The following is a 72,089-nucleotide window of genomic DNA, read 5'->3' as shown; positions in this document are numbered from 1 at the left end:
CTGACATATGTGTATTTGTAATAGTTAATATTACAATTATCTGATATCATTTGTGTATTTATTATAATTTGTATGTTTAGTACAAAAGCATTGACAACAATTTTGTAAAAGCAATTGTGTGTGCATTCAAACTGTTGTTTGTGCTTACACGTATTAACATTGGTGGGTGCCACTTGGAAATGTTTAATTTCTGCTGATAAACTCTGATGAACTGTTTGATTAGTGATAGTAAATATTATGGACTGTTACCTGAACTTGTTCACCATTGATGGGTGCCACTAGTAAATGTTTAATTACAGCTGATGAACTCTGATGAGCTTTCTAATTAGTGTATTGAATATTATGGACTGTTACCTGCACTTGTTCAAAATGACGGGTGCCACTGATGGACTGCTTCTACTGGAATGATGTTACTTGTTGGTGTCTGCACCTGTTCAACATTGCTGGGTGCCACTGATGGAACTGATTCTACTGAAATAACGTCACTTGTTGCTGTCTGCACCTGCTCAACATTGCTGAGTGCCACTGATGGAACTGCTTCTACTGAGATACTGTCACTTGTTGGTGTCTGCACCTGCTCGTGATTTTTGGGTGCCACTATTGGAGCTGTTTAAATACTGCTGATGAAATGTTATGAGACTGCTATTTGCACATGTTGACCATTGCTGGGTGCTACTGTTGGAACTGTCAACTACTCTGAGGAGTCCTACTTGTTTATTGAACTATTGAAAGGATTTTATGTGAATATTTGTATAAACTGAATTTTTGTGCGTTTACTGTTTATGAAATGTTATGAGACTCTTACCTGCACCTATTCGTCATTGCTGAAGCTATTGATTGAATTGTTTAACCACGTGATACTTGTGTAAACTATTATGTTAAATCATATTTATGCAAGCATTTGTATTCATTACAGTTTTTTTTTTTCTCGTCAGTCTACTGACTGGTTTGATGTGGCCCGCCACGAATTCCTTTCCTGTGCTAACCTCTTCATCTCAGAGTAGCACTTGCAACCTACGTCCTCAATTATTGTCTTGACGTATTCCAATCTCTGTCTTCCTGTACAGTTTTTGCCCTCTACAGCTCCCTCTAGTACCATGGAAGTCATTCCCTCATGTCTTAGCAGATGTCCTATCATCCTGTCCCTTCTCCTTATCAGTGTTTTCCACATATTCCTTTCCTCTCCGATTCTGCGTAGAACCTCCTCATTCCTTACCTTATCAGTCCACCTAATTTTCAACATTCGTCTATAGCACCACATCTCAAATGCTTCGATTCCCTTATTCCCACAGTCCATGTTTCAGCACCATACAATGCTGTACTCTAGACGTACATCCTGAGAAATTTCTTCCTCAAATTAAGGCCGGCATTTAATATTAGTAGACTTCTCTTGGCCAGAAATGCCTTTTTTTCCATAGCGAGTCTGCTTTTAATGTCCTTCTTGCTCCGTCCGTCATTGGTTATTTTACTGTCTAGGTAGCGGAATTCCTTAACTTCATTGACTGCGTGACCATCAATCCTGATGTTAAGTTTCTCGCTGTTCTCCTTTCTACTACTTCTCATTACCTTCGTCTTTCTCCGATTTACTCTCAAACCATACTGTGTACTCATTAGACTGTTCATTCCGTTCAGCAGATCATTTAATTCTTCTTCACTTTCACTCAGGATAGCAATGTCATCAGCGAATCTTATCATTGATACCCTTTCACCTTGTATTTTAATTCCACTTCTGAACCTTTCTTTTATTTCCATCATTGCTTCCTCAATGTACAGACTGAAGAGTAGGGGTGAAAGGCTACAGCCTTGTCTTACTCCCTTCTTAATACGAGCACTTCGTTCTTGATCGTCCACTCTTATTATTCCCTCTTGGTTGTTGTACATATTGTATATGGCCCGTCTCTCCCTATAGCTTACCCCTACATTTTTCAGAATCTCGAACAGCTTGCACCATTTTATATGAACTCCTATGAACGTGTCTTGATTTTTGTTTAGCCTTGCTTCCATTATTAGCCGTAACGTCAGAATTGCCTTTACTTTTCCTGAAGCCAAACTGATCGTCACCTAGCGCATTCTCAATTTTATTTTCCATTCTTCTGTATATTATTCTTGTAAGCAGCTTCGATGCATGAGCTGTTAAGCTGATTGTACGATAATTCTCGCACTTGTCAGCTGTTACCGTCTTTGGAATTGTGTGGATGATGCTTTTACGAAAGTCAGATGGTATGTCGCCAGACTCATATATTCTACACACCAACGTGAATAGTCGTTTTGTTGCCACTTCCCCTAATGATTTTAGAAAGTCCGATGGAATGTTATCTATCCCTTCTGCCTTATTTGACCGTAAGCCCTCCAAAAGCTCTTTTAAATTCCGAATCTAATACTGGATCCCCTATCTCTTCTAAATCGACTCCTGTTTCTTCTTCTATCACATCAGGCAAATCTTCACCCTCATAGAGGCTTTCAATGTATTATTTCCACCTATCTGCTCTCCCCTCTGCATTTAACAGTGGAATTCCCGTTGCACTCTTAATGTTACCACCGTTGCTTTTAATGTCACCAAAGGTTGTTTTGACTTTCCTGTATGCTGAGTCTGTCCTTCCGACAATCATATTTTTTCGATGTCTTCACGTTTTTCCTGCAGCCATTTCGTCTTAGCTTCCCTGCACTTCCTATTTATTTCATTCCTCAGCGACTTGTATTTCTGTATTCCTGATTTTCCCGGAACATGTTTGTACTTCCTCCTTTCATCAATCAACTGCAGTATTTCTTCTGTTACCCATGGTTTCTTCGCAGCTACCTTCTTTGTACCTATGTTTTCCTTCCCAACTTCTGTGATGACCCTTTTCAGAGACGTCCATTCCTCTTCAACTGTGTTGCCTGTTGCGCTCTTCCTTATTGGTGTATCTATACCGTTAGAGAACTTCAAACGTATCTCGTCATTCCTTAGAACTTCCGTATCCCACTTCTTAGCGTATTGATTCTTCCTGACTAATGTCTTGAACTTCAGCCTACTCTTCATCGCTACTATATTGTGATCTGAGTCTATATCTGCTCCTGGGTATGCCTTACAATCCAGTATCTGATTTCGGAATCTATGTCTGACCATGATGTAATCTAATTGAAATCTTCCCTTATCTCCCGGCCTTTTCCAAGTATACCTAATCCTCTTTTGATTCTTGAACAGGGTATTCGCTATTACTAGCTGAAACTTGTTACAGAACTCAATTAGACTTTCTCCTCTTTCATTCCTTGTCCCAAGCCCATATTCTCCTGTAACCTTTTCTTCTACTCCTTCCCTTACAACTGCATTCCAGTCTCCCATGACTATTAGATTTTCGTCCCCCTTTACATGCTGCATTACCCTTTCAATATCCTCATACACTTTCTCTATCTGTTCATCTTCAGCTTGCGACGTCGGCATGTATACCTGAACTATCGTTGTCGGTGTTGGTCTGCTGTCGATTCTGATTTGAACAACCCGGTCACTGAACTGTTCACAGTATTACACCCTCTGCGTTGTCTTCCTATTCATAACGAATCTTTCACCTGTTATACCATTTTCTGCTGAAGTTGATATTACGCGATACTCATCTGACCAGAAATCCTTGTCTTCCTTCCACTTCACTTCACTGACCCCTACTATATCTAGATTGAGCCTTTGCATTTCCCTTTTCAGATTTTCTAGTTTCCCTACCACGTTCAAGCTTCTGACATTCCACGCCCCGACTCGTAGAACATTATCCTTTCGTTGATTATTCAATCTTTTTCTCATGGTAACCTCCCACTTGGCAGTCCCCTCCCGGAGATCCGAATGGGGGACTATTCCGGAATCTTTTGCCAATGGAGAGATCATCATGACACTTCTTCAACTACAGGCCACATGTCCTGTGGATACACTTTACGTGTCTTTAATGCAGTGGTTTCCATTGCCTTCTGCATCCTCATGTCGTTGATCATTGCTGATTCTTCCACCTTTAGGGGCAATTTCCCACCCCTAGGACAAGAGAGTGCCCTGAACCTCTATCCGCTCCTCCGCCCTCTTTGACAAGGCCGTTGGCAGAATGAAGCTGACTTCTTATGCCGGAAATCTTCGGCCGCCAATGCTGATTATATATCAAAATTTAGGCAGTGGCGGGGATCGAATCCGGGACCGAAGACGTTTAGATTTTTAATCAAAGACGCTACCCCCTAGATCACCGGTAACTGTATTTCATGTATTGGGTTATTGAAGGGTCAGTGCAAAGTCAAAATTTATTTAGTTATGTGGTATTTACTTATTTAATATTATCTTTTATTTTTGTCTGTATTTTTTTGGACGAATTTGGTGGTATTTTCACCACCAGTGCTGACAAAAATACCATCAAATTCTAGCCCGTGGAGGAGGGGCATATGAAAGGTGGCTACACTGAGTCACAGCGCCAGAGATTGCGCCAAAGAGTATTATTCAGCCGCCTCCATTGGCAGTTGCAGCTGAGAAGTTGCTGATGGCAGTAGTAGTTCTGAGGTATCCGTAGTTAGAGTACTAATTGTGACCATGTCGTGTGCAGTTGTTCTGTTGGGCAAGACACCAGGTGTAGTTGGATTGGATATGTTGTAATGATCAGAGTGTATTTTTCGGCAATATATATGAAGGTAAAGAATTATTTTTATTTCAAATGTCTTATGCCTCTTGGTCACAGGTTCAGTCAACAAAGCATCTGGCTTGTGTTCATGTATTAGAGTGTAATTCTGGTTTCTATATGCAATTATAGTATTTCTAGTTTTTTTTATTACTTCAGTGTAAATCGTGTTTAAAATATCTTGTCTTATTGAGGTAGAACCGTGCCGGATGTGTACGTTGAATCACACTTCCAGACACAGAACAGTTACATTTGTACTTTGTTGTTTCGTAGCTTTTATAGTTGCTGGGGACCTAGTTAATTAATTGTGTTAACGGAAATTTTCTTTCATTCTGTGTTGTTCTTCTATGCAGTCAGATTGCGTACTAATATTATTCAGGGCCAACCGGTTACGAGAGTGCGTAACCGGACAAACAGCGACAAAAATTAAAATTATTAGTATTTTATATTAATTAAGCCCCCATGAGTCTCAGATTGTCTCCCAAATCGTTCATATTGATAAGAAACCGCAAAGGGCCTATGACACTACCTTGGGGAACGAACTGTGACCTCTCTGACAGGAAATAACAAATCCAGTCACAGAATTGAGACGATATCCCATAAGCACGCAATTTCACTAGAAGCCGCGTGTGTGATACAGTGTCAAAAGCCTTCCGGATATCCCTTGTCAATAGCACTCAACACTTCATGCGTTATATACGGAAAAAACGTAAGGGCGCTAGTAAAAAATAACTGACAGTGCTATCAAATGCACGGTCCAATCACATTAATATGACCTAGGCGTATGTTCGACGTCAGCGTGCTATAACCACTCATACACGACAGGTGACATCACTAGCTGTGGAGGATATATAAAGTGTGTCGGGGGAACGCGGAAGACATTGCAGTCGTTGACGTAATGCGAAAACGGAGTGACTCATCTGACGTCGAAAATGGCGTGATCATCGACTTTCGAGCCAAGGGTGGAAGCATTTCCGAAAAGGCTATGTTTGTAAACTGTTATCGTAGCTCCGCGATTAAATTACACCGTACAGGGAAAAATAGCGCTATCCAAAACCGGTGCATAAGCCGTAGATGTCCGTAGATGACAGGGGTGAACGATGGCCGCGGAGATGTGTACGGGCGAATAGACGTACAACTGTTGAGCACTGACCATTCAGATAAACAAAGGGGCCACCAACAGTGTCTCCTCAACGATCGTTCAGCGATCGTTGCTGCAGTTGCCTGGTTCATGCATCTATGCTGACTGCTGCTCATCGGCTACGAAGGCTGGAGCTTGCACGCCAGTACTGCAACTGGATGTCCATTGAGTGGCTACAGGTGTATTTTTCAGAAGGATCATATTTTGTGCTCCATTCAGGTGGCCTGGCAGGAAGAGGGAGCGTTACGGTCTGGGGAATGTTTTCGCGGCATTCTTTGGGTGATCTCGTCATTCTGGAAGGGACAATGGATCAACGCAAGTATATATCTATCCTTGGGGACAATGTCCACACTTAGAAGCTGTTTGTTTTTCCTCGGTACTAAGGCACCTGCCAACAGCAAGATGCAACATGTCACACCGATCGCATTCTACATGCGTGTTTAGAAGGGAGCCAGGTTCCGTTTAACGTACTCCCCTGGCAACACAACTCCATAATGAGCCGTGCACGGCTCACGTTTATCCTATTTATTGTTTGTCATCTTCTATTACGGTACTGCCACTTCGTTTTCTTATTCCATTTACTGGCGTCACTAACTTCCTGCCTTATTTGCCAGTGAGCGGCAGCAGCAGCGCGTATCGATAAGTACACTATCGTACCATCTCTGGAGCGACCGATAGTATTTCCGGGTCGTCGTGTATCTTGCAGTTAGTTCGGGACGGACCAGCAGTGCAGTCGGGGCGGAGCGCCGGTGATGCGCTGATAGTTCTCGCCGACCGCTGGTGACACAGATGAACTGTCCGTCGGAGGGAGATTGGAGCAGGATGACCGTTGGTTGGTCGTTCGGTTGGGCGTCTCATCGGCATACGTATACTTTGTCCTTTCACCGTTCCCGGGCCAGGAAGTTGTTCGGTTGGCGTGGAGCAGCGGTGCGTAGTTTGGCCGAGGCCGCCAGCGACGTCCACGCGCGGTCAGAGTGTGTGGTGCTGTTCCCATTGCTACGAGGTCCGTGGCTGATCTGTCCTGGACACGAAAGTTGTTTTGACTTAATCTACCAGTAAGTCACGACTGTTCACATTGTGTCGTTTGGATTTCGATCTCGGCTTTTGGTACATTCCCGCGAGCAACGAAGTGTGTTTTCAAGTTGGCAAATGTTAGCCACCCTTCGGAGTGGGAGTTAAAGTGTACTTGGTTATTTTGAATTGAAGTGTACTAGCGGATTCTTCTGCCTTGTGGCCGTTAACGTTTCGGTTACCTGCCATGGCCGTTGACGTAAATTCAGGTAGTGTATTTTCCTCATCGTGTTGTCGCTGTCCATCACGGTGTATAATTGGTTGTGGGCGCCAATACTTTCTACGTTGTTTCATTGAATTCCCTGTTGTGTGCTGCTTGGGTGGAGCCGAAGTTACCTCGTCGGTGGGGCCGTTGACTACCTATCGGTAGGGTTGTTGTCGGATCGAGAATGGTTGGGCCGACTGCCTGTCTCACCTAAGCGAGCGTTAGTGTTGGAATTCAGGGCCGTCCCCCGGAAACTTCTGAACGCCGTTGGATGTACTGCCTTTTCCTAGATGTTCTTGTTGTTTGTTTTTGTATGGCTTCAAGCCGATTTTTAAAATTAAGGTTGTTTTGCCCTTAAGGTGTAAGATTGTTTGGGCCTTCAGCCTAAGTTAAAGACCTGTTGTAAGTAAGGCCTTTGGCCTTATTAAAATTCTAATTTTGGTTTGAGTCTTAAGTTATTGGCTTTCAGCTGATTTTAAATTTAAGTGGTCTTTCCCTTAAGGCATGAGATTGCATGGGGTATTCAGCCGGTTATTAAGTTCCAAAAATTATTTGTGTTTTTTTCAATTTTTCTTGTTTCTTGTAATAAACTTGTATTATTCGAGTGTAACTGACAGCCACTTATTCTGGCCCCTTTCCAAAATTTAAACTACCTGTCCTGTCCTGCGGGTTTAACAGGGCCTGCAGATTAAAGCCCAGTCGAGAATCCGTGGGAGGACCTCCATTGGGCTCTTCGTGCCATGGATCCTCACCCGAGAAACCTAACGCAGCTGGCCATGGCACTAGAGCCGGCATGGCTCCACATCCTTGTCGAAACGTTCCAAACCTCGTTGTTTGTTGCCACATTAATATACCTGGACAGTGTGCTTGCATATTGCAAGAATGTCTTTTACTACTGGTACATAGTGAAATCCCTTTAACTTGTTTCGTTTTCATTCCAGCGATGAAGTATAAAAACGTGTAAATTAAACTTCTTATGACGCCAAAAACATTATCTTAAGGTACGAGGTTCTACGCTATATGTATGATACAATGCAATAAAGAACAAGAGTGCTGTCAAACCTAAATTTTTACTATTACGAGAAATTGTGTAAATCTTAATGAAAACAGCTACAGTGTAATTTTCCATATTGCGTAATGAGTTGATTTTTAATAAACATAACAAGATAAGAAGATATAAGAGTTTAAGTGGCTGCGATAATTTAACCCAAAGTATCTTGGAAGTACTGATAAGTCAGGTGTATAGGTCGCATGTATTTTTGTTCAGAATGTAACATGCTTGCATAACTTTGTGCATGGAAAGTTCTAAACGTTCTATTATGTCTAGATTCCTGTTTCTTTTTATAAATGTAGAATCTGTAGATTGTTTACCATAATGTCGAGAGTGTATTGTTTCATACAAATGGGCAGTTACTGCAGATTTATTAGCTTTTTGAAGGCGCAGCCCTTCAAGATGTTCATTAAATCTCATTGTAATATTCCTACATAGAAAAAAGGACGTATTATTGGCAATTGATATTATACACTGCATATGATTCTTTGATTTCTTTAGTATCTGGAGTTACAGTTCATTTTTTGTTCAAAGAGTAATATTTGCATTGAACTGTCTTAATAGTTCGCTATTTTATATGAAAGATTGCCAACAAATTCCAGACTATGATGTTGTTGTTTTTGTTGTTGTTGTTGTTGTCTTCAGTCCTGAGACTGGTTTGATGCAGCTCTCCATGCTACTCTATCCTGTGCAAGCTTCATCTCCCAGTACCTGCTGCAACCTACATCCTTCTGAATATATTTAGTGTATTCATCTCTTGGTCTCCCTCTACGATTTTTACCCTCCACCCTGCCCTCCAGTACTACATTGGAGACCCCTTCATGCCTCAGAATATGCCCCACCAACCGATCCCTTCTCCTAGTCAAGTTGTGCCACAAATTTTTCTTTTCTCCAATTCTATTCAATACCTCCTCATTAGTTATGTGATATACCCATCTAATCTTCAGCATTCTTCTTTAGCACCACATTTCGAACGCTTCTATTCTCTTCTTGTCCAAACTATTTGTCGTCCACATTTCACTTCCATACATAGCTACACTCCATACAAATACTTTCAAAAACGACTTCCTGACACTTTTTGTGTTTATAACCCTGTAGTCACCTGACCAGAAGTCTTGTCCCCCTGCCACCGATCTTCACTAATTCCCACTATATCTTACTTTAACCTATCCATTTCCCTTTTTAAATTTTCTAACCTACCTGTCCGATTAAAGGCTCTGACATTCCACGCTCCGATCCGTAGAACGCCAATTTTCTTTCTCCTGATAACAACGTCCTCCTGAGTAGTCCCCTCCCGGAGATCCGAATGGGGGATTATTTTACCTCCGGAATATTTTACCCAAGAGGACGCCATCATCATTTAACCATACGGTAAAGCCTAATGCCCTCGGGAAAAATTACGGCTGTAGTTTCCCCTTGCTTTCAGCCTTTCGCAGTACCGGCACAGCAAGGCCGTTTTGGTTATTGTTACAAGGCCAGATCAGTCAATCATCCAGACTCTTGCCCCTGCAACTACTGAAAAGGCTGCTGCCCCTCTTCAGGAACCACACGTTTGTCTGGCCTCTCAACAGATACCCCTCCGTTGTGGTTATCTGTATTGCTGAGGCACGCAAGCCTCCCCACCAATGACAAGGTCCATGGTTCATGGGGTGGGGGGGGGGGGGGGGCAGACTATGATATATCTCCTTTTTACAGTCAGTGGTACATAAGATTGCAACTATTGTGTCTATAGATCCAACTTGTCGCCACCTGGTGTTGAGGATGACGTCTACATCTACATCTACATCTACATGACTACTCTGCAATTCACATTTAAGTGCTTGGCAGAGGGTTCATAGAACCACAATCATACTGTCTCTCTACTATTCCACTCCCGAACAGCGAGCGGGAAAAACGAACACCTAAACCTTTCTATTCGAGCTCTGATTTCTCTTATTTTATTTTGATGATCATTCCTACCTATGTAGGTTGGGCTCAACAAAATATTTTCGCATTCGGAAGAGAAAGTTGGTGACTGAAATTTCGTAAAAAGGCCTCACCGCGACGAAAAACGTCTATGCTGTAATGACTTCCATCCCAACTCGTGTATCATATCTGCCACTCTCTCTCCCCTATAACGTGATAATACAAAACGAGCTGCCCTTTTTTGCACCCTTTCGATGTCCTCCGTCAATCCCACCTGGTAAGGATCCCACACCGCGCAGCAATATTCTAACAGAGGACGAACGAGTGTAGCGTAAGCTGTCTCTTTAGTGGACTTGTTGCATCTTCTAAGTGTCCTGCCAATGAAACGCAACCTTTGGCTCGCCTTCCCGACAATATTATCTATGTGGTCCTTCCAACTGAAGTTGTTCGTAATTTTAACACCCAGGTACTTAGTTGAATTGACAGCCTTGAGAATTGTACTATTTATCGAGTAATCGAATTCCAACGGATTTCCTTTGGAACTCATGTGGATCATCTCACACTTTTCGTTATTTAGCGTCAACTGCCACCTGACACACCATACAGCAATCTTTTCTAAATCGCTTTGCAACTGATACTGGTCTTCGGATGACCTTATTAGATGGTAAAATACAGCATCATTTGCGAACAATCTAAGAGAACTGCTCAGATTGTCACCCAGGTCATTTATATAAATCAGGAACAGCAGAGGTCCCAGGACGCTTCCCTGGTGAACACCTGATATCACTTCAGTTTTACTCGATGATTTGCCGTCTATTACTACGAACTGCGACATTCCTGACAGGAAATCACGAATCCAGTCGCACAACTGAGACGATACCCCATAGGCCCTCAGCTTGATTAGAAGTCGCTTGTGAGGAACGGTGTCAAAAGCTTTCCGGAAATCTAGAAATACGTAATCAACTTGAGATGCCCTGTCGATAGCGGCCATTACTTCCTGTGAATAAAGAGCTAGCTGCGTTGCAAAAGAGCGATGTTTTCTGAAGCCATGCTGATTACGTGTCAATAGATCGTTCCCTTCGAGGTGATTCATAATGTTTGAATACAGTATATGCTCCAAAACCCTACTGCAAACCGACGTCAATGATATAGGTCTGTAGTTAAATGGATTACTCCTACTACCCTTCTTGAACATTGGTGCGACCTGCGCAATTTTCCAATCTGTAGGTACAGATCTATCGGTGAGCGAGCGGTTGTATATGAGTGCTATAGTATCAGCGTAATCTGAAAGGAACCTAATCGGTATACAATCTGGACCTGAAGACCTACCCGTATCAAGCGATTTGAGTTGCTTCGCAACCCCTAAGGTATCTACTTCTAGGAAACTCATGCTAGCAGATGCTCGTGTTTCAAATTCTGGAATATTCCATTCGTCTTCCCTGGTGAAGGAATTTCGGAAAACTGCGTTCAATAACTCCGCTTTAGCGGCACAGTCCTCGGTAACAGTACCATCGGCACTGCGCAGCGAAGGTATTGACTGCGTCTTGCCGCTTGTGTACTTTACATACGACCAGAATTTCTTCGGATTTTCTACCAAATTTCGAGACAATGTTTCGTTGTGGAACCTATTAAAGGCATCTCGCATCGAAGTATGTGCCAAATTTCGCTCGTCTGTAAATTTTAGCCCATCTTCGGGATTTCGCGTCAAGTGAGTTTTAAAAAATTAACGTGTTGTCATGAACTAAACTACGAATAAATCCGTTATTAGGTTACCTGTGGTGGTTTATTTGTAAATAACAATCTATTTAGTTGATACTTTCGTATTTCCACTGAATTTTAGAATCCTGCTCCCTCTTTTACTGTGTCACAGTTATTCAATGCTACTCTGATTATCTTTTTAATATTTCTTTAAACTCATGATCTCTGGGCCCAAACGCTCTGTTTCATTATCACCACATTTGGACGAGGGCACGTCAAGCTCTGTTGTGTTTTCTGACCTGACATATTTAATTGCTACTTAATGTCACATTAATTACAATTTTAAGTTACAATGTGTTTGGTGCACAACTAATTTAATTAAAAATATGACATCTATAGTAATTTTACTAGGAGTAGGTTTAATAATGAATAAGAAAATAGTAATGCGGGTAAGCTACTACAAACAGCATAGTGAACGCATTATTGTCGCCAAGATAGATACGAAGCCCACACCTACTACAGTAGTACAAGTTTATATGCCAAATAGCTCTGCAGATGACGAAGAAATTGAAGAAATGTATGAGGAAATAAAAGAAATTATTCAGATAGTGAAGGGAGACGAAAATTTAATAGTCATGGGTGACTGGAATTCGAGAGTAGCAAAAGGGAGAGAAGGAAACGTAGTAGGTGGATATGGATTGGGGCTAAGAAATGAAAGAGGAAGCGCCCTGGTAGAATTTTGCACAGAGCACAACTTGGTCATAGCTAACACTTGGTTTAAGAATCATAAAAGAAGGTTGTATACAAGGAAGAACCCTGGAGATACTAAAAGGTGTCAGATTATATGATGGTAAGACACAGATTTAGGAACCAGGTTTTAAATTGTAAGACATTTCCAGGGGCAGATGTGGACTCTGACCACAATCTATTGGTTATGACCTATAGATTAAAACTGAAGAAACTTCAAAAAGGTGGGAATTTAAAGAGATGGGACCTGAATAAACTGAAAGAGCCAGTGGTTGTACAGAGTTTAAGGGAGAGCATAAGGGAACAATTGTTAGGAATGGGAGAAATAAATAAAGTAGAAGAAGAATGGGTAGCTTTGAGGGATGAGGTAGTGAAGGCAGCAGAGGATCAAGTAGCTAAAAAGACGAGGGCTGCTAGAAATCCTTGGGTAGCAGAATAAATACTGAATTTAACTGATGAAAGGGGAAAATATAAAAACGCAGTAAACGAAGCAAGGAAAAAGGAATACAAAGGTCTCAAAAATGAGATCGGCAGGAAGTGCAAAATGGCTAAGCTGGTATGGCTGGAGGACAAATGTAAGGATGTAGAGGCTTATCTCACTAGGGGTAAGATAGATACTGCCTACAGGAAAATTAAAGAGACCTTTGAAGATAAGAGAACAAATTGAATGAACATCAAGAGCTCAGATGGAAACCCAGTTCTAAGCAAAGAAGGGAAAGCAGAAAGGTGGAAGGAGTGTATAGAGGGTTACACAAGGGCGATGTACTTGAGGACAATATTATGGAAATGGAAGAGGATGTAGATGAAGATGAAATGGGAGATACGATACTGCGTGAAGAGTTTGAAAATGCACTGAAAGACTTGAGTCGAAACAAGGCACCCGGAGTAGACAACATTCCATTGGAACTACTGACGGCCTTGGGAGAGCCAGTCCTGCCAAAACTCTACCATCTGGTGAGCAAGATGTATGAAACAGGCGAAATATCCTCAGACTTCAAGAAGAATATAATAATTCCAATCCCAAAGAAAGCAGGTGTTGACAGATGTGAAAATTACCGAACAATCAGTTTAATAAGCCATAGCTGCAAATTACTAACAATAATTCTGTACAGACGAATGGAAAAAGTAGTGGAAGCCGACCTCGGGGAAGATCATTTTGCATTCCGTAGAAATACTGGAACACGTGAGGCAATACTGACCTTACGACTTATCTTAGAAGAAAGATTAAGGAAAGGCAAATCTACGTTTCTAACATTTGTAGACTTAGAGAAAGCTTTTAACGATTTTGACTGGAATACTGTCTTTCAAATTCTAAAGGTGGCAGGGGTAAAATACAGGGAGCGAAAGGCTATTTACAATTTGTACAGAAACCAGATGGCAGTTATAAGAGTCGAGGGACATGAAAGGGAAGCAGTGGTTGGGAAGGGAGTAAGACTGGGTTGTAGCCTCTCCCCGATGTTATTCAATCTGTATATTGAGCAAGCAGTAAAGAAAACAAAAGATAAATTCGGAATAGGTATTAAAATCCATGGAGAAGAATAAAAACTTTGAGGTTCGCCGATGACATTGTCATTCTGTCAGAGACAGGAAGGGACTTGGAAGAGCAGTTGAACGGAATGGACAGTGTCTTGAGAGGAGTATATAAGATGAACATCAACAAAAGCAAAACGAGGATAATGGAATGTAGTCGAATTAAGTCGGGTGATGCTGAGGGAATTAGATTAGGAAATGAAACACTTAAAGTACACTCCTGGAAATGGAAAAAAGAACACATTGACACCGGTGTGTCAGACCCACCATACTTGCTCCGGACACTGCGATAGGGCTGTACAAGCAATGATCACACGCACGGCACAGCGGGCACACCAGGAACCGCGGTGTTGGCCGTCGAATGGCGCTAGCTGCGCAGCATTTGTGCACCGCCGTCGTCAGTGTCAGCCGGTTTGCCGTGGCATACGGAGCTCCATCGCAGTCTTTAACACTGGTAGCATGCCGCGACAGCGTGGACGTGAACCGTATGTGCAGTTGACGGACTTTGAGCGAGTGCGTATAGTGGGCATGCGGGAGGCCAGGTGGACGTACCGCCGAATTGCTCAACACGTGGGGCGTGAGGTCTCCACAGTACGTCGATGTTGTCGCCAGTGGTCGGTGGAAGGTGCACATGCCCGTCGACCTGGGACCAGACCGCAGCGACGCACGGATGGACGCCAAGACCGTAGGATCCTACGCAGTGCCGTAGGGGACTGCACCGCCACTTCCCAGCAAATTAGGGACACTGTTGCTCCTGGGGTATCGGCGAGGACCATTCGCAACCGTCTCCATGAAGCTGGGCTACGGTCCCGCACACCGTTAGGCCGTCTTCCGCTCACGCCCCAACATCGTGCAGCCCGCCTCCAGTGGTGTCGCGACAGGCGTGAATGGAGGGACGAATGGAGACGTGTCGTCTTCAACGATGAGAGTCGCTTCTGCCTTGTTGCCAATGAGGGTCGTATGCGTGTTTGGCGCCGTGCAGGTGAGCGCCACAATCAGGACTTCATATGACCGAGGCACACAGGGCCAACACCCGGTATCATGGTGTGGTGAGCGATCTCCTACACTGGCCGTACACCTCTGGTGATCGTCGAGGGGACACTGAATAGTGCACGGTACATCCAAACCGTCATCGAACCCATCGTTCTACCATTCCTAGATCGGCAAGGGAACTTGCTGTTCCAACAGGACAATGCACGTCCGCATGTATCCCGTGCCACCCAACGTGCTGTAGAAGGTGTAAGTCAACTACCCTGGCCAGCAAGAGCTCCGGATCTGTCCCCCATTGAGCATGTTTGGGACTGGATGAAGCGTCGTCTCACGGGGTCTGCATGTCCAGCACGAACGCTGGTCCAACTGAGGCGCCAGGTGGAAATGGCATGGCAAGCCATTCCACAGGACTACATCCAGCATCTCTACGATCGTCTCCATGGGAGAATAGCAGCCTGCATTGCTGCGAAAGGTGGATATACACTGTACTAGTGCCGATATTGTGCATGCTCTGTTGCCTGTGTCTATGTGCCTGTGGTTCTGTCAGTGTGATCATGTGATGTATCTGACCCCAGGAATGTGTCAATAAAGTTTCCCCTTCCTGGGACAATGAATTCACGGTGTTCTTATTTCAATTTCCAGGAGTGTAGTAAAGGAGTTTTGCTATTTGGGGAGCAAAATAACTGTTGATGGTCGAAGTAGAGAGGATATAAAATGTAGACTGGCAATGGCAAGGAAAGCGTTTCTGAAGAAGAGAACTTTTTTAACATCGAGTATAGATTTGTCAGGAAGGCTTTTCTGAAAGTATTTGTATGGAGTGTAGCCATGTATGGAAGTGAAACATGGACGATAAATAGTTTGGACAAGAAGAGAATAGAAGCTTTCGAAATGTGGTGCTACAGAATAATGCTGAAGATTAGATGGGTAGATCACATAACCAATGAGGAAGTATTGAATAGGATTGGGGAGAAGAGAAGTTTGTGGCACAACTTGAGAAGAAGAAGAAGGGATCGGTTGGTAGGACATGTTCTGAGGCATCAAGGGATCACCAATTTAATATTGGAGGGCAGCGAGGAGCGCAAAAATCGTAGAGGGAGACCAAGAGATGACTACACTAAGCAGATTCAGAAGGATGTACTGGGAGATGAAGCAACTTGCACAGGACAGAGTAGCATGGAGAGCTGCATCAAACCAGTCTCAGGACTGAAGACCACAACAACAACAACAGTAATTTTACATTTGAGCCGTGGCGCCATTGAATCAGTAGACTGTTCTGTCTGGCGCCACTAGCTCAGGTGTAGTATCGTTATCCCTCTCGCGTTCCCATTGCCAATATTTATGCTGAATAGTTGGTATCTGTGGATTGTGTCCTTAGAAGGTCTTTGCCTGACGATATGTGTACGTGGTTCACTGGCCCGAGGGACGCTACAAGTTAGGGGACTGGAGGTAACGTCGGACAAGAGGTGGTCACGAGGTCCCAGCGGCCGAGGAAACGAGCTACGCAAGGAGGGCCTGCGCAGCGTAAAGATACCGGAGTACATCAACTAAAGGAGCAGGCCGACATCCCGTCGTTGATTGGCAATATTCTTGTCAGACGACCGTTCGTGGCCTGGTTGCCCTTTTCTACCAGACTTTCATCGCCACCACTCAGTAACGGCCTCGACGCACCTGGAATCCAAGGAACTACTTGCTGTAAAAGGGGAGTAACATTCTGTAATCCTCGTGGTGACTGGTGTGGTTGTAAATATAGCCGCTAGTATTGTACTAGACACTAGTTGAGGTTTGAAATTTGTTCTGATATTATATTGCCTTTCATTACTAGTTCATGTTTTGATGAGTCAGCCCTTGATCGGAAAGAAGAGGGGAACAATTGTACCAAGGCACAGGTTAACGTTAAACAAACAGGGGTCTTGTTGTTATATTTAAATGTTAACCGTTTCAATTTCTTGGTTGTAATTCTATTAGTTATAATCTGAAGTACCTTTGAAGCTAACCTGTTTAACCTTTAAGCACAGGTGCGCATCTTAAACCCGAACCTTTCGACATAAAATTTCCAATTAAAAAAAAATTACGTCATCTGTTTGAGTAATAGAAACTCTCCATCATCAATGTTACTTATGTTTTCATGTGCTGCAGAAGGGCGTTTAGTAAGAGAAACCGTGTCCGGCGCGGTAGTAAACACCGCTTTTTCACCCGATAACGGGAGGTCTGAAGACCCGGTCGCCTTTAATTATTGCCATGTTGTTCTTGTTTTGATTTCTCTTGCAAAAGCTTATTCATTTTGTTAAGAAAACAAATTTATAATTGTAAATTGTTAAATAAACATGTTGAGTGAAAAGAAAGTTACATTGGTGGGTCCTCCATTCTACGTTTTCTTTATTTGCGGTAAATACCACTTCTCAATATTGGCGTCCGCATGCAGGAAGCTATTTTGGTGGGAGAATTTTAGTCATTTATTTAGTGACCATTTTTCATTACTCATTACTCGATATGATAGGGCAGGCTAAGGAGAGGAAAGCACAGAGTAGCTCCCCTGTTAGGACAGCTGTGGAGGACAGGCCATAAAGAACCATTATTTTCATTGCAGGAGAACTCCCCCACAAGAATCAATTTTAAAAACAGCATTAAGTATTCAAAAATGCAGAACAGAAAGTAATGTTAATGTGACAAAGGGGAAGAGAGGCCATGTAAATCCGTACCCCGACAGTCAGAGGGTGGAACAAACCCACGTGTCGACGACAGTAGTTGTGCACGTCACATCTCTACTAGCGGCTTTTCAGGCCTTTGACGTGTAGCTGGAGAGCGCACACAGAAACCGTTGCAGCCTATCACAGCTACTGCCATCACTACTTAAAGGCTGAGAAACTGCTTTTGTGCTCGTTTTCCGTAACTACAATGCTTTCTGCAATTCCTTAATGGCCGAGTTGCTAGGGCTAAGACAACCAAGCGAAATGCCGCAGTGGTTAGTACACTGGGCTCGCGTTTGAGAGGATGGTTTTCCGTGATTTCCCTTGATTTCCCTTTGAATTACCTCCTATGCCTAGTTTGAAATACTGGGAGACGACACTTCCGCTACAAGCTTTTGCCATTGCCAGGGCGGGGAAGAAAATTTTTGGAAATTTGTGGTAAGGTCTTATGGGACCAAACTTCTAAGGTCATCGGTCCCTAAGCTTACACAATACTTAATCCAACTTAAACTAACTTACGCTAAGGACAACACACACACGGATGCCCGAGGGAGGACTCGAACCTCCGACGGGGGAGCCACGCGAACCGTAACACGACGCCTGCCAGGGAGGCGGAAGTTAATGCAGCGTGTCCGTGCAGTACAGTTACCATTTCATTTGTTTCTAGCAACAGAGTGACGCAGCACCAATTTGCAAGTACCCATGGTTTACAGTAGATCGGTGAGTGAGCGACTACGTTGTAAGTGTTGACGTGTATCTTCATTACTGTAAAAATAAATCTTTCACTAAAATTATACTCAACATTATTAATCATAAAACTATAACCTTTATCCACTGATGCCTTTGTCCTCGCTTTATGCGTCATTTCATTTCGCTCTATGAATCCCTACTAATTCCAACTTCTGCTTCCAGATTCGTTCTCCAAACTTTAAACACACTGTACTTCGATTTATACAATACTAGAATAATTTATCCACCTCTAAATAACATTTTTCTGAGCAGTGCTCATGTAGTGTTAAAAAAAAAGGAAACATGCTTTTGAGCTATCTTTCATATAGATTAATTTTCATTCCTGGAAAACTATCATCTTTCTATAGTAACTGATCGACTGTAGTTCATCATGTTTAGCAGCTGCTCTCTGCTGGCTGGTGTAAGTTTTCTTATTCCTGATACACGTCATGCCATGCTTGCTCGACCTGTTCACATAGTCCTGTAAGAGTTGTTGAAGTTGCACGAGTCACTTCTCGTCCCATCATATCCCGCATGTGCTCTATTGGAAACATATCGGGAGATCGTACTAGACAGGAAATTTGCTCCACGCCTTGCCAAGCGCGTTGAGTTTCACGGGTAGTATGTGAGCGAGCATTACCCTGTTGGAAGAAAGCATCACCTTCCTGCTGTAAGAACGAAAAAAGAACACAACAACATTTTGCACACACCAAGCGCTGGTTGCGTCCCATCCAGAAACACCAAATGTGAATGAGAGTTGTATCTTACCACACGCGACACTGGTGGGGCCAGCATGCCTTGGACTAGTGCGATCTAAGTGACGGCGCTCACCAGGTCTATGTCGTACATGTAGACGACCATTGAGTGCAGCCAGAATCTGCTTTCATCGCCCAAGACAATGCCGCGCCACTCCAAGTGATTCTCAACCGTGCACGTCGATGCTGCAGCCTAAGTGGAAGACTGGCTAGAGGTATGTTTGCCCTTAGTCCCACTGATAAATACCGATCCGCAACAGTTCGTGTTGACACGTCTCAGCTCACAAGCCTTCATCTGTGCTGTGGTAGGTGTACGACGTGCCACTCCTGACCTTACAATACGACGAACATAGCTGGAGCCCGTGCTGCGTGCACTTCCAGAACCCCGTCTACGGGTGTGAGAATGTTCACGTTATCATTGATATGAGCATCGTTGCACAACTGACGCAGAGCGTCTAGCTTGTGTGGCATTTTTGCGAAAGGTATGTTTGCTTCACGCGTTTGCACCACACTGAGCTTTCTGGCTGTGGGCATTCCCTGTCAAATAGTGGATAAAGTTGGCGTTCTGGTAGTTAGCCACTTGGCTACCTGTTGGTGAACGACGTTGAAACCACTATCAGCAGATCTACAATCGCTCCAGATGCAGATGGCATATGCCATCATCGGAGACAAATTTACATCTTTCCAGCGTTGTAGCTTTGCTCTGTCATCCGGTGTGTGATCAAGGAATATAGAATAATGAGCGCATTACACCTTTTATTATTGTCCTGTCCTGGTAGATAAGAAAGTATAACACGTTTTATTGACATGGTTTATTTTTATTTTTCGAAATTTATTTCGGGGTTTTCCATACTCCTTAATCAATCCAGAGCAAAGCTAACCCCTCTGTTTGGAGTGATAGTCAACGAGGGGCTTTTGATGCCGAAATACAGGCTGCTGTCCTTGCTATACTCGATTTCCAATGCGAATACACTATGCCGACAGGCGCCTCCATTACAGGTATTGTTGCCGGTAGCTCATTCTACCAATGATCTAAAGTATTTGGTATATGAGCCGGAGTCGTTAGCGGTTCTCTTTGGCTTCGTAGAATTTCAATTCTGTCTAGAGTACAGAAAATGTTATCTAGAGACAGACATCCACAACCTCAGATTTTGGCTCGCCCTCATAAAACAATACGGATAGCTCGTTCAGCGGTGTGGATTTCGGTCTTCCGTTTCTTGGCTAGTCACATAAAATGGAGCAGCAACCAAATTAGACCCATTGAGTCTTGCTTTGAACCAAAGCCATGAAGCAGACGAATCGTTGAAGGAAGAAGATCAGATATTCCCCCTCTTTTTTGAAATGTTCACGAGAAACAAGACTATGATCAAAGGGTTAGTGGATAAAAATCTGATCTTTCAGGGTCATTCTGTCCAAGGTATTGTTTGAATATGTGTATATTATGTTATCACACTAAACACGATAGGGAGCTTAAAATCTCTTTTCCCTGTGAACTTATCACCACAGTTTTCGTTATTTTCTTCTCCTTGTGCTGACCATTTAGAGACCTTCAAAACAATTATGAAAATTAAGTAGCATGTTACTTTTCCCTGTTTAAATTGTGTTGTTAGAAAACTGGTTAGTCGGTGTCACTACCAGTCGGAGCCTTTGACAGTGAAGTCGGGAAGAGTGGCCGACGGACAGGCTTTATATGGATTACTTGGGGCCGCTTCCGTGCACTAAACGTCGGAATGGGTACATTTTGGTAGTAGTGGATGCCTTTACGAGCTTTGTTTGGCTAAGTCAAGTTGGGGCTTGGTACCGGGATTGACAGTTTCCCATCTACAAGGATTATTTCTTATTTTGCTCCACTTAATATTTTGGTTTCTGATAATGCGTCTACTTTTACATCACAGCATTTCAACCAATTCTGGTTTGGGAATGGCAGACACACATTCCGTACTACCGTCAACCCTCTTTTGCTGAAAGAATTAATAGAAATCTCAAATGTGCATCCAAAGTAACTGAGATAGCTCCATTAATTAGGTAAGCTGTGCGTACATGAGATAAAATTACATTACCGAACCTCTTGTTTGCTTGCCCATCTAATTCGCCAATATCTAATGACTGATTTATTAAGTCTTGTGCCTAAGAATGTAGATCCTGATACTCTTAAGCAGAATTGAGAGATCGCTTAATTACATTCACTCAGCACATTGGCGATAGGCTCACAGAGATAACTGAGTAATGAGATTGCAGCGCCTGTGTTAATCAGAATTACAATGCAATGTTCGTTTCGGCATGCGTGCATATCCGAAGGAACAGGCACTGATGCGACAACAGCCATTAACTGTAGTCGTAGTTGCGAATGTGAACAACCGCCAGCTGTATAACGGAATAAGGTTAGTCACGGTCCGGAGCAAATTTTAATTTTTGTCTTTCCATTATACAACCGATGGTTGTTAATATGCAGAACTGCGAATACATTTCATGTGTAACTGAGGTTAAGGATATGTGGCCGTGTTTTTATTACAGACCTGTGGGGGAACAGTTAGGCAGATCAGAAATCTTACATAAGTTACTGCTGCATTTTGTACGTCTCGGTGAAGTCATTAGGATACAATGAGCAGTCCATTTCAGCCACGTAAAAACTGGAGTTTTTGTTGGGGTTAGTCTACCCAGTGGTCAAAGCTCTTTACGTCTGCTTTACTTTTTAGGGGCGGAACACTGACATATGTGAATGCATGGGTTCTATAGTATATCTTACTGTGTGTTTGCTTAGCTTCAGATAATCTCTTTACCTTCCTCGCACAATGGGGGCAGCCCTTAAGCGGTGCGTTCGCGCTCAGGGAGTCAGTCGTGCGCTGAGATATTGGGACATGTGCACCAGTGTTGGGCTAGGGATGCTATATTGCCATATGATTCAACTTTGTGGCAGAGTGGGAAACTTCTACTTGTAGACCTGCTTCTGGTGCCCTTCTTGCAGTATAGGCCTATTTATTAACTCTGAGAAGGCCTGAAGAAGGATGTTACCCCAAGAAAATGTTTGAACACCACATCGAGAACTATGAAACTTTTACTCCAGGACGATCACAGCGAATATTATTTGATGACAACTTTATACTAAAATTGGCTCCTCAAATCTGATTGGAAAATTGGCACTGGGCATTCAATTATTGCTGCTTGCTGTGATTAAAATTTCATGTGTTATCAGTAACATGTACTGTGAGTGATGACATTTACCTTATCTCCTTCTTGGTGGAATGGTAAGAGCACAATATTCTTAAATGTTATTTTTTATTACCCCAGCTGGGAAACTTTTAAAACCGCTATTAGTGTTTCTTAAGTTAGATGTCAATATTGGGAGAGCCGAAGCAGAACGTATTTCATGCAGTGCTTAACCGTTACTACCTCTAATATTCCGTTTCAAGGTCTGTTGTAGTTCCGAATAATTTATCGTAACTAATTAATATTACTATTCCCAGGCTCGTATCTGCTTCTGTAAAGTAAATTGTTATAAAATTAGTTTGTTAATTCTGTGAGCCAAAAGCCTTTTTCTTAATACAGAGATCGTTCAACCTTTTAATTGAATAAATGCTGAGACGTGACATGTTTTATTTTTTATTTTCGCAGAGGACTAAGCTAAATAAACGTTTGCTAATACCTTTGTCAAAGTTGTTCTTGGCACTTTACCAATTATCTGTGCCGTACCTATCAGGAATGATAGTGTACTTTCTATGTTCCAGCAACTGGTTTAGGTATTCTATTGTCAATTTTGAGCTGGACTTTTACTGGGTAAGTTTTCGGTGTTAATTTCCACTCCAAACATAGTCTTAGCTATTTTAGTGTGTCCAGTTGAAGTCTGCATACGTTGAGGTGGAAGATCGAGGAAGTCAGTTCGGCTAAAGGTTTTCCTAAAATTATTGGCTGATTTTTGTTGGGACTGAAGAGAAATTATTAAGGTAGAGATGAAGAGGTGAATGGGAGAACTGAAGAGTTGGACGAAAGGGTAGGAAGTGATACTGGAGCAGGACTCTGACTCGGAAATGTCATAACTACAAAGTAAGTAAAATGTTTCATATGAATTCTCCCAGCTCTCCTGCAGATTAATGGGAAATTTTGGTTTATTATTGTTGACCATAGCAAATGAGACAACGGGACAGAAAGGAATTATTTTGTTTCGAACACTATCAAATCTACTGCATTTTTTGGTCCTCAGGGTTCTGATTTACTTCAGCCAGTATTGGAGTACATTAATCAATGTATGCTCAAGCAGCACTTAATACGTTGTTCCACTTAAAGACTAGTGTATTCATGTCACATCTTGAGGGTACTTATTTTTGAATATGCAATTAATTTACCCATTATTAGCCAATTTGGTCCTTAAGCAATTTTCAAATGAGCCTGGGTAAAGATATATTGTATGTGAGGTGTCAGTTCTTTCGGACATGTCCGGCGAGGCTAGCCAGTGATCCCTTCAGTTGAGATGCACACCACTCTCGAACTCTTACGGGAATTGGCGAAACGCCGCGAGTAATGACGACGATGGACAGGGACACCACGTCAGTAGTACGTGGAGATGGGGAGAATTTGGGTCTGACGGAAGGCATGCTGGGGTAGCCCGTGCAGTTGAGGTGGCCACTGTGTTCGGATGGCTTAGCGGTCAGATCTTCTCCCTAGTTAGTAGGAGACCCGGGTTGGGATACCGGTCCAGCGCAAATGTTTAGCTTCCCCATTGTTCAGTGCCCACTAGCAGCTAAACGTCATTAATTACTTCGTGTCCAGACGTACTAAATTGTCAGTTACATATACAGGCAGTATTTAGTTGAACAAATACACAAAATTTCGAAAATAGACCTACCTACAGGCAATATCAAGCGCCATAGTGATACTTTTCATTCACGTCCCATGTGCACAACCTGTAATGGCCATTTATTTTAATTATTAATTTATTAGGTTTTGTGAGAGTTCCTTATGGAATGAGTCAGTCATGATTAAAGATATTTTAAACAAAAATAAAAAAATTAATAAAACATGACTATTTGAGTATAGGAACAACTAACTCATTACAGGGAACAATTGTCTATTAATGTGAGGAACTCTTGTGGAGGGTAGTAAGAGTGCGGCAAGGAAACCTTTCAGCTTGGATTTGAATACTTACGGCTTATCAATCAGTTTTTTTCGATTCATCTGGAAACCTATTGAAAATGAAATCTGCTGGGTGCTGCACAACACTCAACATAATGTTTAAGGAAATGTTGTCCAGGTGTATATCGTCTTTCTGTCTAGTGTTCACTCAGTGATGTTGCAGTTTCCTCTGAGTCAACAAATCTCATAATAAAATTTATATACAAGGGCGTCAGAGTTAGAATACTGAGACAGCTGAACAACTCCCTACATGAAGTTCGAGCACTGACACAGCATACGACATAATACGACATAATGGAGTGAAAGTAAGCAAAGCAAACAAGACTTGGTGTTTTAACGTCAGAGATAATGGAGAACCTTATCATAGTGAAGATAGCAGCATTCAGTTTCTGCACAATATCTTGGGCGTCATATTTCCAACGAAGTGTTCCATTTACTCTGAAATGGTGGACTTCACTGACTGGCAAGAAAATTTCGCTTTTTGTAGACTTCAGTCTAATAACCTATAAAAATTGATTTGTGATAGTTAAGCGTTAGGTACGTCATTTACATTAAACTCTTTATTTTTCTCGATAACACTTCTGTCATGTGTAAAGACAACTATTTTAGTGTCGTTTGTCATCATGGACATGGATCCAGAAAAGAACCATGCGCAATCATCCACTGCACATCCCCCTAATCAGATTCCCTGTTTTTTGACATTATAGACAACGTTTTACTACTTGCTTTCTGGATACGAAGTGAACCATTGTTGAGCTTCTATTCTAATTCCGTAATTTTCCAAGTTATAAAACAGTACTGTATTGTTTTATTAAATCAATCGTTAAGCTCTGCCAGTGCCTCACACACAAAAAAACGAATAGCATTTTCTGTATCATCTTCGTACAAAAGTAACGCTAGGTGGTATGGTGTTAAAAAATAGAAAGTAATAGCTCGGCAATAGGAGTTTAGCTGAAAGAAACAGATCACTGTGTTTTGGACATTGAGTAGTTCTTTCAGATATTACATTGAAATAATCAAAACTATGAAAATTCTAGAAGAAACCGAAGTATGTAGCCTTTTTAACAAACTTAAGGACCATCTACACAAACTTTTAATAAATAATTTCAGCTGGATATTTTATTCACTTGACAGTAACACATGCAGTAAGCATGTAACAGCTGTACATAAATAAGGATCGCAATATGACACCATGAGTTTAGCATTGGTGAATTACAGCTCGCATGAAGACAGGCATATTTTAACTTCAGCTAACATCAAAATGCGAGGAATAATTATAAGCAAGTTATGGTGCTTTTTTGTATGAGCAGGACAGGAACTATGGACATAAATTAGCAATTTTCGAATAATACAAACATTTTTACTCTCAATGTTCATCAAACGGTATTTATATTATGAACTTCAGATTTAAATTTTATCTGTATAGTATTAAATAATAACATTACACAAGTCTTTTTTATCTGCTATAAAGTTTGATTCGAATGACAGAGAACGGGAATAGTGATACAGAAATGTTTTTTTAGTGACTGAATATGCTTTGTTTTGATTGTAAAATTTTACATTTGGATGCACACATTGCGTGTCTTGTGTACGACAGTTCCACTGGAACATTCTGTACTGTAAATCACATGCTGTATGTGCAATCAGCAGAGGGTTAGGTGAATATAACATAATGATGTGCTAAAAAAAATTTAAAAACAATCCAGCTGGAATCCCTATGCTGTACAAGGCATGTGATGAGTGCACTGGCACATGTGGTGTGGGGATAATGACTTACTGAGAGATGGAAACATACCACACATTTTCTGTGACTCAAGTAAAGGGAGTGTGTACTCTGTTATTGTTTGTTTGGAGCTTTCCAATACTTTAGTTACTTAATCACCCTCTTGGTTCATAATGCCCAAGAAATTGAAATTACAATGTCACCATTCTTACAGATGAGAAACTCCTGTTGCAAAAGTGACTTCTTCCAAGGTATATTAAATAGATGTGATTTGTGTAGTATAATCAAAATTCTGATATTCTTTCTTCTACGTCTATGGAATCATAACAAACCTCAGGACCTTACCTGATTTGTACATTTGGTGAAATCCTGATTCTTCTGTGTAATGTCAGCATCAAACCGTCATCATTGATACCAGATAGTGAGCTGCATTTTGTATGGGTCTATATTTTTAGAGCAGCACATTTCATTTGGTGTTATTAGGTTGGTGCAAAAGTTCGTAGCGCTCTGTTTTTCATGTTGGTATTCCGCGTTATTTATAGATTTTTTTATTTGTAGTTTACTGTTGCAGTTTGATTTTACACACTATTATTTTGTCATTTGGAGATAGTGAGTGGAGCTGTGGACGCTAAAAGTGAAGTGCCAAATGGACAAATCGAAACCTTTCCGACATATCCTTCTGTTTGAGATCAATAGAGAAGTGACAGTAGTGGAGGTAGTCAGAAGCTTTTCCATCGTGTTTGGGGATTATACCACTGGACAGAGTACGGCAAGAAAATGTTTTTCTCGTTTTAAGGAGGATTGTTTTGTCATCAGTGACTCCACATTCAGGAAGACATTTGAGTTTGGACGACGATCGTTGAAACGCTTTAATCCACAATGATCCACGTTAGTGTACCCGAGTGGTGAACTTTGATCTTTCCTCCATCGTACGACATTTACAGACAATAGAAAAGTTCAAAAAATTAAGTGTATACCACATGATCTAAGCCAAAATCACAATCAGCGGGTGGCCATATGTGTATCTCTGCTTGCTCATCATCAACTGGCTCGTAAAAAACATCGACCATTCAAGACCTGTGCGCATCCCCAAAAGATAATGATATGCAACTGGCGAAACAGCGACGATGTGATGTAATGCGAATTGCTTCCCCAAGGTATAAAAATCACTGCTGACATTTCTTGTCAACAACTAAGGCGTCTTGCAGACACAATCCGAAAACAAAGACATGAAGAATTGTGAAGTGATGCTACTCCACGATAAAGGCCGTCTGCATTGTGCTAGTCTGACAAAAAGCACTACGCAGGAGTTGGGTTTGGAAGTCATCCCGCACCCTCTTTATTTACCTGATCTTACGCTCTCAGATTTTCACTTTCGCTGCTGCCTATCGAACCTCCAAGGAACTACCTTTCCAGATGAAAATGTGTTCCGAACATGGCTTGTCGAATTCTTTCCCACGAAACCACGTGATTTCTACAGTCGCAGAATAGAAAAGTAACCCAGCGTTGGCAGACAGTTGTAAACAGTGAAGGATAATTATTATTAATTACTATAGTCTGTAAACGTAAGGGAAAGCGCTACGAACTTACGCACCTAGCCAATACTTATTTCAGTTACTGATGAGTACAAAATTTTATCATTCCCTAATACTGATACTCATGGCGCGCGCATAGACCACGCCTTCTCTATTTGTTTTAATATGTATTTCTGTATAATAACAGTTATTTTGTTAATACCATGTATGCTTAAACCCATTACTACTCTGGTAGTTACATCAGTACAATTTAAAATAAAAATGGTCCAGTAACAAGTAGACGAGTACAAATTTTGCAATAAATACAGCCAAGGTATAAAATAAATATTCTCCATATGATCAGTGTTTAGTTTATGTAGTTAAAATAACTTTACAATTTTTTGACGTAGATTTTCTGGTCCTATAAATTGTTGCAACATCAAGTAAACATTCAATAATTACTACATATTTCTTTAAATTATTTCTAGATAACTATGAGATTAACTTTAACGTACCTAAAAATACTCTAGGAAGCGCTGTTACATCTCGCAAGATGTATGCAAATCTCTGAACTCATACGTCTAATTTAAATATTTCATTTCTTAATGTCTTCTTCTTGCACAGAGTTGTACAAATAAAATTCAAATTTCAAGAATAAAACAATACATCTGATACATACCCAAGCATAGTGACACTGAGTCTTTATAATTTGTGGAGAGTGTCATGTAGCTATTATTGCAATATTTAATTCCAGCTCTACTATTTTTGAATGTAAAGCCAACTGAGTTGTTTAAAATTTTAGATTTGATGTAGAAAATTATTTAATTTATCACTTTGTGCCAATCGAAGAATTAAAGTTATCAATCCTAAAAAGTGTCTTTCCCAGAATTTCACATATTTTTGATTTCGTAAAAGTATTTCTTGTCTCTTCTTTATTTTCTTTTCTTGAATCAAATCATTGCTCTCTATTTAATATTTGACGATTATTAAGTTATAAATTAAGGACTTTTTATTTATGTAACATGTAAAATTGGACGATAAATAGTTTAGACAAGAAGAGAATTGAAGCTTTCGAAATGTGGTGCTACAGAAGAATGCTGAAGATTAGATCACATAACTAATGAGCAGGTATTGAGTATGATTGGGGAGAAGAGGAGCTAGTGGCACAACTTGACTAGAAGGGATTGGTTGGTAGGACATGGTGTGAGACATCGAGGGATCACCAATTTAGTATTGGAGGGCAGCGTGGAGCGTAAAAATCGTAGAGGGAGATCAAGAGATTACACTAAGCAGATTCAGAAGGATGTAAGCTGCAGTAGGTACTGGGAGATGAAGCTTGCACAGTATAGAGTAGCATAGAGACTGCATCAAACCAGTCTCAGGACTGAAGACAACAACAACAACAACAACATTTAAAATACATAACAATTATTATTTGATTTTCCTATAGTCAATCTCAAAGAAGTTTAGATTGTTGATCTTTTTCTGCCTACCAATCAAATAATGTTCATAATGAGAGGCATAAATCATTCCACGTGCCATACATGTTGTTATACAATTTTGTTTTTTCCTGATTTCATGGTTGAACCAAGTCGCCAGAATATCTTTTCTCTGCTTGCATTTTCTCATACTGCCACGCCAGGAAGGAAGACTAAGTTCTAAATCGAAATTGGGTGTTTTATTCTCATTTTTACTATATTTGGCACTCAGTACACTATGCACCTGTAATTATATGCCTTAAACATGGATGATAGAGTGAATTAATATGAGTAATTACAAACGCATGCAACTGGGTTAATTCAAGAGGAGGCTTTTTCTGTAGCAGTCTGGGAACAGCAATTTAAATTTCAAAGCTGGCTCGAGGCGCCAGTATGGTGGACGTGGGAATGTTATTTGTAGAAGTTTTCGTGGCAGAGGCTTTTGAGATTGGCTGTCCCAGACTGCAAAGCAGGGGTTCTTCCTTTCAAACTTTAGTCATTAAATGGATAGAAAATTTTGAGAAACGTGTCCCCTGGATCATGACTGGAGGAAATGCCTGACACCAGTTACAGATTCACTTTTTGGACTGGCCAGTTTACCCCCTCCAGGTTTTTTTCTCTCGCTGCTTTGAGGTAAGACAGATTGGATTTCAGACGGAAATTACCGGGAGCCTGAGAAGTAGATTCAATAGGGTCGCTGTGTGGGGTGATAAGTATGACTTTCTGCTTCTGTGCAAACTTCAACGGTAAATTTGCATCGGATCTAACTCAGACTTTTAGAATTGGGTACTTTCCGTAACATCAAAGTCATTTGTGAGCAGTGTTATGCGTTTCTTGTGAGTATTGATATTTTCATTTAAATAAATTCATATGATGCAGAACGTATTCCTTAGGTCGATACGACTCAATTCGTGCATCGTGATCCTCTTTAATCTAAAGTTTTTTCCTCGTTGTAAGGCACAAGACTTGCGAAACTATTGTGCTATAATTTTCATACATGTCCTTTAAGGTCAGGGGGCACGTACTCTTTTCTGAATAAATATGTTATGTTCATCAATTTAGTTGGTTAATCTTCATTTCAATGTGTATACCAGCATGTGTGCATTCAGGAATAGGCAGAGAATAATGGCTCCTATATTAGCTCGGGGCTACGAGAAGTCTGTGCTATAGTTAGAAAATTCGACGTGTCAACCGACCCAAGCCGATTTGCGTTTGTTGTGTTCCACATTTAACTTCATTTTTGGTGATATATCGAACCTGCAGTGTTCGTCTTTGGCACGCTATTGTAAAAGGAGACGCAAAATCACCTAAGTTGCAAAATCCTTGCAATTTGCACGTTTAAATCCTTATACTTACTCCCGATATTCCTTTTGTCTTCGAGTAAAATTACGTGTCTGATAAATTCATTTCGGAAACTCAAGTAGGAAATCTTGACGCAAAATTTAAACTTTTTTCATGTTAATTTTATCAAAACTCGTGATATATTGTGTAGTATTTGTCAATTATAAACATAACTTGCGCTCTTCAGGAATGTGATGTATTGTGTAGTGTTATATTGTCAACTGCAAAGATGTCTTCGTTACAGAGATTTCGACCACAGTATCCATCTTCACACTAACAATTCCCAAATTCCTTCCATATTGACCGGAAAAGATATATTTTTGAGAAGTGTTGCAAAGAATTTCATAAATCGTAAATTAAATCTACTGTAGAATTTTTTTACTTACCATAATCTGAAAAAGTTTTCAAAGAACCTATAAAACTCGTATGTCGTAATATATATCTCTTTTTTTGGCTGTAAAACACTTCGGTTCCAAAAGGTTACAAGTAATTTGATTAAAAGAGAATGAGCAAAATTAGTATAAAGTAATTTGTTTGTTGATCTGTAATGTAATTTCATACAGATCAAATTTCTTAACACAAAGTGCCTGATATGTGTCCTCTACAGACCTCCAAAATCAGATGGGTTTGCCTGCTTCAGAACTTACCTTCCGGATCTCGAATCGACATATGTGCATATAATAATAGCTAGTGTCACTAGCATAAGTTGTCTATGCTATAGTCCTTCCAGTGCGAAATGTAAAAAAAGTTCAAATGTGTGTGAAGTCTTAAAACACACACACACACACACACACACACACACACACACACACACACACACACACACACGCCCGAGGGAAGACTCGAACCTCCGCCGAGATCTGACGATCAATCCATGACTGCAGCGCCCAAGACAATTCGGCTAATCCCGTGCGGCCGCGAAATGTAACTAGATACTCTTCTTCAATCGTGTCGCTGCTTCAGCTTGCTCCTACCCATTATACGAACAGTGGTCACACTCTCATATATTTGTAGCGAAATCTCCAAACAGAGTAATATATATGCATCTGTCTTGTCCATCCCCGACATAATTTTCATGACGTACTCTCTATATGAAGATACCACAATTCATCCAATGTCTCTGAAAGAATAAAGAAATAAATTGGGAAACTATGTAGAATCTATTGCCACAGGAAGCATACCACGTGGGACAAATACATTCCACAATTTCAAGAGGTAATAAACGCAATCCTAAATGAATCAATAATGCTTTCACCGACAGTAATTGTGAAAAACAAAGAACCACCGAATAAAATCAAGCATGGCGAGAAGCGCGCAGCATTGTAGATAGAACATTCTTAAGTCAACCTTTGTGCAGTGAAGTTGTGTGTAGAGACAGAGCGGTGTGCCTGTTCGCCACCAGCTATATATATTACTGGAAGAATACTATAATTATACAATTCGTAATGAATTATTAAAAATCGACGTCATGAAGACATCAAAGGTATTCAAGTACAAACTGCATGTTTCAATTTCGTTGCTACAATTTTAATCTGTTTTTTTTTGTGTAAACGATCCTCAAACTTAAGTTTTATAAATTGAATCATTATAAAGATATAAAAATTGGTATTCAGTAATTTTCAAAATAGATCAGTTTATCTCAGTCAGTATCGTATTTTTCATTGAACCCAGTAACCACAAGATTTAACTTTTGTTGAGTTTTATCAATTTATTTATTTAATGACATTGAATTATGCACCGGTAACTTCAATCAAAACAGCAAATGAATAAGTACAGTTTTAGCTCACATATTTGCAAATGCCAACCCAAATAAGTATCAACAATACATCAGAGTGAGTATATTCAGACATGCGGTCAGATGACGTTATCCAGAGGCGACCCAGTAAAATAAAAAGCGAGGAAAATATATACGTATGTTTTCAGGATCACTGCATAGACAAGTACTACGGGCCACGGCGTAGGCTTATACGTTCACGTAGAAATAATCTTTTGATCAGTCACATTAATATTGTAACCAATAAAGGCACTAGACAGACAAAATTGTGTAGGCTAGACTATCAGATCAGACACATTGTCAAAAGGAAATCCAGACACGAAAGCTGCAAGTCACAAAATGTTCAATTCTTTCTTTCAGTAGACGGAAAGTAAGTTAAATTATTTTATTCTAGACGGGAAGGGTATTGTCAAAACGCATTAAGTTCAATCATTATTTCTTTTATTTATTCGACAGGAAGGTTTCAATCATTGTGACTGACGATAGAAACGTACGTAATTTTAAGGAAGTATATTGCGTAAAAATTAGCAAAGTCGGTGGGCAGGTGCTGTAAAAGCAGCAAGGCAGTCTACCGAGTGGCATTTCTAATTTTTTTGTGACGTACTACCTTAACAGTTAAAATTACGTACACTTTTTTTTTTTTTTTTTTTGCCAGAGATTTTGGCACTGCTGATCTCTACGTAATATACCGCTTTATACTTAATGCCATGGACGCTTCTGTCACGAGTCGTCACGATGTGTACTTCACAACGTTCATCAGTGGTTTTCATGCACATCAATTGCTTGTCTGGCCTGCATGCTGGCGCACTGTGCCGGCCTATTGCTGTAGCATCTCTGATATTGTTCTATTCCAGCCTTGGATGGTGTGTATCAATAACTTCACGCCATCTCCAACGGAACCAATGGCCAACATATCTCTGTCTGCGCTATAATTACGCTCTACGAGCTTTCTTCAGATGCCTTTAGACGGTAATCTGTTACTGGCAAGCGACTTCAATTGGATTTCTACACTGACGGAAAGAAACTGTAACACCAAAAAATTTTGATGTAGAGTACCGAAATTTTTGGGATACATTTGTCTAGGTAACACATTTAAGTGATTAACGTTGCACGATCACAGGTTTACGTAAGCGCAAGGTAAGCCATTGAAAATATTAAATACTGGTACATTAATAATTGGTTTAACCGTTATAATGTTCAGTGGAAGCATACCAGCGATCCCGGCCATCACATGCACCGAGACAGAACCACTTTTCATCATGAAACGCAACAGACCTCCACCCCGCCGTCAAATGAGCTTTCGCTTGACAACACTGAGGCCGCAAATGGCGGTGGTTTGGGGTCAGTGGAATGCACGCTAGAGGGCGTCTGGCTCGGGGCTGTACCTCAAGTAACCTCTGTAACAGCCCATTGTTTCACTGTGGTGTCAACTGCTTCTCAAATTGCTGCTGCAGATGGCAGTACGATACGCCAGAGTCATACGCCGAACACTGTGGTCTTCCCTGTCGGTAGCGACAGGTAGCCGCCCGAGGCCCCGTCTTCTTGCGATCGTACATTCTCGTGAATACCCGCCAGCAATCACGTACAGTGGCTACATTCCCACCAAGTATCGCACAAGGAACGTCAGGCTGCTTGTAGCCCTATTACGGATCTCAGTCGAACTCAGTGAGGTGTTGATAATGCCGTATTTGTCGCCTTAAAGGCACCGCATGTCCAATCTTAAAAGCACGCCTAACTAACGCTCACGACAAAGTGTTTTTAAAGAAAATCTGATTTGCATCCAACTAGTAGCGTTCCTAGCGCCACTCTTAAGTGACTGGCATGAAATTTGAATAGGCATCATCTTCCAAATGTAATAACAAGCTTACTAACTTTCATTTATGTCACTCATCTCCTTCTTGGTGTTGCGATTTTTCTCCGTCAGTATATTTGAATGTGATTTGACAAATTGATTTATATGGCAGATACTTATGTGACAAGCCCGGCTGCCTACAGCCCAGTGTTCACAGAGTGCGGCGGTCACGCGTCCTACGGGCCTTGCACACCTGAGGATGAGCTTATAACAATCGGAAACCGGTCGTGATTTTGAATCAATAAAAATATTTGCGATTGAATCAATTAATTATCTAATTCCACTCTGATTTTAATTTCAAAATATTCCACTGAGATCGTTGCATTATATCCATAAAAATACTTTCAAAAATTACTAAGCTGTTGCCAATTGACTCCTTTTGATTATACGGCCGATGGGAAGCTAGTAATATGCTTCCCAACGTCTGCATCAACATCTACATCTACGTGATTACTCTGCTATTCACAATAAAGTGCCTGGCAGGGGTGCAATGAACCACCTTTAAGCTGTCTCTCTAGCGTTCCACTCTCGAACGGCACGCGGGAAAAACAACAACTTAAATTTTTCTGTGCGAGTCCTGATTTCTCTTATTATATCGTGATAATCATTTCTCCCTATGTAGGTGGGTGCCAACATAATGTTTTCGCAAACGGAAGAGAAAACTGGTGATTGAAATTTAATGAGAAGATCCTGTCGTAACGAAATTCGCCTTTGTTTTAATGATTGCCACTCCAATTCACAATCTTCCTTATTTCGCGCCCCTAACACTATACGAGCTGCCCTTCTTTGTACTTTTTCGATGTCATCCATCAGTCCCACCTGATGCGGATCCCATTCCGCACAGCAATACTCCAGAATAGGGAGGACAATAGTAGTGTAAGCAGTCTCTTTGGTAGACCTGCTGCACCTTCTAAGTGTTCTACCAATGAATAGCAGTCTTTGGTTTGCTCTACCCACAATATTATCTATGTGATCGTTCAAATTTAGGTTATTTGTAATTGTAACCCCTAAGTATTTAGTTGAATTTACCGTCCTCAGATTTGCGTGACTTATCGCGTAATCGAAATTTAGCTGATTTCTTTTAGTACTCATGTGAATAACTTCACACTTTTCTTTATTCATGGTCAAGTGCCACTTTTCGCACCATACAGATATCTTATCTAAATCAAGTTTTGCAAGTCGTTTTGATCATCTGATGACTTTACAAAACGGTAAATGACAGCATCATCTGCAAACAATGTAAGACGGCTATTCAGATTGTCTCCTATGTCGTTAATATAGATCAGGAACAACAGAGGGCCTGTAACACTTACTTGGGGAACGCCGGATATTACTTCTGTTTTACTCGATGACTTTCCGTCCATTACTACGAACTGTGACCTCTCTGACAAGAAATCAGGAATCCAGTCGCACAACTGAGGCGAGACTCCGTATGCACGCAGTTTGGTTAGGAGACGCTTGTGAGGAACGGTGTCGAAAGCATTCTGGAAGTCTCAAAATATGGAATCAATTTGACATCCCCTGTCGATAGCACTTATTACTTCATGAGTATAAAGAGTTTGTTGTGTTTCACAAGAACGATATTTTCTGAATCCGTGCTGACTATATGTCAATAAATCGCTTTCTTCGAGGTACTTCACAATGTTCGAATACAGTATGTGTTCTAAAACCCTACTGCAGATCGACGTTAGTGATATAGGCCTGTAATTCAGCGGATTACTCCTGCCTCCCTTTTTGGGTATTGGTGGACGTCCTGCGCAGGCGACCTTCCTGGCGTTTAATGGTGTCCACACACCCGACACAATTACCACGTGTAAGTAACTCCATGAGTGCTCGACGCACAGACGCGTCTTTCTTAGAGAGTGTTGCTTCGAACGATGTATACTATGCAAACCTCACAAATGACATGTCGAAAGCTGCTTTAATGTCATGTGAGATTCGCATGATTCCCTCACTAAAAGTTGTAAAGATCAGAATAGAAATACTAAAGCTGAAAGTTGCTTACAACTATTACAATCAGCAACGAGAAGTAGAATTTCCATTCTATATGTTTACAGTTGGCAAATCATATTACATCAGTTAATTAAAATGAAGAAGCCATATAAATATACTTGACATAAAACTATCAGATTTAGTGCGCTCAACAATTTGTCTTTTATTAATGTTTCATGTTGATTACAGTATTTTAGTTAGAGTGTATTTCAGCACGTAGTTGAACTCTGGTTATTAGAGCCCACCAGTCTTGCCCCGTTTGGGCTGTATGCGCTTGCGTCTGGTGCCTTTCCCTTTCCCAGCAGCTCGCCATTTTCGTGCCCTTGCTACGCTTTCTATTTCATCAGCGTTCAGGCCCGCAAATCCAGCATTCAGTTCCTGAGGACCTAAGTTCACCTGCACTGGCTGAAACTGAGAAAAAGACATTCTAGCAGAAAATTGACATATGCAGACTGACATACCTAGGCAATTCTGAAAAGATTTCCAAGAAAAATTACGTAATGACACGTAAGAATTAAATTCGAGTTACAAAACCACAAAATAACACACTTCCTGCGAAGATGGAATTGCTGCTGGCAATAATGTAAATGGAACTCATAACTCGTTATTCTGCCACACATACTTGTATGTCGCAAAATATTTGTTAGGGACGTTCAATTAGTAATGCAAACACTTTTTTCGCAGCCCATTTTGGTTGAAAAAGTGCGTAATTCGTTGTGGGACACCGTGGAATATTCCCGCTTCAGACATTATAGTTTCATGAAGTTCCGACAGGTAGCGGCGCTATACGTAGCCTTCAAAATGGCGTCTGTACCGGAAGTGCGTTCCAGGCAAAGAGTTGTCACTGAGCTTGTCTTTTGTGTGAAACGTATTTACAGGTGCTTGCAGAATGTCTACGGAGACCTAGTGGTATAAAAGGATTTCACATATATCCTTAGAATTTTCTAGAAAATGGTTTAGACTTTAATCTGGTAGTAGAACTAACTGGATATACAATTGGACATAGCACAACAACAAAGTTTCAGAAACAAGTAACGAATATCAGTAATCACTTTGTATGAAGTCTTTAGAGTATCAGTCTGCGTTTCGATTCTGTCGCAATAAAATCTGTGTTGGTAGCACTTGAGAGCCAAGGAATACAATCTACCTACATCTGTTGGTGCAAGTAGGCTGCTTACTTCGATAACATTCAGAGAGTGGAAATTTCAGAGCTCAGAAAGGAGTTAGGCAAGGTGATACAAATTTAGAATAATTCTTTTTTACTGGCATGCTAGAGATTTTCTAATCTTTAAAATATAATGACGATTGGAACACGCACAAACAAATCTCATCTAATATGCCATCAGTTGGTTTAAGAAATTCAGAAAAGCCTGCAGGATCTGAGTATAGGAAGTATTACAGTAGACCTGAACAGTAATTTCAGTAACAGTAAAATAATGTGCAGTCACGACGTCGAAAGGTCAATAGAAAAGGTCAATTATGAAATGGTAAAACCCCTTGAGAATTTGTATGCTAAGGACAGCTGAAAACAACCATCAGATGGACACACATAAAAAGCAGGACAGTTGAAATGCCTTCGAGTTCATTTCAGAAGTAAATTAGTAATGTGCCTTAAATACAGAGTTTATTACCAGCGTGTATTACGAGTACGTATGGAAGTGATATATATATACTTCAAACGCTCAAGAAATTCAAAATTGTAGGTTACTCAACGAGCAATAAAGCATCTTGGGCAGATTGGCTGCAATATGCTAAGCCTCTGTATAAGAAAGAAGATAATGAAATACCATCAAGCTTACGCCCGATTTCAATTTTGACAATGGTCTCGAAAAGATTAGCAAAGGTTATATACAAACGACTTCATAACTTTCGGACAAAGAAAACAGAACATATTGAACGGCTAGAGATAGGATGTACATATTCACAGGACATGTACATTAGTACGTTCTGCAGAAATGATTGGCATTTCAGTCACCTCGCCGGCCGCTGTGGCCGAGCGGTTCTAGGCGCTTCAGTCCGGAACCGCACTGCTGCTACGGTCGCAGGTTAGAATCCTGCCTTGGGCATGGATTTGTGTGATGTCCTTAGTTAGGTTTATGTAGTTCTAATCCTAGGGGACTGATGACCTCAGGTGTTAAGTCCCGTACTGCTTAGAGCCATTTAGAATCAATGTGGTGAGTCAGTGCAAAAGGCTCACACCTGTGACACCAAGAAAGCATTAGTCCATGCAGCCACATGTGGTCGTGCATTGGCTTGCTGGAAAGTGGTGTCTGGGGTGTTGGCAGAACGGAAATGCCTACGCACCGCAGGATGGCATTCACGTAGGTCACACTGGTCACAGTGACCTGGACACCGATCAACTGTGATTTGTGGTTGTATCCAATAGCACCTCTCAACATAAGGCCGTGACTTGGCGCTATATGTCTTGCGCGAATCCAGTCTCTGTTAAGCCCCTCCCCTTGTCTAGGCGAATCAAAATGCGGCTATCATTTTCAAACTGACAGAACTTATATTCGTCCGGAAACGCTATCTGATGCCATTCCTGTCCCCAGTGACGTCGTTCCATACACCTTTGCCGTCTCGCATGTTTCTGTACATTCGTCAAAGGTTGGCGGAGAAGACGACGACGCACAAGTTATTCATGCCATAATAAACGGCGACTGACCGTCACCTGTGGTAGTGTACGATGTGTTACACTGTTCCATTCTTGCGCTAGAATCAAGGGCGACGCAGATCTGTTCTGCAACCCCATTAGGATGAGGTGTCGATCTTCTCGGGGGGTGGTCTGGTTGGTGCGACTTGCCCCATCTCATCGTGTGTTACGGCCTTCCGTGAACCATTTTGCAAACACTCGTTGCACTGCCGAAACAATTGGTCCTACACGAGCAGCAATTTCGCGAATGAATGCATCACATTCTCTCATGCCAGTAATTCTCTCTCTTTCAAACTCACTAATTTGACTGTACGGTTTGCGCATCGCTCAAGAGGCCTCCTGATCGTCTGCTCACGTAACACAGATCGATTACCTTCTGTTTATAGCGACAACGAGAGCCGCAGGTACATTTTATCGGTGAGTGGTGCTGAGCCACGATATCGATGTTGACCATGTACATTCTGGCCAACATGGTTCAAATGGCAATCGTTTCACCAGTGCATACTTATGTGCATGTCATTTGAATATGAATGTCCTACCTCTAGTCGTCGAAGGTGTTCTGTTTTTTCTGAACATGAGTGCATAGTGTCAAAGTAACAGTTTGGATTTGTAAAGTGTTAAAATATTGAGAAGGCTATATACACTTAGAGCTAAAATGCACTTAATGTAACACGCAATAAATTAGAAGCCTCTGGTGTATTCTGTTGTTTTTCAAAGGCATTTGACTTTACGTCACACTGTCTTTAAGTAAATTAGTAAATTCGGGTCCAACACGAAATTCCACAAAATTGTTCAAATCATATCTCTTTGATAGAAAACAAAGGGTGTCAGTGGCAAAGAGTCGTATCTTAAGCTATTAGTCATCATGTAGTCGGGATCGAATTACATGTCGTGCCCCACAAGCTTATGTCTTACGACCCTTTCTTTTTGTTATATATATCAATGGTCTTTTATCAGCAACATTATCAGGTGCCATCTTTTTACGTTTGCAGGTAATACAAACAATACAATAAACGGAAGTTTAAGTACAGTATCGCTTAATCAAATTTTTATGGACGTTAATAAATGTTTCTTAGACAGTTCTTTGTCACTAAACATTGAATAGGCACACAACATGCAGTCCAGATCTTGTGAGAGATTTCCTTCCAGCATAAGTTTAATATACGACGACTAGGAGATAAAAGAGGTTGACACTGTCAAATTCTAGAGGTTACTGCTTGTAAAAGCAATTGGAAGGAGCAGACGTAACTGCTGAAGCATCTATACAAATCTGTATTTTGAGTACAGATGATGCAAAAATAAAAAGCAAGTATATTTCTCTTAATTTGTTTCATAAAGCCACATGGGATCATTTTCTTGTGTAGGTCATCAGTCCAAGTTAAAGTTTTGTGAATTCAGAAGCGTGTAATACAAGTTATTTATGTGTGAACTCAAGAACTACTGCAGAGAATTTGCCAATTTAAATAACTCATTTTGCAGCTTCACAAGATATACTCAGATGTTCTGTAAACATAACCACCTTTTAGGGTAGTATGAGAACTATTTTCATAAATGCTTTTATTTCGTCTGTACTAAGTTATAGTTACATTTCTGTAATCATTCTTGAGAGACGCTTGCGGCGGTGTAAAGACCGACGTTACTGGACAGTGTATGACTGGAAACGAGTCATTTGGAGTGCTAAATCAGACTATACACTGTGGAAATCCGATCTAAACGTTTGAGTTTGAGAAAGTTACATGCCATCAAGTGCTCTTACTGTGTGGGGCTGTTTTTCGTGGTTACTGTGTGGTCCCCTTCTTGCAGTTAACAAAACGCTAAATGTGGAAGGATATGAATGCAATTTGCAGCATTGTGTACGGTGTACAACAGAGGAACAGTTCGGAATGATGAATGTATCAACATGACAATGCACTCTTTCACTAAGCAGTGTCTGTGAGGGAAGGTTTGTGGGCAATAAAGCTGTGAAATGGATTTACCTAGCTCCGAGTCCCGATCCGAGCGTAGTGGAACATCTTTTGGATGGCTCCAACCCTACCCTCTGTGGTTTCAACTTTTGAGGAAGAATGGGCTGTCATTCCTCCACACACATCCAGGCACCTTATTTAAAGTGTCCACGGTCATACAAGCGAAGGCCGTTTTCACCCTATATTAACGTTCACTAACAGATGTCCGTATACTTTTGATCAGATAGGAATACGTGTTTGTAAAATTTTAGTTGTAGCACGGCCTTCACGGTCCGATTTGTCACTGGTCATTAGGCCTAATTGTTAACAACATTTAAGTAATATATACCGACGGTCGCATTGTGCTCTCTCAAATAGCACTTGGGAGAAGTGTACACCTAAATATTTTCATGTATGGTCTGATTTATCTCAGTTAATCACAAAAGTCATTTCTTTCTATATATGTTGGGAGTGAACAAAATATTTCTACAATATCTGGGGAAGGCTGGCGATTGAAATTCCGTGGAAGCATCTCGCCCCAAATAAAAAGGCCTGTCTTACTGACTGCCAACCCAATTCTCTTATTATATCCGTGACACTCTCGCCTCTAACTTCTCCTTGAGCTGTATTTATTGATGTAAACATGTTATACTCGATCGACTTTGAAGGCAAGGCGCTTCATCATCAGTCCCCTTTCTTGACTATAGCCGTGCTTGCACTCATATAAATCCAGGTGCACATGTGCATGCACGTAAATCATATTTACGTCCCCTAATACTTGTCATATGTTCATTACGCTTGTGTACACCATTACTTACATGAGTCGGTGTCGAGATGGATCTCGATTTAATTAAGCGAACGCTTCAGATGATGAAGAGCACTGACTCAGAATTTGATAATGTTTAAGTTTTTACATCAATAAATACGGTTAAATAAAAAACCACTCGTGCTTATAAATATTCATACCAGTTGCACAAGGACCCGTCTGTCGAAAATAGAGCCAATTAAGAAGTGGTCATCCGTTTTGCACACTAATGTTTCTAGTTCACGTGTGACTGTAACAAATATCTCAATCATGACTTATAGAATTTGCTTTCACTTGCTTTCTCGTATGATATTAGAATCTTTTTGTAGTCATTGTAGACACAAAAGAAGATATTAGACAGTAGCAATAATTGTAATCAACACTTCAAGGGTCGTAGCTCATCAAAAAAATGAGACAGTCTGGTGGTCCGCGACTCGTCTATTTGCTATCAACAACAACTTCCCTTCCTAATCAAGCCATGCCTGTGGAAGTTGATGTGGCTCAGCCTAATTCTCTTGCGCGGCAGAAATTTTCAGTTCATTAATTTTAATTGCCGTAAAATAGTTTAGGTGTGGTCCACGGTACGAAAGGTTGACATATAAAGGTTAACGTCCATACAAACAGTGAAAAGCGCAAGATAAACAAAAATGTTTCCTGAGCTGTTTTGTTCAAATGGCCCTGAGCACTATGGGACTCAACTTCTCAGGTCATCAGTCCCCTAGAACTTAGAACTACTTAAACCTAACTAACCTACGGAGACCACACACATCCACGCCCTAGGCAGGATTCGAACCTGCGACCGTAGCGGTGGCGCGGTTCCAAACTGAAGCAGCTGTTTTGTGTACTCAGTATTAATCTGAGAGGTCTTGCGTCCGTGAACGTATATTCTACGTATTGGAAATTGTTTGATCACATATGCTTACAACTAGAACTACGACGATAACGATATGCTTTTTGTAATTGTCCGCCCCGATAGCTGAGTGGTCAGCGTGACGGATTGCCGTCCTACGGGCCCGGGTTCGATTCCCTGGGTGCGAGATTTTCTCCGCTCAGGGACTGGGTGTTGTGTTGTCTTCATCATCATTTCATCTCCATCTGGCGCGCAGGTCGCCCAGTGTGGCGTCGAATGTAATAAGACCTGCACCAAGGCGGCCAGACATGCCCCGCAAGGGGCGTCCCGGCCAATGACGCCAAACGCTCATTTCCATACTCGTAATTTATTTTTCCATTACATCTTACAAATAGTAAAGAAACGTTTGTTACAGTGTTGTCACGTACCTGCTCTGGAAACATATATCTGCAAAATCCTGTGCACAAATGATTCTGAGCGAATGGAGAGTCGCTACTGATTGCATCATTGTTGCCAAATAACTTCTCGGCAGGCGTCGCCTCTGTAACATACCAGAAATGAAACTGTTACACACTGCACACGAAATTTCGTATTTCATACTGAAACTGTTTACTGAAAATGAACTATATTAATGACAGTTCAAGTCACACTTAACACAGCCGTTTCTACATGTACATACTCTGCCGGAAAAAAATTAGGACATTCATTTAAAGGTTTCCAGTTCATTGTAGAAATAGTACATATGGGGTACATGGAATGATTCAAGTTACAGATCTATAGTTCTACATCTGCATACATACCCCGCAAGTCACTGTACGGCTCATGGCGCTGGGTACTAAATACCACTAATGATCATTTTCTTTCCTGTTCCGGTCGCAAATAGAGTGAGGGAAAAATGACTGTCTATAGGCCTCCGTAAGAGCCCCAGTTTCTCTGATCTTATATTCATGGTCCTTACACGAAACGTGCGTTGGTGGCACTAGAATCGTTCTGCAGTGTGTCTAAAAAGCCCGTTCTCTCACTTAAAATATTTTCCAGCCTCTCATATAACTGGGAACCTAACCTGTACTCTCTGACCGTCAACAGTTCTCAGTAGCGTACACTTTCCAAGGCATTCCGAAAATCTAGGAATATGGACTCTGGTTCATGACATCGTGTGAGAAAAGGGCAAACTTAGTTTCGCATGAGCGATGCGTTCCAAATCCGTGCTGATTAGTGGGCAAAAGCTTTTGTTCCTCAAGGAATTTTACTATAGTAAAGCTCAGAATGTGTTCGAGACTTCTGCAGCAAACTGATCTTAAGGATACTGGTCTATAATTATGCAAATCCGTTCTTTTATCTATCTTATACACACGAGTCACACGTGCTTTTTTCCAGTCGCTTGAGTCTTTCCGCTGGGCGAGAAAGTCGCGATAAATGCAAACTGAGTAAGGGACGAATGTCGAAGAGCACTCACTGTAAAACCGATTCCATACGGACCACGCGACTCATCGGTTTTCAGCTATTTCAGTTGCTTCTCTACGCGACGGATGCTTGTCTCAACGTCATCCAAGCGGGACTCTGTGTGATAGTCAAACGACGGTTTGTTTATACGACCCTCCTTCGTTAATGATTTCTTAAGCGTGAAATTTAAAACTTCAGCTTTTGTTTTTCGCGTCTTCTATTGCCGTTCCAGATGAATAGTCGAGTGCCTGACAGTAACCTTCGACCCCCATAGTGATTTTACATATGATCAGAGTTGCTTCGGATTCTCGGCAAGATAATAGTGATGGCCTCTCGTATTAACCTGTGGTACATGCATGATGGTGCCTCCACTCACTTCAGCGGTACAGTGCGACGCCACCTGGACAATGCCTTCCCTTCAAAATGGATCGGTCCTGGAGGCCCTGTAGCATGGCCAGCAAGACCGCGAGACGTGAATCCACTGGATTTATTTTTGTGGGGCCATCTGAAATCTGTGATTTGTGAAGGAGAGATTGTTGATGTGAACACCCTTCAACGCAGAATACAACATGCCTGTGATATTACGCAAAGAGATACAGACATGTTGGATAGTGTTCAGCAATCCTTCCTGCGAAGAGTTCAACTTTGCCACACACATCATGGTCATTTCGAAAGAAATTATAAACTGCCACTGCAGTTTCTGGTCATGCGTTTCTATGTCAGTTTCGATTTGTAAAGCTGTATTGTATTCTTTTGTATTAACTGCCACATACCTGTGTAGTTGTATTTTGTATTCTGCATCTATTATTGTTGTGGTCTTCAGTCCTGAGACTGGTTTGATGCAGATCTCCATGCTACTCTATCCTGTGCAAGCTTCTTCATCTCCCAGTACCTACTGCAACCTACATCCTTTTGAATCTGCTTAGTGTATTCATCTCTTGGTCTCCCTCTACGATTTTTACCCTCCACTCTGCCCTCCAATACTAAATTGGTGATCCCTCGATGTCTCAGAACATGTCCTACCAACCGATCCTTTCTTCTAGTCGTGACACAAGCTCCTCTTCTCCCCAATTCTATTCAATACCTCCTCATTAGTTATGTGATCAACCCATCTAATCTTCAGCATTCTTCTGTAGCATCACATTTCGAAAGCTCCTATTCTCTTCTTGTCTAAGCTATTTATCGTCCAAGTTTCACTTCCATACATGGCTACACTCCATACAAATACTTTCAGAAACGACTTCCTGACACTTAAATCAATACTCGATGTTAACAAATTTCTCTTCTTAAGAAACGCTTACCTTCCCATTGCCAGTCTACATTTTATATCCTCTCTACACCGACCATCATCAGTTATTTTGCTCCCCAAATAGGAAAACTCCTTTACTACTTTAAGTGTGTCATTTCCTAATCTAATTCCCTCAGCATCACCCGAATTAATTCGACTACATTCCATTATCCTCGTTTTGCTTTTGTTGATGTTCATCTTATACCCTCCTTTCAAGACACTGTCCATTCCGTTCAACTGCTCTTCCAAGTCCTTTGCTGTCTCTGACAGGATTACAATGTCATCGGCTAACCACAAAGTTTTTATTTCTTCTCCATGGATTTTAATACCTACTCCGAACTTTCCTTTTGTTTCCTTTACTGTTTGCTCAATATACAGATTGAATAACACCTGGGAGAGGCTACAACCCTGTCTCACTCCCTTCCCAACCGGTGCTTCCCTTCCATACCCCTCGACTCTTATTCTGCATTGTATGTACTCGTTTCTTAAAACTAAGTCTGGAACACAAAAACCACATTATAAAACATGCATGTACAATAGTGCAGCCTCTCCTCGCGTTCCTTGCCCTATGCCAACTAGCCACGATACATAATACTGACCAGCGTAACCGGTACGAGATAGATGTGGGCGCTGTCATTGCTCGCAGTGTCACGCAGATCGTCGCTTGACGCCGCATGCCTCGCCTTCTCGTGAGCGGCTAGGCTACCTACAACACTCGCATGTTGTGCCGTGTTGCCGATCTGTCCCCTTGGCCAATATTGGCTCACAGTAACACCCAAAAGTCAACTTCATATTTCCAGATTTTTTCCATTCAATTGCATTGTCACACACATGGCTCTGAGCACTATGGGACTTAACATCTATGGTCATCAGTCCCTTAGAACTTAGAACTACTTAAACCTAACTAACCTACGGACATCACACAACACCCAGTCATCACGAGGCAGAGAAAATCCCTGATCCCGCCGGGAATCGAACCCGGGAACCCAGGCGGGGGAAGCGAGAACGCTACCGCACGACCACGAGCTGCGGACAATTGCATTGTCATTTATTGACATAGGAACATTTGGAAAACGAATTTATGTTTGTAGCTGATTGTGTGACAATTTGCACGACATGTTGTTGTTGTGGTCTTCAGTCCTGAGACTGGTTTGATGCAGCTCTCCAGGTTGCACGACATATTTTTGCTCATTTGTGACTTACACTGTATATGTAGCTCATCAATGGTCGACTCACTTGCTGGCTTAGGAGATGGAGAGGCATCATGAGTAACGTCTTGCATGACTGAGGAGAGGTTTGGATATTGAATAGCATGTTTTGATTTGCAGAATAACTTTCACTTTGGCCAATCAAAAACAGCAGTCAGTGGCATCATTCTACTGTTTGCGCCACACCGCCGGTACCACAAGCGGCTCTGAAGGTCGAGAACCCTGCAACCGTTTATGCAAGTTACTTGCACATGTACCACAGAGAAGATGAGGAGCAAATTGCTTACCTTGGTCCCCAATTCCTCGCCAAAGTGCAACTTGGACGCCTTCTTAACTACAGGAGTAAGCTCATGCACAACACACAATGGAGTAGTAACTGTCACTATGGTGTAGCACCAACAACCTTTCTTCAAAACCACACGAGAACTCACCATGAAGTAGCACAAGGCAGAATTTTGGCTTCTGTTTGCGACAGATAACACTAGATGGACTAACACAGAGATCGTAATACACACAGAGTAGAAAGTTTTCCAGCTGAATGTGAATTGAAACTTATTTCACATAAATTAGGCGTATTTCCATAACCGAGGAAAAATGGATATCCATAAAAAACTGTAAGTGGTGGAGAAAAACAAAAATCAAACCTGAATTCATCTTACGATTGTTAGTCACAAATTTTATGGAACATTCTATATGCAGGGGAAATTTTAAATCTCAGTACAATAGCACAATTTCTGCAAAAAACAAGTTATAAAAACAAAAGTGAAAGCATTAATTTATACATTTTACTGAAGGTTGAACTCCGTCACTGCGAATGGTACAGGGTGTTCGGAAATTCCCGTTACAAATTTCTAGAACTTGTAGAAGGAAGCGAGTACATAGTAGTTTGGATCGTCCGCCTGATTAGCTGAATGGTTACGTGCTTGCCTCCTATCCCGCATACCCGGGTTCGATTCCAGCTCTGGCTGGAAATTTTCTCAGCTCGTGGTCTGGGTGTTGTGTTCCCCTCATCATCCTTTCATCCTTATCACCGGCACGCAAGGCGCCCAAAGTGGCATCAACTGAAATAAGATTTGCACTTAGCGGCCGAACTTCCCCGGATGGGGCCTCCCGGCCAACAGCGCCACAAGCTCATTTCATTGGAATAGGAACCCATGTCTGGACACGTACCGTTTCCGTGTTACAGCCCTTTGAAAACATGTTTGCTGTCTAGGTATACAACAAAAAGGTTCAAATGGCTCTAAGCACCATGGGACTTAACATCTGATGTCATCAGACCCCTAGACTTAGAACTACTTAAAACTAACTAACCTAAGGACATCACACGCATCCATGCAGGCAGGATTCGAACCTGCGACCGTAGCAGCAGCGCGGTTCCGGACTGAAGCGCCTAGAACCACTCGGTCACAGAGGCCGGCCTCGGTATACAACAACGTAGTCAGATTGGCTGATGTCATTTAACGTCTATCCTACTTCTCTGAGCTGGTTCTAGCCTCGTTCACATGTCTGTGAGCGCTAGAGCAGCATGGTTAAGTATACGTTTGCGGAATGCATCGACACGATTCTTCTGAAGACAAAGCTCACGGTAATGGAAGAGCGTTATCGGGATCGTTCTCTACAACGTCCAACTCCATTGCATACCGTTTTCGCCACAATTACCCAACAGCTTCGAAAAGCGTTCATTCACCGACAGCAGGCGTGACTGTCGTGCTCCAAGGAGACGACTCACACCAAAACTGGTAGAGGTCTTACTGAATCCCGTCTAAGAGGACACGAGCTATTTCTTTGGTTGTTAATAAGTGGAACTATAAGACAAATCATGTACTTACTGGGACACCTCTAATCAATTACTTGTAACAGTGGTCGCGTTATCAACATGTTTCAAATCGTTGTAGCACAGGAAGGGTACGTTTGAGGACATGGGTTTCAATTCAAAATATTGTCTACTGATTCCCCTCTGCAAGTACTAGAAGTTCTTAACGGGAATTTCTAAATAATCTGTGTAATTTTAAGAAATACAACAACCAGCCAGTTTTTATGCACGAGGGTCATTTCAAAAGTTTTGCTCACTGTAAGACAGAATCGAAGAAAATTTATTTTACATAATACCTTTACATGTCTTCAGTATAGATAACATTCTTGCTCACGACAACCTCGCAATGATTTAACAACATTCGGGTTCCGGATAGGGCACCTTCATTTTTGAGCTGTCTGATTACTGGGTGCAACCTCACTGGAAGCTTCATCAATCTTCAATTTGAGAAACAAGTCAAATTCTGGTGGACTCATGTCAGGAAGTATTTCCCATCCACTCTCATCAAGCGGTTGACTCACTGCTAGGGCAATATGCGATATTGCGTTATCATGCAAAATGAGGACACCAGATGCAAACAAGCATGTCAGGCCTTCTTTGACGAATTTTCAGGAGCAAAACATTTTGCAGAAAAAGCTTGTTATAAGCGACCGTTACAAACGTCCCCTGGGGTACTCTATTTGCAACTATAACTCCGTCCAATCATACGCAAAGATCATCGTCAGTTTCATCTTTGATTGTTAGAAGCGGAATGTTTTGGGGCGTCTGAAGTCATAACTTGTCAAGCATGACAACTGACAGTTCAGTTCTGGCTCAAAATTTAATACCCATGTTTCATCAAGCGCAACTGTCCTTTTCAAATATCGTTCTCCTTCTCTTCGATAGCGTTGATCAAATTCTTCCGAGATTCTTTTGCAGCCTGCTTCCTGCCCTTCACTCAAATTATGCTGAACCCGTGTAGCAGCAACTTTTCTCATCTTTAAATTTCCTATTATATTTCTGTAAACTGAAGTGACAGACATTTTGGTCTCATATGCAGTTTTCTCACAAAATTTCATTAAAAATAACGTGTGAGGTGTAGTATGTTGCGATTGATGTACTTCCACTTCTTGGGTTGTTTTCAGTGCTTACCCGATCTTCACAGAAACGAACAGACCACCGTGATATTGTGCTACGATCCACTCCACCTCTCGCAAAGCATTGTAATTTTCCGTTGGGTTTATTCCACGTAGGAATTCGATTTTCAGGCTGGTCACTAAGTGTAGTGCGACCTGACTCGGTTTAGCTTCCATTTTAAAACTGTATTACACACGACAAAGCCACGCGAACCAGTCAAACCTAAAGTCTCTTTCACAATTGACATGAATTTCAAATTTATCACGACACCGTAATGGTCAAGCATACGCAGTGCGCTGGCCATTTGAAATGACCATCGATTTTTATTTTTATAATTCGCTTTTCGAGCTTTGGTTTCTTGTTGTAATACATATTTAATCCTTCAATCAACACATCGTCAGAAACATTGTGTTTAATTTGGATGGTGCATTTGCCTTGTTATTGTTCGTATTTTCGTATTTATATGAGTGGCACAAAAACATTTTCTTTGCGTGACGCTCAACAGAAGGACATGTGTAACGTCCAGACTGCAGTCGATATTTTTAACGATGTGCTGATTGTAGATTTAAATATGCATCACACCATATAAAGTTGGGTAAAAGTGCAAAACGCCTATAGCTGTAAATAAAAAATATAAAAGAGTGGGTGGTTCCTGTATTTCTTAAAGTAAAAGCTTATGCAAGGAGTGTACTGCATAATGCATCAACTTTCTGACGCATCCTTAGATCTAGTACAGCAAGAGCTATATTGTAGGACAGAGTATTCATACCTTTCACGTTGCTGGAGTTGATCATCTTTAAGTTCCGAGATATTATAAGCCTGACTGTTGTTTGGCAATTGAAAACACACATGTTCATCTGCAAAAAGAGTAATATAGTCAAATGTGAGCAAACAGTAGACTACAGTTAGTTCACAATGTTTCAAAGGGTTTCGGGTAGTGGGGACAGGGAACTTCCAAAACTTGGGTGGGGTTTGAAAACGTGCACGGAGTGACATTTGCAGGAGGTGACACTTGCACGAAGCCTGGTGCTCTTTCCGGACCAACTGGCTTTTCACAGGCACAGGTGCACTAACAAGTCTAGTAATGCAGCACAGCTGCTCGTGTGAGCTGGCTCGCGCTCACACCCCAGCAGTTAACAATCGTGTATCGCTTCAGGATGGCTCATTAACGCGTTTCGTGACAAATTTATTTTTAAAGCTGTTGTATTAATGAGAATGGACAATGAAATTCAACATTATGAAACTGACAATGAAACTTAACACATCTTTTAATATTTTGATGATGCAAAGAACGGGGACCAGCTAAGTGAGAAACAATGTATTTCTTAGCACTGTTGCATACTTATGATGATGCCGTTTTAGGACGAAATTTGTTGTTGTGGTTTTCAGTCCAGAGACTGGTTTGATGCAGCTCTCCGTGCTACTTTATCCTGTGCAAAAATCTTCATTTCTGACTAACTGCTGCAACCTACGTTCTTCTGAATCTGCTTAATGTATTCATCTCTTGATCTCCCTCTCACGACTTTTAACCTCCACGCTTCCCTCCAATACTAAATTGGTGATCCCTTGATGCCTCAGAACGTGTTCTACCAACCGATCCCTTCTTCTAGACAAGTTGTGCCACAAATTCCTCATCCCCCCCCCCCCCCCCCCCACAATTCTGTTCAGTACTTTCTCATTAGCTCCATGATCTACATATCTCATCTTCAGCATTCTTCTGTAGCACCACGTTTCGAAAGCTGCTATTCTCTTCTTGTCTAAACTACTTATCGTCCATGCTCCACTTCCATCCATGGCTACATTCCACACAAATGCATTCAGAAAGGACTTCCTGACACTTAAATCAATACTCGATGTTAACAAATTTCTCTTCTTCATAAATGCTTTCCTTACCGAAGCCAGTGTATACTTTATGTCCTCTCTACTTCGACCATCATCATTTATTTTGCTTCCCAGGTAGCAAAACTAATCTACTACTTTAAGTGTCTCATTTCCCAATTTAATTCCCTTAGCATCACCTAATTTAATTCAACTACATTCCACTATCCTCGTTTTGCTTTTGTTGATGCTCATTTTATACGGTTCTTTCAAGACACAGTCCATTCCGTTCAGCTGCTCTTCCAGGTCCTTTGTGTCAATGACAGAATTACTATGTCGTAGGCAAACCTCAACGTTTTTATTTCTTCTCCGTGGATTTTAATTCCTACTCCAAATTTTTCTTTTGTTTCCTTTGCTGCTTGCTCAATATACAGGTTGAATAACATCGGGGATAGGCTACAACCCTGTCTCATTGTTTCGTCAATCTTCGTTGCTGAGTTTTTTCCTCTTTTCCCATCAAAGTTTAAAATTAGTCGGTCAAACTGGTGGCTGTGGTGCTCTGCATATTTTCGATGATTTGTCGCTAATGAGTAAACATTCGGATGAGCTTTTGATATTAATATATTTATTCTTCGTTTCACATCCTTCTGAGACGTTGCTAGTGCGATGGCGTCTTCCACTGCAATTCCACATCTCTGCTACCGCATGTTTCTTATCGAGCCACTGGTCAACAAAATAGTTGGTTTTCGGGCGTCCTCTCCTAAATACGCAGCCAACGACCGTCCAACATTTCCAGAGGAAGATGTGCAAGAGCAGAATACAGTCTTATGTAATAGAGTATTTCCTTGCTCGATGGAACGAAGTCGCAACACTGAACGTTAAAATGGTAATTGCAACTAGTAATCTCTGTTTCAGGAAGTAAACTATTAGCTGCTTGGACGATGGCAATTTCGAAGTCATTATCAGAGATGCAGGGTTCCATCCAGGCACGTTAATTTTAATAGTGTTAAAAAAACGTTCATATGTTCTCGCTTTTTATTTGGCACCAAATCATAAACAACTGAAATGATGCTTGTTTCATCTCAAGAACTATTAAGGTGGAGTATAAATAATTGTCCAAAATTGCTTGCTCGAACGTTCCACCCACAAAGAATGATTCACAGTTAGATAAACAAGCTTTTCCCTATTCGCTGGCAAACACCAGTATTCTGTCATTCGATCCCCCGTTATCATCTGCAAGTAAAAAGACTGCTACCATCTTTCATCAGTAAATTATTTTCTCGGAAGAATTTTCCTTGAGAGTTGGTGGGATCGTGTGTAGTTCCCAGATATTTTCACCTAATTCGATGCAACAATTGTTTCGCACTTCTGTATGATGGTATCGATGTTACTAAGTCGTAGCCTCGACTGAAGATCTGCCCTACTTCTTGAACGTAAACTGACAAGACAGTAGGCCTGTTTCTTTGGCCCCTTCTTTGCACCGACGAAACATTTCCGCACTTCATTTGCTCCTTCACCCGTAAAACAAACACGCCTCTCTCCCCCTAAACTGTGTTATTGTTAATGGATAGCCCTCCTTTGCATTTATTCTTTTTAAAGTTTACACAGAGCCAGTAAGTCACTTCTTGTTTGTCTGTATAGTCTACTATATTCTGACGCCCGTTGTAAATCAGTAAAGGCTTCGCTTTAGTGGTCTCAGTGACCTCCATTCTCTCAGCACTAACTACTTGCCAGTCAGAGGTCAACTGCAGTACTGAACTCTGACAGAAAGCCAGCTCACTACGAACTGGTGCGGGGACAGGGAACTTCGTGCAGGAAATAAGCTTTGACCTTGCCCTTAATACGTCGCAAGTAGCGGCGGAGAGGCCGGTGTGTCCTTCTTCTGAAACACCCTGTCCACTACCTACAGTGTCCTGGGCTCAGTGAAAACATCAACACATTCCCTCTCCGTGCTAGAGCCACTCTGTGCAAGTGTCACAAAATCTACTTAGGGTATCAGGGTGGAAAGGCTGTGGGAGTGGAGGAGCGAGCGGCGAAGGTGGACCGCACTTTCGTCACGCAGTTCTGGTACTATACGTGCCCTTACTGGTTTGGCATGGCATGGAAAAATAACCAATTCCTAATGGTTACGATAAGCACATGAGTTAAACAGGATGGGTCAAATAAAAATGGTCCAGATAACAGAGTTCCTGGGTACAAAGAAACACAGCAGAGGACAGGAAAAACAATTCAGACTTGATTATAGGAAATATTGGAAGAGACCACCATTCATCTCTTGGCACTTTTGGGCCCTGGTCAGGAAGTAGGGTAGAATTCGAAGTGTTCAAAATGGTTCAAATGGCTCTGAGCACTATGGGACTTAACATCTATGATCATCAGTCCCCTAGAACTACTTAAACCTAACTAACCTAAGGACAACACACAACACCCAGCCACCACGAGGCAGAGAAAATCTCTGACCCCACCGGGAATCGAACGCGGGAACCCGGGCGCGGGAAGCGAGAACGCTACCGCACGACCACGAGAGGCGGGCCCGTAGTGTTGGAGCTCCTGCTCTGACATCCGAAATATTCTTTTATTTGCCCCCATCCTTTATTATTGATCGTGATGATATGATGGAGTTCTGTTGCTATAACCGAAATGATAAGCTCCCTGCACTCGCCATCTACCAGCAACTGTTACAGTACTCCTCCACATATCCTCACTGATTTGCGCCTGAAAATACAGCGGCATTGCACTATTAATGTCCACTAACGGATACTTTTGATCAGATAACGTATGTGGCTAAACAGTTTAGTGTCATTTTGGAAATTTCCTCAACGCTATACAAACATTTAGTTTTGATGATTAATTTTATTGGGCCTAAGTTCATAAAATAAATTTTAATTTCATCAAATATTTCTTGCGTATTGACATAAACAGGACATTACACGCAGATTCGAATGACAGTCGTGAGAAACATATATTCAACTCTGTCGAAGGCGTGCAGTGAATGAATGATATAAGCTGCGTATACAAGTGCCAAATAAGTGTCTCCAAATCAAGTTTTTTTTTTCCTTTGTAGCATATAAATATCATCGTAGAAACAAATGAATCAAACTGAACCTGACTGTATCTCATATACTGGGATGACTGCTTTGCGTCTGACGCTTATCCACGAGTTAGCAGCAAATCTTTCTACAAGGCAGCCATAATTTTTGTCCTCTGCCAATGGGGACAACGTTCCTCCCTGTAAACATTCCTCAAATCCTACGGCCTGCAGGAGCCACGGCCAGTCAAGAATTTAAATGTGTCGCCCGTTAACAACAAGTGCTTTTTACTGGGGTGAGTCAATAAATACTGGGATAGAGAATCAAGCCGCTTGTACCAGCCTGAAATTTATTTTCCTTTTCAACATACTCGCCTTGTACACTTAAACACGTATCCCATCATTCAACAATGCGTTAAAGGCTCGCAGCATAGAATTCTTGTGGCACAGTTTACATCTAAAGGGAGACCTCTCAGAAAATAAGTTTATCTGGGTCCGGAAATTGCTTCAACCCACAAGACCGATGCATCCTGGTGGTAGCGAGATACTTCTAGACGGGAAAACAATGTGCTATCACTGGATAACCAGGACGGATAGCACGCTCCTTGTTTGTGATTGTTTGCTGAATTCCTTTATCCAAAAAATGGTTCAAATGGCTCTGATCACTATGGGACTTAACTTCTGAGGTCATCAGTACACTAGTACTTAGAACTACTTAAACCTAACTAACCTAAGGACATCACACACATCCATACCCAAGGCAGGATTCGAACCTGCGACCGTAGCGGTCGTGCGGTTCCAGACTGAAGCGCCTAGGAACCGCTCGGCCACTCTGGCCGGCTAGCTTTATCCAACTAAATACTTATTTCCATTAAATACAGTTTTAAAATATATGGGACGAATTTCACAACGGACTCGCTCTGCGAACAATCCCTCTGCTCTGAAAAATCGCTTTGTTCTAATCAGGTACACACTTAAAGCATACCTGCCATCTTGGTTTGATAGCAGATAATTACCCATTGGCTGCGGAATTCTACGTTTCGGCTACCTTCCACGAACATGTGCTGCCACCTTCTACTTATGTGTAGCCGCGAAATATGCGATATTCTGGCGTTTGCGATCTATTTATTGACTCGCCCTTTTAGCTTGTGCACTCATGTTAGAAAAAAAGGAACAGCTTGGATTATTAGAGATAGGACGTTCGTATTCACAGGACATGTACATTAGTATGTTCTGCAGAAATGATTAGCATCTCAGGCACCTCGGTTCAGCATGTCCTTTTGCCTTGTAGGCACAAGGTCCGCCATGGGCCCTGATAACTTGTTCCATGCTTGACATCATTGACGCGTATCAGGCGCGAATGGCGTCCTATGGTAGAGCCATCCATGCCTACATTCACCTGGTTCCATTGTTCACCTGTGGTGGTTGTCACTGGCTCACAGCGTTTCACCTGTCTTTTCACCACATCCCATACATTTGCGATTGGCGATAAGGCTGGTGATTTGGAGGCCAGAGCAAAAGGCTGACACCCTGTGACACGAAGAAGTCACGTGTTCGTCCATTGGCTTACTGGAAAATGGCTTCCGGGGTGTTGTGCAGAAAGGGTTTGTCATTCACGTACGCTACACTGATCACAGCGCCCTGGACACACACGAGCTGTGATTTGGTGGTTGTACCCAATAGCATCTCTCACCATAAGACCTTGAGTCGGCGCTGTATGTCTTGTGTGAATGCGGTCACTGTGATGCTCCTCCCCATGTCTGCGGCGAACCAAAATGCGGCCATCATTTTCAAACTAACAGAACCTGGATTCGTCCGAAAACACTATCTGATGCCATTCCTGTCCCCAGTTCCGTCGCTGGCCGAAGTGGCCTTGCGGTTCTAAGCGTTGCAGTCTTGAACCGCGAGACCGCTACGGTCGCAGGTTCGAATCTTGCCTCGGGCATGGACGTGTATGATGTCCTTAGGTTAGTTAGGTTTAACTAGTTCTAAGTTCTAGGGGACTAATGACCTCAGAAGTTGAGTCCCATAGTGCTCAGAGCCATTTGAACCCAGATCCTTCGTTCCATACTCCATTGCCCTCTAGCATGTTTCTTCACATTCGTCGAAGGTATGGATGACACGCATGTAACGCTTGCCGTAATAAATGGAGTCTGACTGTCACTCTTGATAGTGTACGATGTGTTACACTGAGGCGGGAAGTTGGTGGGGGGAGGGGTGTGGGGGGCGTCTGAGTGATACGACTTGACCCATCTCGTGTTCTACGGTCTTCCGTGAACCATTCTGCACACACCACTTGCAATGCCTCAACACCTCGTCCCACACGAGAAGCCCGGATGGCTGCATCACGTTTTTTTATGCCAACAATGCGCCCTCTTTCAAAGTCAGTGATTTGACGCTATGGTTCGCGCATACGTATGTGAGGCATCCTACACGTCTGCTCAAGTCACACTGGTTCAGTACCTTCCGTTTATGGCGCAACGAGATCCAAAGGCACATTTCACCGGTAGGTAGTGTGGCGCTGCGATGTAGATGTTGACCTTGAATCCGCGGGCCGGCATGATTCAAATGTTATCATTTCTTTAAAACATACTTATGTAGATATCCTGTGAATACAAACACCCTATCTCTACTCGTTCAAGGTGTTCTGTTTTTTTCTGAACATGAGTGTATATGTGTCACGTGAAACGCATGGGACGCCAGAGTAACTTAGCGTAAACGTAAAGATTCCATCGTTTTGCTACTTGAAACGCTACTGAATACGGCACATGTTTCTTGTGTGGCACCCAGAAACTGATGAAAACCTCCTAGAGTGGTTTTTAGGTGAAATGTAATGAACTGTATGGACAGAAGAGAGCCGTCGATAAACTTGAAGAAGTAAAACCTTTAAGCGCTGTATAACATCTACCATTGACGGAAAAAGGTATTACATTTGATAGCAAAGAAGAGAAGAACGCGTGTGACCTGGGAGATACAGAAGTGTGTAGAAAGAACAGTGAAATAATAGGTCCACATACAATAAATTAGTAAAGGAAATAAATCCATGGAATATGTCCAACAACATGATGAATATTTTGCGCCTAAATCCATCATAATTAGGAATTTTTGGGAATTATATTGAATAGATCGCTTAATGAGTTGTTTATATATTACATTTTTATGAAACGTGCTGCCTGTATCCGTAACTCATCTCATTTTTATGTTGCCTTCGATCTCAGTTACAGTAAATTCGACAAGTTATCTAAATATTAGACGAAACATGAGAAAGCATTTCCTTGTAAAAAGAACAAGATTGACATAAACAGGAAATTTGTATAAGTTAAGAAAAATAAGTACATATTACGGAAACGCAGAGATAAAGCAACCGGTCAATGTATCTTTACTTATGCTCCACATGAGAGACACACGACATAGGAAATTCTTACCAGCACCACGAAGACTGTCCAAATTCTTCAGATGTAAATGCTACGTTGAAAATATCACATACTATATGCCAAATACTTGCCCTGTTATCTGCAGCATTGCTGAGTCCTGAAAAGAAGAAATTACCGAGACGTTACTAGCTGCTAAGACTTCATTAATTTGAATGATACAGATAATAACAAATTCTGTGACATGGTTCAAATAAAAAATTTTCAACAAAGTTATTCATGAAAGTTTCCTGGCAGTTTAAAACTGTGGGCCGGACCGAGACTCGAACTCGGGACCGTTGTCTTTCGCGTCCAAGTGCTCTACTGGCGGAAGTACAGCTGTGAGGATGGGGCGTGAGTCGTGCTTGGGTAGCTGAGGAGGTAGAGCACTTGCCCGGGAAAGGCAAAGTTCCCGAGTTCGAGTCTCGGTGCGGCACACAGTTTTAACCTGCCAGGAAAGTTTCATAACAGCACACCCTCCGCTGCAGAGTGAAAATCTCATTCTAAAGTTCTTCATTTTTAAGCAACAATTTCAAAACTGTAGTATCACTGTGCAAATTTCACAGGGTGCCCACAATTTATCAGGTGTAGTGAGAAAGAAATATTTAAACGTATTTATGAAACTATCTTGTTTCAGTTGTATCCACCAGTAATCACACAGAGAACTACATATAGATGTATTGATCTTCCGATGCAATACGTACGTAGGGGCTTGGAACTTGAGCGACCCGGAAAGCAGTCCAGAACCATAGTCGGGACGCAGCCACAGCCGGCCACCCGCTCAATGTTCTTGTCAGTCCAGTCTAGGACAGTCACCAACCACCAAATGAAAAGGAAGCGACCCTAGTCCTCGGCCTATGTTCCAGAGGTTTCTAACCGACACAGACACACGGCTCTCCTGCGCAATCAGCCCCGAGCAGCGGTATTTAAACTCCGTGGTCCACGGCGCCATTGTCGTTACATATCGGCCGTAGTATGACGCAAAGCCCGTGCCAGTCGCCAAACTCAACGACGCAGACGTTACCGCCGTCTCCGGGCCGTGAACCGACGACCTCCGTGTGACTGAGCCGCCGCTCCACGCAGTGGCTTGCAGTCAGCACCGCGCCGTAGATGACCACCGCCCTAAGGCCAGCGCTCCCCGGCCTTCAGTTCTACTTGCCACGTCACCCGGGCAGACAGGCTGGGCTCGCCTTCCTAGCCCAGCCTCCCGGGTGCCTCAGATCCGCCTGCTGCCTGACTGCGGCGGCTGCACTGCTCCAAGTTCTTATGCGATTATTAATACAGAGTTTTGCAACAGACTGGCTGCCTACATCATCTGCATCTCCAACAGAGAGCCGCTCACCGACACATTCCCAAAGCTACATTACTGGTCATTAAAATTGCTACACCACGAAAATGACGTGCTACAGATGCGAAATTTAACCGCCAGGAAGAAGATGGTGTTATATGCAAATGATTAGCTTTTCAGAGCATTCACTCATGGTTGGCGCCGGTGGCGTCACCTACAACATGCTGAGATGAGGAAAGTTTCCAACCGATTTCTCATACACAAACAGCAGTTGACCGGCGTTCCCTGGTGAAACGTTGTTGTGATTCCTCTTGTAAGGAGGAGAAATGCGTACCATCATTTTTCCGACTTTGATAAAGGTCGGATTGTAGCCTATCGTGATTGCGCTTTGTCGAATCGCGACATTGCTGCTCGCGTTGGTCGAGGTCCAATGACTGTTAGCAGAATATGGAATCGGTGGGTTCAGGAGAGTAATACGGAAAGCCGTGCTGGATCCCAACAGCCTCGTAACACTAGCAGTCGAGATGACAGGCATATTTTCCGCATGACTGTAACGGATCTTGCAGCCACGTCTCGATCCCTGAGCCAACAGATGGGGACGTTTGCAAGACAACAACCATCTGCACGAACAGTTCGACGACGTTTGCAGCAGCATGGAGTATCAGCTCGGAGACCATGGTTACGGTTACCCTTGACGCTGCAGCACAGACAGGAGCACCTGCGATGGTGTACTAAACGACGAACCTGTGTGCACGAATGACAAAACGTCATTTTTTCGGATGACTCCAGGTTCTGTTTACAGAATCATGATGGTCGCATCCGTGTTTGGCGACACACGGTGAACGCACATTGGAAGCGTGTATTCGTCATCGCCATACTGGCGTATCACCTGGCGTGATTGTACGGGATGCCATTGGTTACACGTGTCGGTCACCTCTTGTTCGCATTAACGGCGCTTTGAACAGTGGACGTTAAATTTCAAATGTGTTACGACCTGTGGCTCTACCCTTCATTCAATCCCAGAGAAACCATAAATTTCAGCAGGATAATGCACGACGGCATGTTGCAGGTCCTGTATGGGCCTTCCTGGGTATAGACAATGTTCGACTGCTCCCCTGGCCAGACCATTCTCCAGATCTCTCAGAATTGAAAACGTGTGGTCAATGGTGGCCGAGCAACTGGCTCGTCACAATACGCCAGTCATAACTCTTGATGAACTGTGGTATCGTGTTGATGTTCCATGGGCAGCTGTACCTGTACACGCCATCCAACCTCTGTTTCACTCACTGCCCAGGCGTATCAAGCCCGTTATTACGGCCCGAGGTGGTTGTTCTGGATACTGATTTCTCAGAATCTATGCACCCAAATTGGGTGAAAATGTAATCACATGTCAGTTCTAGTATAATATATCTGTCCAATAAATACCCGTTTACCATCTGCATTTCTTCTTGGTGTAGCAATTTTAATGGCCAGTAGTGTATTAATACCGTATTAGACATATCTCCTAAAGAGTGTCTCCGATATTTGGATTTAGATATGCCTATTAGTACTGCTTATAACTACACACAAAGAAACTGTTACCGCTGCTTAATATCGTGTAGGGTACCCGCGAGCACGCAGAGGTGCTGACACACGACGTGGCAGGGATTCGACTAATTTCTGAAGTAGTGCCGGAGGGAATTGACATCATGAATCCTGCAGGTCTGTCCATAAATCCGTGGTAGTGGAGATCTCTTCTGAACAGCAGGTTTCAAGACATCCCAAATATACTCAATAATTTTCAAGTCTGGGGTGTTTGGTGGCCAGTAGAAGTGTTTAAACTCAGAAGAGTGTTCCTGGAGCCACTTTGTAGCAATTCTTGACGTGTGGTGTGTCGCATTGTCCTGCTGGACTTGCCCAAATCCATCGGAATGCGCAATGGACATGAATGGATGCAGGAGATCAGGATGCTTACGTAGCAGGCCGTAGTGGCAAAGCGGCTATAGGCGCTACAGTCTGGAACCGCGCGACCGCTACGGTCGCAGGTTCTAATCCTGCCTCTGGCATGGATGTGTGTGATGTCCTTAGGTTAGTTAGGTTTACGTAGTTCTAAGTTCTAGGGGACTGATGACCTCAGAAGTTAAGTCCCATAGTCCTCAGAGCCATTTGAACCATTTTTTGATGCTTACGTACGTGTCCTGTCAGTGTCGTATCTAGTCGTATCAAGGGTCCCGTATCACTCAAACTGCACGCGCCCCACACCAGTTCAGAGCCTCTACCAGCTCTAAGGCCCCCTGCTGACATGCAGGGTCCGTGGATTCCTGAGACTGTCTCCATACCCGTATACGTCCATCCGCTCGATACAATTTGAAGCGAGACACGTCCGACCAGGCAACATATTTCCGGTCATCGACAGTCCAATATCGCTGTTGACGGCCCAGGCGGGGCCTAAGGCTTCGTGTAGTGCAGTCATCAAGCGCACGAATGGGTCTTCGGTTCCGAAAGCCCATATCGCTGACGCTTCGTTGAATGACTCACACGCTGACGCTTGTTGATGGCCCAGCATTGAAATCTGCAGCAATTTGTAGAAGGGTTGCACTTCTGTCACGGTGAACGATTCTCTTCAGTCGTCTTTGGCCCCGTTCTTCCAGGAACTTTTTCCGGCCGCAGCGATGTCAGAGATTTGATGTTTTACCGGATGGTGAAATGGTCGTACGGGAAAATCCCCCACCTCATCGCTACTTCGGATGTTGTGTCCCATCGCTCGTGCGTCGACTGTAATACCACGTTCAAACTAACTTAAATCTTGATCACCTGCCATTGTAGCAGCCTTCACCGATCTGCGCTAGACAGTTGTTGTCTTATATAGGCTTTGCCAACGGCAGCGCCGTATTCTGCCTGTTTACATACAGTACCTCCGTATTCGAATACTCATGCCTACATCAGTTTCTTGGCGCTTCAGTGTATCTTCCTTCGGATTTATAATAGGAAACGAATAGTGGAAAATATGCAAACACGGGTCGGTGCATTGAGAGCTTGGTCAGGTTTGGCCAGTTGTAAAAATTCTGCCTATAGCCTTGTTCCTAACCCTATTAGAGCTACCAGGAAGGCTGACAATACCGGTAAAACCCCTATTCTTACAGCAGGCATGGGGAACCTTTGTTCACCGGCAAGTCTATTTCACGTACTTAATTAAGCTCTCAGGCAGGGTCGTAATATGACGCGACAGCAGTGCTGCTAGCTTACAAAGTCAAAGCTATAATACCCGTGACGTTGGTGTTTATGGAGTAACGCGGTGACATGAATGGCATCATTTTCCCCAGACAACACGCCAAAACATTATGCCTCAAAACAAGTTTTTTTTGGATTCATTTGGTATTCAGTCCATCTTCATATCTTTACACTTATTTACGAATTACGAACATTATTCCCTTTACTTACGGCGTTTTACAATAGTTGTCTAAAAAATATCCATTGCAGAATTCTGCAACACCGTTAGTAAATAGAGAATCTTCACGGCACGTAAATAAATGTAAACATCTGAAGATGGGCTGCCAGGCATCTGCAAATGTCACCATGAAAAAATAAGCGCCTAAAGCAACTGTTCCAGCTAATTCATTATAAATTACCTTCATTTTCAACAGTTGCAATGCTGTAATATGTCAACATTGGACAAGAATTACTTACTAATGTTGATACGAAAAAGAATATAAAAACAATATACGGCAATGGGACCGGCATTCCCTATCGACAATCAATTTATGAATATCTTTGCGATGTATGGCCATAGGCAGATCATTAGAGTGTTTGAAATTTAGATTGTTAATATCCACAAACACTACAGGCAAGCATGTTTTAAATATTTGTCCAAAAATACTTTTGATGATTGATCGAATAGGCATAGGATGTTTCTGTAATACAAATTAAATTACTCCAATATTTCTTTCTTCGTTTTGAAAAATTTTAAAGTATAAATCGAGTGAAGTTAAAACATATCGATTTACAGCAACCAAACTAGAAAAATGCGAACAACAAAATGGTGAATATCAGAAAGTGAGTAACGGGTGTGTGAAATCTTATGGGACTAACTGCTAAGGTCATCACTCCCTAAGATTACACACTACTTAACCTAAATTATCCTAAGGACGAACACAAACACCCATACCCGAGGGAGAAGTCAAACCTCCGCCGAGACCAGCCTCACAGTCCATGACTGCAGCGTCCTAGACCGCCGGCTAATCCCGCGCGGCAAAGTGAGTAACGGGCGGAACACAATGCGAGCTCCTCGATCGCTCTTCGATGAATGTATTCCGCTGGCCAGACTGAAACCAATCGCAGGACGAACCCGGCCGCCGGCATCCTCTTGTCCACCCGTGCATTAAAGAATCGAACTCCCATGCACAAAACAGCCTCAAACTTCTGATTAATTTACAAACAACTTAATGTGTTTAATGTTTGACATTCAACATGGCAACGAGAAAAAGTTCTGAAAACGTTTGAAATCACGTTTAAAGTTTGTCGGAAGTCGCTAAGTGCGACTTATGAAAGACCGGACGAATACAAGCAAAAGCTTCTTTCATGCATCTCAATGTCTATGACGTCTTACCTCCTGAACTATTTGCCCTACAGTGATATAATTTTGCAAATATTTTAGTGGTATATGTGGATACTGCATGAAAAACGTTTTGCGAATAGAGTTAGTAGTAAAGAAATAATAAATTAATTTCCAAATCCGCTATACCGTTCGCAAGCCCGGGGCCTTATCTTACAAGTGATGAGGAAGGAGAAGGAGTAACACCCCGTAAAAAAAAAAAACGAGGTTCAGCTCGCCAGGCTGATAGAACCCTGTAAGAGCCCCTGCCTAGGGCACAGATGAAAACTGGCCAACGGCTTCCAAGGCGGATGAAGATGGTTGATGCAATCTCAACGGCAAGGAAGACGGAAAACCATAAGGGAAAGCACAAGGGAAAAGTTGGTCTCCATAGCCTGAGAAGGCAACTAATCTAATGGAGTAAACCCTGAAATCAAACCTACCGGAGCTTACAACTTCGGTAGTAAAATGATTAGGTCGTAACAGTCCTAATCCACTCAACAACATTTTCTACGAAAGCATGTAGGACACACCTACGGATATAATTACCCCAGGTGCTACTCAATCCACCGTCGCCTTGGACGACGTTAGTGCCCCTTTGGATTCTGGTGAGCCCATCCAACATGCTACAGGAATGAGTCGGAGCATCCTGAAACCTCTAGAAACGAGATACGGCATAAACAATGCAGCTACTTCGCCACGCTGAACGTTAACTCCTTGCTCAAGACGGGCACGTTGAAGCATCTGACAGACTTTCTGACACAACACAAGATTCTTACAACAGCGGTACAAGAGACCAGGTATACAGATGAACAAGCCTTTGAATCTCAGGGTTATCGAATCTTTAAGGGCAAAGTGGAACGTAGGATGATGAAGGACGTCCCTCACCTGGGAATTGGATTCATTATCAGTAAAAAAATACTTGATTCAGTTATCGACTTCCATTCACCTAATAGTCGAGTGTCTCTATTAACATTTCGATGCTCCAAAAGATCTACACCATCGTGAATGCACATGCACCTATTAACCAGGACAACAAGAAAAACCCTGAAGACACAGACCAATTTTGGGAACAACTCGAGGACACAATCGGCAAGATTCCAGAGCGGAATACAGTCTTATTTTTGCGTGATTTTAACGCCAAGTTAGGGAAAGAGCGAAAGTATAAATATATAGAGGGGGGGGGGGGGGGGGAGGGAATTACCCAGCTCACATACGCACTAACAGAAATGGAGAACGACTTGTGGGACTCTGTAAAGCATTTAACCTAGCAATGAAATCAACGGCCTTTAAGCATCTACCAAGAAAACAGAAGACATGGACTTCACCCAGTAAACTCCCCAATAAACTCCTAGGAGAGTTCCAAATAGATCATGTGGTCATTTTAAGAAAGTCCTGTAGAGAAGTTCAGAATGGACTCAGACCACTACCTCTCAAAAATAAAGTTCCAATTTCTCCCTGGGAATACAAGAAAGTCTCAAACTCCCAAACGTACCAAGTTTGACTTGGAAAAACTGAAAACCTGCAATATGCTTACAGAGAGAATGCAAACACTAGATCATGAATGCAACAACTGGGACCAATAAAGAGACAAATTACTAAAAGCCGCAACAGAAGTCGCCCCACTAAAGGAACAGAAGAAACATGAGTGGTGGACAAGTACCTGCGCCCAAGAGACAAGCAGCGATCGCAAAGAGACAAGCAGCTTGGCTTCAGCGTCTTTTCTTATTATCTCAGACGAAGCTCAATGTTCCTTCGAGTGATAACTACAGAATGGCCAAACAACCCAATAATATTCTTAACATATCAAACTTGAACTGGGTCCAAACCTGACCCTTTTCCTTTCACTGGCAATGATCTTGTAAAGTTTAAGCAGATTCTTTGGTTCATTAGTCTTCGTTATTGTACGAGAGATCTCTCATTTAACGGAATCATACCCCAATACTTTCATTTTTTTAATAAGTTTCTCTGCAGACTATAAACCACTGCATAGAGAAATACTCACATTGAAGATCAACACTAGCAAATAGTTTGAAGATATCGTAGCACCTGAAACCAGACGCACAGAGTCGGAACACTTACCACAGCAAACGACGATTAGAAAAATCCAAGGGAACTTCAGCGTCATGGTGGACGAAGGGAAAGCAGGGAAATCGTAGTTGCTTGCAAAGCTTAAGTTGTGTCAGTGCTTAAGAACTTTACCGTGCCTCAGTTCAGCCTTAAGGTTGAAAGCCAAAAGTTGTTAAAGTGACTGTCACGAGTTAACAACTTTTCTGTTGAAACATAACTTACTGGTGCAGTGAGGAAACTGACAATTGCACAATAAATTACAGACCTCGCTTATCAGCAGTTGACATAGTCCAGATTTTACGTGTTACAGCTGTTTATGGCTGCGACAACTGTGACACAATGAGTACAGTAGGCGCATAGCAGTAAGAGCTGGAATGAAGGCTATGACACATGAAAGATTTGAATTCCATCTGAGTGTCATAATACGTTCATCGTAGTGACATTAGTATATATAAAGTTACAAATAAAATGTTCACTAGCTAATTTCGTATTTTCTTGGAGAAATTTGATTTACAAAATGATTATCCTGTTTTATTAAAAGCAGTTAAAAGCTCTCGAAACGAATTAATAAATAGAAAAATACTATTGGGACTACAAGTAGATATTTGGAAATTTGTGCACCTCATGTAGCTGATCGTTTCGGCTTGTAATTAGTCGCATCTACGTATCTGTGTCAACGCAAACACGTTGTTATGTTTGGGAGTGTCATTACACGAAGGTCCTCGCCAAACTTTTTCGATGTAGGCTTGTCATGGTTTTTCTAACACAGTATGAGGAAAGGTCCTTCTGACAGGACACGGCCGAATGCGTTCCGCACTGTCCAACTGAGCAGATGTTTCTCTGATGTCAGTGTGGAAGGACTTTAAACTCTGTTCATTAGTTAAGTGTTGATAGCACTATCGGTATATAACACTACCATTCGAACCCCTAGACGGATTTTCGTCGTTGTATTTGGAAGCATCTCTAGACTCTCTTTAAAATGTTTCACCGAATACATTATTAATTAAAACTATAATTTAGTGTTCTTTTGTAGAGCTTTCAGTTTTAGGCCTCTATCATAAACCGTCAAATTATCTGATATGTTCCTTGGCACATAACTTACACATCCCAAAAGCCTCATTGAAGTTGCAGTAGTGTCTAAAACGAGAGCAAAGTCGCAAAAGTCGGGAAATAGAAAGACAATAGGTGAAGAATGGCTGTCAAAAATTCCGCGCTAACCTAAATTGTGCTGTCAAAATACCAAGGAAGTAACACTAGAGCCTACGATTTCTACATTGAGGTATATTTCAATAAGCAGCTTTAAGTGTTTGCCCAGGTCACGATGTGTATTATAATATTGAAAATGTAAATGTTTCCATATAACTGAGGCAGGACTAACCAATGACAGCCAGTAGTTCTCAGAAGTGTTTTTACTTGGATTGTGAGAATCTTACAATGCAGTGACACGCAGACATTGTCAGAATCCCGTATCAATTACTGTAGACAAGGTGTCTGACAAGTTGTTACACTTCGCTTTCAAAACGTGAGACGAGGAGCTCTCTTTGAAAATACGTAACTAACACATTCAGCTTAGTAGGATGTAACCACTTGGGAGGACTGTGTAGGTGGTGTTTGACGAACCCCTTCATGTTAAGGAATGTTATAAAAATGGATTATTCTTCTTTTGCCTAATCTTGAACATCCCTTTTTAACATGGTTATTCCAAATTTCCAGAACATCTTGTGATTTCTCTAAATTGTCCCCAAAATCTACCTTTCTTCCATTAAATGTGATACTGATTTCATCTTTTTTTAACTAAATAGTTATTTTGACATTTTGAAAGTGAATACACGAAAGTCTTGGTGCTAGGAAAAAACCACCGGTCGCGCGGGATTCGCCGAGCGGTGAAGGGCGATGCAGTCATGGGCTGTGCAGCAGGTCCCGGCGGAGTTTCGAGTCCTCCCTCGGGCATGGGTGTGTGTGTTTGTCCTTAGGATAATTTAGGTTAAGTAGTGTGTAAGCTTAGGGACTGATGACCTTAGCAGTTAATTCCCATAAGATTTCACACACAATTGAAAACAAAAACCCACCAATATGGACCTTCCGGCACAGGAATATCAAGTCTCCAGGCGCCTCGTACACAATACCCAGAGTAAGTCCACTGCTTATTACACTATGTAGGGGCCTCTTGACAACACTGGACGTGCTTAACATTCGGGTTTGTTACTGTAGGACACCTCCTGTGCTTCATTTGGCAGCCAGAGACAGATGATGGTCTGTTGCTCAATGGACAAATTTTCATCGAAAAATTATGAAGACTCGTAAATAAGGCAGTTAGTCAGTCAGTCAGACCAGTTTCATTGCCTCCAGTGCAAGTTCCTCGAGAGCAGCACCAACATTTTAGCAGCTTTTCCACATGAGGTGTACTTGCTTCGGTATTGCTTTCCTTGACCAGCCGGTGTGGCCGTGCGGTTCTAGGTGCTACAATCTGGAGCCGAGCGACCGCTACGGCCGCAGGTTCGAATCCTGCCTCGGGCATGGATGTGTTTGATGTCCTTAGGTTAGTTACGTTTAATTAGTTCTAAGTTCTAGGCGACTGATGACCTCAGAAATTAAGTCGCATAGTGCTCAGAGCCATTTGAACCATTTTTTTGCTTTCCTTGGCCCATACTCCACTCTCTCAGTTCCCGTTAAGCCCTTGCTACGTTATGGTGATTAGCTGTTGATAGCCATGATTTCTTTCTCAGTATTCTTTAAAGTGTGTGTGTGTGTGTGTGTGTGTGTGTGTGTGTGTGTGTGTGTGTGTGTGTGTGTGTGTGCGTGTGTATGTGCGTGGGTGTTCTTTTCGAATCGTTTAAATTTAAGATACCGTTTCTCCACAGCTACGTGCAAACTTTTTTGTTTTGACTAACTGCGGACGGATGTAGATACCGCATGCCATGGCCGTTCTCATCAAAGGTACAGGACGTGCACCTCTCCTAAAAGTAGGTTAAGAGGCCTAAACTGTAAGAACAAGGGACACTCTCCAATTATGCTCCTCATGATTTGGTTGATTACATACACACATCCGGAAGATGTAGATGTAGAACATCTTCCGGAAGACTCTCAGTTATTCCTCCTCAACTCCTACCCCCACCCCTATATCACAAAGTGAGAAATGTGCCGCTCCCGGAACATGAATTGTCGCACACCAGTACAAGTGTGACCAAGAGTAATCTCTCTATGGGGATTGAGATCTATGACATCTACATGTACATCCATACTCCGCAAGCCACCTGACGGTGTGTGGCGGAGGGTACCCTGAGTACCTCTATCGGTTTTCCCTTCTATTCCAGTCTCGTATTGTACGTGGAAAGAAGGATTGTCGGTATGCTTCCGTATGTGCTCTAATCTCTCTGATTTTATCCTCATGGTCTCTTCGCGAGATATACGTAGGAGGGAGCAATATACTGCTTGACTCTTCGGTGAAGGTATGTTCTCGAAACTTTAACAAAAGCCCGTACCGAGCTACTGAGCGTCTCTCCTGCAGAGTCTTCCACTGGAGTTTATCTATCATCTCCGTAACGCTTTCGCAATTACTAAATGATCCTGTAACGAAGCGCGCTGCTCTCCGTTGGATCTTCTCTATCTCTTCTATCAACCCTACCTGGTGCGGATCCCACACTGCTGAGCAGTATTCAAGCATTGGGCGAACAAGCGTACTGTAATCTACTTCCTTTGTTGTCGGATTGCATTTCCTTAGGATTCTTCCAATGAATCTCAGTCTGGCATCTGCTTTACTGACGATCAACTTTATATGATCATTCCTAATGAGTACTCCCAGATAATTTATGGAATTAACTGCTTCCAGTTGCTGACGTGCTATTTTGTAGCTAAATGATGAGGGACCTATCTTTCTATGTATTCGCATCACATTACACTTGTCTACATTGAGATTCAATTGCCATTCCGTGCACCATGCGTTAATTCGCTGCAGATCCTCCTGCATTTCAGTACGATTTTCCATTGTTGCAACCTCTCGATACACCACAGCATCATCTGCAAAAAGCCTCAGTGAACTTCCGATGACATGAAGCCTAGCGATGAATACAAAAAATAAGGCAGGGCTTGATAGCTCTACAGACTGTGTATCGAGATCCTGGATCATTCTGTCTGTACATACACACCGATAGTGACTATCACACTAACTATAGTTAGGAGAGAGGGGTCATTCGATGTGAAGACAATAAAATCCAGACTGAATAACGGAATAATAGAGCATTGTACTACCGACACTTGAATCATTTTGCACAACTGGTCTCGCATCAGGGCATCTGAAGGAAAAGTAGCAGTGGTAGAAGCACAGGAACATCATCTAAACAGGTAAGTTTGATTGCGGGGTCCTGGTGTAGGAAGGTATTATAATGGTGGGGCACAGAGAGATTCATATCTTCGTTGGTGGTTGGAGAAGGATACTGTTACCACCAGGTGCCACAGATATAATACTCTTATAGCAGATGCGATACCTTTGAGAGGTGGAATAAGTTCTTACTTCCAGTTCATGGAAGATTTCTGGTCGTAAGATTATATCTCAGTATCAACAGTAGCAAAAAATGGTATAGTTGGAGTAGGATTCGTTATGAATAGGAAGGAGGGCTGAGAGAAAGGTGCTGTGAATAGCTTAGTGTCAAGGTGGCTCTCATCAGAATTGACAACAAATCAACGCCACCAACGAAAGTTCAGGTGTACGTGCAGACGTCGCAAGACGAAGATGAAGAACTGAAGTATACGAGGAATTTGAACTAGTAATTCAGAACGTAAAAGGAGGTGATAATATAATAATCATGGGCAGTTGGAACGCTTTGGAAGGGAAAAGAATAAAATGCAGAGGTTACAGGAGAATATGGATTTGGTAGTATTAGTGAGAGAGTAAAAAGACAAATAGAGTTCTGCAACAAATTTTAGTTAGTGACAGCAAGTATACCGTTCGAGAATCACAATAGCACGAGTTAAACATAGAAAAGACTCAGAGAAATGGGAAGATTTCAGATGGACTACATCATTGTCAGAGATTTCACCCATGTGCAAGGGTCGACTCAGATCATAATTTAGTAGGCTTGTTTAAGAGAATCGTTCAGTAGAATCAGTGTGGAAGGAAATGGGATACTGAAGCGCTATGGAATAGCGAGATACGTTCGAAGTTCATTAAGGGTGTGGATTTTCCGGTAAAGAACACCGAAGTAGGCAGCTGAGTTGAAGAAGAGTGGACGTCTCTAGAACGGGTTATCATATGTATTGGATAGGCAAACATAGGTACAAGGACGGTAACTGCGAAGAGATCTTGGGTAACAGATGTAATAGTTCAGCTGATTGACGAAAGAAGGAAGTAGAAAAATGTTGAGGGAAAGATACGAAAACAGCAACATAAAACCTTTAGGAATGAAATAAATAGCAAATACAGGACATCCAATGTGAAATGGCTACAGATGTGAAGAAATCGAAAAAGAAATCATCGGTATGACGACTGATCTAGCGTCGGTTAAAACAAGCTACGGTGGAATTAAAAGTAGGGATGGTAGCATTAAGAGTGCAACGGTAATTCCACTGTTAAACTCATAAGGGAGAACAGATAGGTGGGAAGAGCACCTTTACTGCCTCTATAAAGGGGAAGGACTTATCTGATGGCGTGATAGAAGAAAAAATTGGATTCTATTTCCGTGTAATAAGAGATTCAGTAATAGAGTCAACACTTAAAAGAACTCTTGAGAGTAAATAAGGCACAAGAGACAGATAGCACTCCATCGGAATTTCTAAAAGACATTCGGGGGCATGGCAATCAAACGAGTATTCAAGCTGATGTGTAGAATTTGGCAAGATTGGCCTTATACTATCAAAAAAAGCAGTACACGCTTATAGCATTCGTCGACCTAGAAAAAGCGCTCGAAAATGTAAAATGGTGCTAGAGGTTTCATATGTATTGGAAATAACGGGTAATATACAACCTGTGGAAGAAGCAAGAACAAACAATATGACTGTAAGACAAATAATGGAGCGCTCTGATTAAAAAGTGTAGAAGACAAGGATGCAGTATTTCGCCCCTACTGTTCAATCTCAACATCGAATAAGCAATGACGGAAATAAAAGAAAGGTTTCAGAATTGAATTAAAATTCACGGTGAAAGGATATCAATGATAAGATTCGCCAGTAACATTGCTATGCCCTTTGAATGTGAAGGAGAATTACAGGATCTGTTGGATGGAATGAACAGTCTAATGAATACAGAATATGGATTGAGAGTAAACCAGAAAAGGCAAAGGTAATTAGATGTAGCAGAAATGAGAACAGCCAGAAATTTAACATCAAAATTTGAGCTCACAACGTTAAGGAATTCTGCTAAGCTGGATGCAAAATTACCTATGACGGACGAAGTAAGGGCACCATAAAAAGCACTGTATCGCAGGCAAAAAATGGCATTCCTGACAAAAATAAGTCTAACATAGGCCTTAATTTGAGAAAGAAAATTCTGAGAACGTATAGTTGGGGTACGGCATTGTATGATAGTGAAACATGGGCTGTGGAAAAACAGGAACAGAAGAGAATCGAAGCGTTTGAGATGTGATGTCACAGAAGAACATTGAAAATTAAGTGGACAAATAAGGCATGAGAAGGTTCTCCACAGAATCGGGAAAGGGAGGAACATATGGAAACCACAGCAGACTTGTAAATAACTAATGAAAATCCGAGTGAATACTCATCTGCATGGTCCATTTAAATTTCACCATACCACAGCGCTTTGCGGTGGTCCCTGTGGGGAGTTACAACATGACCGAACGCGCTCTTCCCGCAGAGCCGCTCCTATACGTCTGTACCTCACGTGCATGGTAACTGTTAACCGTCTA

General features: G+C 42.0%; 1 protein-coding gene across 1 annotated transcript; it reads right to left on the bottom strand.

Annotated features, from left to right (window-relative positions):
- Positions 1 to 36,077: 36,077 nt before the first annotated feature.
- LOC126267360 (uncharacterized) lies at positions 36,078 to 65,338 on the bottom strand. The gene is made up of 5 exons (XM_049972498.1): positions 65,245 to 65,338; positions 57,400 to 57,425; positions 49,818 to 49,905; positions 42,609 to 42,721; positions 36,078 to 36,340 (listed from the first exon to the last, which is right to left on the bottom strand). Exons 1-5 carry the CDS (start codon positions 65,288 to 65,290, stop codon positions 36,164 to 36,166), a joined length of 450 nt encoding a protein of 149 aa, XP_049828455.1. The 5' UTR covers positions 65,291 to 65,338; the 3' UTR covers positions 36,078 to 36,163.
- Positions 65,339 to 72,089: the final 6,751 nt, after the last annotated feature.

Source organism: Schistocerca gregaria, chromosome 4 (assembly GCF_023897955.1).
Source record: "Schistocerca gregaria isolate iqSchGreg1 chromosome 4, iqSchGreg1.2, whole genome shotgun sequence".
Taxonomy (NCBI): domain Eukaryota; kingdom Metazoa; phylum Arthropoda; class Insecta; order Orthoptera; family Acrididae; genus Schistocerca; species Schistocerca gregaria.
This window is presented reverse-complemented; position numbering and strand designations above follow the sequence as displayed.

Bases quoted from the DNA above. Each gene is read 5' to 3' on its own strand.
- LOC126267360 (XM_049972498.1), bottom strand. From the start codon at position 65,290: ATGACGCTGAAGTTCCCTTGGATTTTTCTAATCGTCGTTTGCTGTG. The intron at 57,426-65,244 runs GTAAGTGTTCCG...TCTTCTTTTCAG, and splicing joins TCTAATCGTCGTTTGCTGTG to GACTCAGCAATGCTGCAGAT. The intron at 42,722-49,817 runs GTATGAATACTC...GGTATGTTACAG, and splicing joins CAACTCCAGCAACGTGAAAG to AGGCGACGCCTGCCGAGAAG.